The sequence below is a fragment of the Ptychodera flava genome, chromosome 7 (genome assembly GCF_041260155.1).
Source record: "Ptychodera flava strain L36383 chromosome 7, AS_Pfla_20210202, whole genome shotgun sequence".
Taxonomy (NCBI): domain Eukaryota; kingdom Metazoa; phylum Hemichordata; class Enteropneusta; family Ptychoderidae; genus Ptychodera; species Ptychodera flava.
In genome coordinates, this window is record NC_091934.1 from 5,408,589 (window position 1) to 5,480,677 (window position 72,089).

Sequence of the window (72,089 nt, forward strand, 5' to 3'; positions counted from 1 at the left end):
TGGCGACCAGCTTTTGTATGCCGGGTGACTTTGTCGAGTATACTGCCACGGAAGTACTTAGAGGAGTGTGCCACTTGCTTTAAGGGGTGGCCGACCGGTGTGATCGACTGAATAGAGACAAGGTCCTGCCAGGGCACAATTACTGGGGTCTACGCACAGCTGATATGTGAGTGTCAAGGATCATAAATGAAGCTATTTGGGTAATTTTATATGTAGGTGTCTCAATACACGCTCACTTGTTCATCACTAATAAAAAAGAAAGATACATGACATTGCAAGGTGTGGTGATTTGTTTATGTTTCTCTATCTGACATGCATGGAGTGGCCCTGGTGTGTTGTGTAACTGAGAGCATGTACCTGATTAAAAATGTAAACAAGACCACATCAAGCCCAGCTGTAAATGTCATAAAAATCGCTGATACACATCTATTAAAACAACACCTTGTTTAATGAAGTTCTGCAGCTTGATCTAACTTCACTGTAATTGCTGTGTGCCATTGCACGCCCGGTCTGTGACCGCCGAAATGTACCCTTTATTTATCAGCGATTCGGGGACTCTAATATCGATAGTAGACAATAGTAGAATGACTTGCCCTATGCATCGGTACGCCAGATCTGTGAAATCGTCGATATATTTGCTGCATGTTTATCGGGAATTTGGGGACTCTAATATAAATAGCACACAATACTAGAATGACTTGCCCTGTGCCTCGGCACACAAGGTCTGTGAAATTGCCGATATTTACCAGATATTTATCAGCGATTTGGGGACTCCAATATTGATACTAGACGATACTAGATTCTGTCAAATCCCGGGTAAATATCCGATATATATCGAAGAATACACCACCTTGCAGTTCTGGTCAAACCCGACTTCCAAGGACTGACTGTAAATTCGATACTGAACGATACTGGATTCTGTCAAATCGAGGGTAAATATCCGATATCGGAGATTTCACTACCTTACAGTTTTGGTCAAACCCGACTTTCAATGACTGACTCTAGCTTCGACACTAGACTATATACTTTCTGTTAAATCGCAGGTCCTATCCGGTATATATCGGAGATTTCACCACATTACAGGTTTTGCCAAACCCGACTTCAAAGGACTGACTCTAGCTTCTATAATAGACGATACTAGATTTTCTCAAATCGCGGGTAAATGTCCGATATATATCGAAGAATACACCACCTTACATGCAGTTCTGGTCGAACCCGACTTCCAAGGACTGACTCTAGCTTCGTTACTAGACGATACTAGATTTTCTCAAATCGCCAGTAAATGTTCGATATATATCGGAGATTTCACCACCTTACACTTCTTGTCAAACCCGACTTCCAAGGACTGACTCTAGCTTTCATACTTAACGATACCAGATTCTGTCATAACGCAGGTAAATATCCGATATGTATATCGGACATTTCACCACCTTACACTTCTTGTCAAACCCGACTTCCCAGGACTGACTCTAGCTTCGATACTAGACGATACCAGATTCTGTCAAATCGCGGGTAAATATCCGACATATATATCGGAGATTTCACCACCTTACAGGTTTTCACAAATCCGACTTCCAAGGACTGACTCTAACTTCGATACTAAGCGATACTAGATTCTGTCAAATCGCGGGTAAATATCATATATATATATATATATATATATATATATATATATATATATATATATATATATATATATATATATATATATATATATATATATATATATATCGGACATTTCATCACCTTACCTTACAAACCCGACTGCGAAGGACCGACTGTAACTTCGATACCAGGCGATACTAGATTCTGTCAAATCGAGGGTGAATATCCGATATAGATTGGAGATTTCACCATCTTATAGATCTAGTCGAGCCAATTTAACTTCGGTATTGTATAGTCTAATAGCCGTAAATATTGGATATCATATCAAAGTGCAATGTCGCGGTGTCCTCGGGATTCCGGGATATTATATAGCACTCACCCCGCCTATCGCGTTCACCACACTCAGGTGTCTCACATCGCCTTCACCCCACTAAAATATTCACAAATCACAGTCTACGATGCGGCTAGCAGGCGGCCGCAATTACCAACTACAAATAGTTTATTGATTGTTGTCAGTTGGGAAGGAAACTAGGTTTAAAATGGCTGCTGTTACTCACAGCCTGTCGGTAAAATTGCTATTCAAAGCTGGACGCTCTTGCTATAGTTCTAGGTCTAAATAGGTGTGACCATTTCAGTTGATAGTGTAGCTGTTCAGAAGAATTGTTTGCACAACTTATTACAGTGGGAACACTCAGTAAACATGTACTTCCTTAATTTGTGAAGTTTATTAGTGCAAAAGTAGCCCTGCGTTCAGGTGTGTTTGTTCCCGGCAACGGTCTGTGGTTAACTTGAGTCTCTGCGGCGAGATTCACAATGGCGATCTCCATGGGTAAATTTAAACGGCCAAAGCATACGGCTTTTTTAACAAGGTAGAGCGAGTAAGGCACTCCTGAACGGCGAAAATGTTGATGGTGTATAGCTGCCAATAAGCAAATATCCTTACTGATGTTAGAAACTTGTGTGAATTGGCTTCCTTGAAGATGAATTCGCAAGATTTTTCAGCTATTGTGACGTTATATCGGAAACAGATTTTCAGAGAAGGCGCCCGCTCGTCCGCCGAGTACAGTCGACGTACTTCCGCATTCATATTGTGCAAATCCGCAAGTCTTGTCGCGATATTTGAGCATTTAACTTGATCGTCAGTGAAACAAAAAGATGTTTCTCCATATCAAAACATTATGTGTTTATATTTTAGGGTTCTGTTTAAGTAATAGACATGAACATTTGGATTTATGATCCGTGATTTCCGCGATCCGTGGCATGATTCAACCTGGCCGTGGATACGCACTGACTTTTTTGGTGATGACCCCTGACCCAAGTGTCATCGATACGCTGTGCGCTGTCCGAGCATCGCTTGCTAAATTCATGGCGCTACCAAAGCTCCATGCTAAATTCAAGCGTAAAGCAAATGTATCGAAAGTCTAACATGCACAAATTTGTCAAGTCTTTGAGTATTTTACTTTTGAACTGTTATGAAAATGGATATCTACGTATAAGGGACGATTCAGAATTTACTTCCAGGGGGAGGGTGGAGGATTTTCTATTTTCTCGGTGATTTTTTTCCATGGCCCCCCTAGTAAATTATAGAAAAAATCTATGGCCCCCCTCATCTTTCCTGTTTTTTTTCCATGGCCCCCCCCTAATATATACATGCATGCTTATACGGTACATTATAGACATATCTAGTCTAACAAGTTGCAGGAACTGTAGGGCCTAGTGGACATTAATCGATGATGTAACAAATCATTTCAGGGTTATGTGACTATAAAAAGAATGATTTGCAGGGACTGCAAGGCACACTTTTGGAAAGGGTAGCAATAAACATATCTGGTTGTAAATTTCTAAAGAAAAGTTAATTACTAAATATGAATACTTTTTCGTTATGTCTCACTGATACATATGATGCACACAAAGACAAGCAAAGATGTCAGTTAGAAATGGTGAACAGAAAATCAGGGAGCAGATAATTGGCAAAGTGATATATATCTTGAAGTTTAATGGTACATCATTTGCAGATATCCAGATATTTCTGGAAAGTGAGATGTACATGTACATGCACACGTTCAGCATACATTTTCATTTGATGATGCTGAATATTTGCAGACTCACGGTGAAAGTTTTAAACATTAGGAATTAAAATTGGTGAAAGCCGACTTGTTTTAATTTTCTCTTTTTTTTCTAATTTGGTTATCATAAAACCAAGTAGCTGCCACTGAAAGCAAAAATGCTGAGGAATATTACAGGACATTTCTTGGACAAAACACCTTATCCAAAACATGAATTCACATTTTATTCTGCTCATTCCATTCACAATCCAATGTTCATATTAAAATGCAGACAACCCTGTGCAAGTCAAAATTCACATTTTGTCAGCAGTATTTTTCAAAATTGACAGAGCATGCATATTTCAAATTTTTTTAACAAACTTTAATTTTAAAATAGTCATGATGCGCATGTTTTCAGATGACACGAAACAATAAATGTTAATTTGTTTTTTTGCCTTTTCTGCCAGCCGCCACTGTGAAATCTTTGATTATACATATCAGAATGAATGGGACACATAAGTATTAGCATCAATACACAATGTGTAAGCCTATCCACATTTCTCCTAGCCTCATACACACTGAGATCACTTCTTGGACTACAGCAAATTTCTTGTGTACACAATATTTCAACAATCCGAAACCATAGCATTGGCGCAGTGCCACATGATCTTCTGGATGCGCATACAGGATTATTGGAAAATCAACCCTTTTGTAAATTTTTCACCATATATTTTGACAGTAATACATAATATTTTTATTTTCAACATTAAAAACTATTCGCTGAAAAGCACCTTGAAGATGAGACGGCCATAAATTTATTTTCAAAAAGTTTATAGTAGATGTAAGCACTGTAAAAAGTTATGTAGAACATTTAAAAAATTTAGAAAGGGTAAAATTGATGAGAATGAAACATAGAAAAAAGGAGCAAAAAAGAAGAGTAGCAGTAGCAGTAGTTTACTCAAAGGATGAAGTGGGTGTATATTTGGGGTAAAAAACCTCAATTTTTGTATTAATGATAAAAATTTATTTAAGTCAAAATCTAGACAGTATTTTCTGAAATGTAATATTTCACTTGAAAGGAGAGTATATGTAGAAAAAACAACTATTTTATTTGGCATTATCCATCCTCATTTAAAATTGTAGGGGTTTAAAGACTGACACTCTAATAATTGATTAAAATCATGATCAGCAAAATTAAAATGCCTCTTATTCAAAATGCCTCTTATTAAAAATGTAAGAGCTTTATTGCCAAACAAAACCAATTGATAGTTGTTGTGTTATATAGCATTTAAAAAACATAATGTGAAATTTCAGAAAATTTGACCCAGCCGGAGTGGAGTTAAATTCTTTGGAAATTTTGAAATTGGGAGGCAAAAGAAGCCAAGAAATTGGGTGATTTGCATACATTTGCATAAATTAACACTTCTTTATCATGCAACTTTCAACTGCTTTACAAGCTACAAGGTAAACCCAACCTTAAAAAGACATTTGCTGTAATTTTTAGCATTTGTTCAATGTTCATCTCTGTGTATCAGCATTTGTTTGTTATTCTATCACTACATAGAACACCCAATGCTGTATTTAGCAACATACCAGTGTGAACATAAATGACCATTGTTATTGTGATAAATGAATTCTAGTCTGGACTTGATCTGAGATCTCTTTTCAACAAAAACAACCCTGACTGTTCACTGTATGGTTTGTATTGACATGCTAAATACTGGACATTTCATAACGCTTCAGGGAGGAGAACAAGATACTGCTATAGATGCATAAAACAAACCACTGTGAATATTACCGAATTTGGCAGCTAAAGGAGTTTAACTAAACATGTTGAGTTTATCTGTCACCCAGGTAGCGTCTATGGTTCTCTTTTGTAGAGATCAGAAATTCTGGGCAAATATTGAATTGATGTTTTTTTCCTTGGCCCCCCCCTAAAAGATTGTGGTATTTTTGTCTGGCCCCCCCTAAATTTTCTTGGGAAAAATGGGTGGCCCCCCCTGAAAATCCTCCACCCCCCCTGGAAGTAAATTCTGAATCGTCCCTAATTCGTTTGAAAAACTGGTATGCTGAAACAGGTTTCGTGCCGTTATAGTGCGATATGTACAGTACAGCAGTGATAGCGATTGCAGGTTTTTTACAAAGGCTGCGTTCACAAAAAAAGGTGGGGGGGGGGCTGGAGGTATTCATTCAGGAAGGGGAAATCGAAAATTTTGGGGGTAGTAGAGGGGGACTTGAAAATTTTGCTCTACCTGCAGGGGGCACTTGAAAATTTATTGGTTCCCTTTTATGTTTTACATTTTCCGATTCCAAGTTTTTTTGTAGGTAATCTAATGAAGTGAATACCATTTTTATGTCATTCAAATGTTGTTATGTTAGTAATAATTTAACAGAATCTAGAACCATTTTGTCACATTCCATGACTTATATCTCGAAAAAATCTAAACATGTGTGATTGTCGTAAAAAAATCTAACTTGAGCTGGTAACAGGGCAGAAGCTGCAACCGTTGATGATTTTTGCAATCTATCTAATATATCAACTACAGTTTCCTGCTGTCTCCCTACAGCATGCTCAAACACACAATGTTCAGTTTGTCGACAAAACCTGTATATATAAATATGTATTTAGGTGATAGTTTGATTAGAGTCCAGACTGACAGTCAGTTGTCAGCACTGATACGTGGTACACATACACAGGCTGTGCTAGCAAGCTGAATACTGGACAGTTCAACATGCTGTAGAGAGTAGAACAAGAATGTTGTATGATAAACTGAACAAAATAGTGTCAAAATTATCAAAGTTAATACAGCTTCTTCCTATGGGCAACTGTCACTATCAGATACCGCCCTGCTACTGTAGTATATACGTGAGCAGTGACAGAGAGAGCTCTGACTCCGATATACATTGTAGTTGAAGAAGAGTTTGTGTCTCATGACAGTAAAACATTACCTAAACAAGATCAGGCCAGAAAGCAACACAAGGAAGAACACATGAAAATTTTTGCATTCTAGCATATGGGAATAATCAAATATTAAAGAAAAAAGAGGGGTCACCGTGCTTGATTTTCTAAATTTTCACAGTTTTGTCAAAACATTATACAAAAGTAAAACTTTAAACAGTAAAGATGAAATGAAAAAACATATGACTAATTATTTATTTTTTAACCAAATTTGCAATTATTACGCCAAAAATTTCAGAGATTAATACATTTATTTGATGGAATATTTTAACCTTCCCGTATTGTAAATTTTGAGTAGTATCTAAATCATATATGTCTTGTACTTTTGAAAGGTCACCGTGCTCAGTTTAAGACGCCATATTTGATTTCTTGAAAATCGCAATTTATCTCTACAAATCTTCTTCTGCTGAACCAAAACACTGATGGAAGTGAAATTCCACTTTTGTCATTCTTAGTGAGAGCTCTTTCAGGTTTGTGAAAGGCAATTAGATCGCTCACATGTTTTTGCTGCCATATTGTATTTTGCATGGAACAGATAAATGTGAGATGATGTTCAAAATTCTTCTTTACAAGAACTTGACTGTTTTCAAGCTAAAATTTTGCACATAATATAATCAGTGGAAGATTTGGAAACCAGGTTAATCGCTTGGGCCCCGCCAACGCTGCTTGCAGCTTTAATTAGGGGCCCAAGCCGACCGGCTGGGCCCCTATTGGTATTGCTCGAGTTCTACTATTTCTTCTTCCTCCTCCTCCTCCTCCTCTTCTTCTTCTTCTGCCGTTTCTTTGTCAACCTAGATCTCTTAAACGGCTGAACGAAAACTTCTCAAACTTGCAGGGCAAGTGCTTGGTAGTTAGTTCTCGTGCACCTGACCCTTGAAATTTCGATTGGTCACGTGACCTAGCCGCCATATTGGATTTTCAAAAAACCTAAAAATGGCTTCTCCAGAATACCTAGGGGTCTAGTCGATTTGAAATTTTTTGTATAGCAAGCATAGCCTAAGGTCTTAAGGATTTGCAAATAAAATCGCATGCGGTCACGTGACCTTGGCCGCCATCTTGGATTTTCATTAAATAGTAATTTTATCTTCAAAAATCTTCTTCTCCACAACCAACGCACCGATTGAACTGAAATTTTACTCATGTCATCCTTAGAGTGATCTCTTTCAAGTTTGCAAAAGACATCCGGATCGGTCACGTGATTTGGCCGCCATCTTGGATTTTTGCGTAAATCGCAATTTAATCTTCAAAATCTTCTTCTCCAGAACCAACACACTTATTGAGCTGAAATTTTGCTCATGTCATCCTTAGAGTGTTCTCTTTCAAGTTGCGAAAGGCGTTTTGATCGGTCACGTGGTTTGGCCGCCATATTGGATTTGAGACAATCGTGATTTAGTCTTTAAAAATCTTCTTCTCCAGAACCAACGCAGAGATTCGACTGAAATTTGACATGCAACATCTTAAGTGTGTTCTGTTTCAAGTTTGTGAAAGGCGTTTTGATCGGTCACGTGGTTTGGCCGCCATATTGGATTTTCAGAAAATCGTGATTTAATCTTTAAAAATCTTCTTCTCTAGAACCCATGCACCGATTTGATTGAAATTTTACATGTAATATCTTAAGTGTGATCTCTTTCAAGTTTGCGAACGGCGTTTTGATCGGTCACATGGTTTGGCCGCCATATTGGATTTTGCAAAAATCGTGATTTAATCTTTAAAAATCTTCTCCTCCAGAACCAACTCACCGATTTGACTGAAATTTGACATGTAACATCTTAAGTGTGATCTCTTTCAAGTTTGCGAAAGGCGTTTTGATCGGTCACGTGGTTTGGCCGCCATATTGGATTTTGTGAAAATCGTGATTTAATCTTTAAAAATCTTCTTCTCCAGAACCAACACACCGATTCGACTGAAATTTGACATGTAACATCTTAAGTGTGATCTCTTTCAAGTTTGCGAAAGGCGTTTCGATCGGTCACGTGGTTGGCCGCCATATTGGATTTTGCAAAAATCGTGATTTAATCTTCAAAAATCTTCTTCTCCAGAACAAACACACCGATTCAACTGAAATTTGACATGCAACATCTTAAGTGTGATCTCTTTCAAGTTTGCGAAAGGCGTTTTAATCGGTCACGTGGTCTGGCCGCCATATTGGATTTTTGCGAAAATCATGATTTAATCTTTAAAAATCTTCTTCTCCAGAACCAACACACAGATTCGACTGAAATTTGACATATAACATCTTAAGTGTGATCTCTTTCAAGTTTGTGAAATGCGTTTTGATCGGTCATTTGGTCTGGCCGCCATATTGGATTTTGAGAAAAATCTGATTTAATTGTTGAAAATCTTCTTCTCCAGAACCAACACACTGATTCGACTGAAATTTGACATGTAACATCTTAAGTGTAATCTCTTTCGAGTTTGCGAAACGCGTTTTGATCGGTCACATGGTTTGGCCGCCATATTGGATTTTGCGAAAATCGTGATTTAATCTTTAAAAATCTTCTACTCCAGAACCAATACACAGATTCGATTGAAATTTGACATGTAACATCTTTAGTGTGATCTCTTTCAAGTTTGCGAAAGGCCTTTGATCGGTCACGTGGTTTGGCCGCCATATTGGATTTTTCGAAAATCGTGATTTAATCTTTAAAAATCTTCTCCCGAACAAACATCGAATTGACTGAAATTTTGCATATACCATCTTTAAAGTGATGTGTTTCAAGTTTGTGAAATAGGTTTTGATCGGTCACGTGGTTTGGCCGCCATATTGGATTTTCCGTAAAATATTAAATTCCAAGTGAAACGCACAGTAACTATTAGATGATGTTCAAAATCCTACTTTTTCAAGCTCGAATTTTGCACATAATATCATTATTGCAAGATTTTTCAACCATGTTCACCGCTTGGGCCCCGCCAACGCTGCTTGCAGCTTTAATTAGGGGCCCAAGCCGACCGGCTGGACCCCTATTGGTTTTATAGGAGTTCAACTTTCTTCTTCTACTTCTTTTTCTTCTTTTCCGCTCTTTTTTTGTCGACCTAGAACTCAACCACCGCTTACCGCAAACTTCTGAAACTTGCTGGGCTAATAGGTACCTATGAGATCTCGTGCACCTGGGTATACAAATTTCGATTGGTCACATGACCTGGCGGCCATATTGGATTTTCCAAAAACCTAAAAATGGCTTCTCCAGAAGACCCAGGGCTCTAGTCGATTTGAAATTTTTTGTATAGCAAGCATGGCCTAAGGTCTTAAGAATTTGCCAATAAAATCGCATGCGGTCACGTGACCTTGGCCGCCATATTGGATTTTGCGAAAATCGTGATTTAATCTTTAAAAATCTTCTTCTCCAGAACCAAAACACCGATTTGACTGAAATTTCACATGTAACATCTTAAGTGTGATCTCTTTCAAGTTTGCGAAAGGCGTTTTGATCGGTCACGTGGTTTGGCCGCCATATTGGATTTTGCAAAAATCGTGATTTAATCTTCAAAAATCTTCTTCTCCAGAACAAACACACCGATTCAACTGAAATTTGACATGTAGCATCTTACGTGTGATCTCTTTCAAGTTTGCGAAAGGCGTTTTAATCGGTCACGTGGTCTGGCCGCCATATTGGATTTTTGCGAAAATCGTGATTTAATCTTTAAAAATCTTCTTCTCCAGAACCAAACACCGATTCGACTGAAATTTGACATATAACATCTTAAGTGTGATCTCTTTCAAGTTTGCGAAACGCGTTTTGATGGGTCACTTGGTCTGGCCGCATATTGGATTTTGCGAAAAATCTGATTTAATTGTTGAAATCTTCTTCTCCAGAACCAACACACCGATTCGACTAAAATTTGACATGTAACATCTTAAGTGTAATCTCTTTTGAGTTTGCGAAAGGCGTTTTGATCGGTCACTTGGTCTGGCCGCCATATTGGATTTTGCGAAAAATCTGATTTAATTGTTGAAAATCTTCTTCTCCAGAACCAACACACTGATTCGACTGAAATTTGACATGTAACATCTTAAGTGTAATCTCTTTTGAGTTTGCGAAAGACCTTTTGATCGGTCCCTTGGTTTGGCCGCCATATTGGATTTTTCGAAATCGTGATTTAATCTTTAAAAATCTTCTTCTCCCGAACAAACATCGAATTGACTGAAATTTTGCATATACCATCTTTAAAGTGATGTGTTTCAAGTTTGTGAAATAGGTTTTGATCGGTCTTGTGGTTTGGCCGCCATATTGGATTTTCCGTAAAATATTAAATTCCAAGTGAAACGTACAGTAACTATTAGATGATGTTCAAAATCCTACTTTTTCAAGCTCGAATTTTGCACATAATATCATTATTGCAAGATTTTTCAACCATGTTCACCGCTTGGGCCCCGCCAACGCTGCTTGCAGCTTTAATTAGGGGCCCAAGCCTACCGGCTGGGCCCCTATTGGTTTTATAGGAGTTCAATATTCTTCTTCTTCTTCTTCTTCTTCTTCCCTCTCCGCTCTTTTTTTTGTCGACCTAGAACTCAATCACCGCTTACCGCAAACTTCTGAAACTTGCAGGGCTAATAGGTACCTATGAGATCTCGTGCACCTGGGTATAGAAATTTCGAATAGTCGCGCGACCTGGTGGCCATATTGGATTTGCGAAAAATACCGATTTAATTTTAAAAATCTTCTCCTCCAGAACCAACACACAGATTTAGCTGAAATTTTACTCATGTCATCCTTAGAGTGATCTCTTTTAAGTTTGCGAAAGACATTTGGATTGGTCACATGATTTGGCCGCCATCTTGGATTTTATGAAATCGCAATTAATCATTAAAAATCTTCTTCTCCAGAACAAACACACCGATTTAACTGAAATTTTACTCATCTCATCCTCAGAGTGATCTCTTTTAAGTTTGCGAAAGACATTTGGATTGGTCACATGATTTGGCCGCCATCTTGGATTTTATGCGCATATCTAATTCTGAGCCAGCCAATAGAGCTAAAGGTCTGATTTTGATATATAAGGATAACTTAGCAATACAATTTTTTGACAAAATGTCACGTGACCTTCATGACCTTTGACCTTGAATATACGTATATGTCCATAACTCAGTAACCACAAGTGCTACACCCTTCATATTTGGTATGATGGGAGACCTTATGACACCACATCCTGTACCTCATTAATTATGCACATATCTAATTCTGAGCCAGCCAATAGAGCTAGAGGTCTGATTTTTGGTATATAGGCATAACTTAGCATTACAATTTTTTTGACAAAATGTCACGTGACCTCGATAACCTTTGACCTTGAAAATACGTATATGTCCATAACTCAGTAACCACAAGTGCTACACCCTTCATATTTGGTATGATGGGAGACCTTATGACACCACATCCTGTACCTCATTAATTATGTGCATATGTAATTCTGAGCCAGCCAATAGAGCTAAAGGTCTGATTTTTGGTATATAGGGATAACTTAGCAATACAATTTTTTTGACAAAATGTCACATGACCTCGATGACCTTTGACCTTGAAAATACGTATATGTCCATAACTCAGTAACCACAAGTGCTACACCCTTCATATTTGGTATGATGGGAGACCTTATGACACCACATCCTGTACCTCATTAATTATGCGCATATGTAATTCTGAGCCAGCCAATAGAGCTAAAGGTCTGATTTTGGTATATAGGGATAACTTAGCAATACAATTTTTTTGACAAAATGTCTCATGACCTTGATGACCTTTGACCTTGAAAATACATATATGTCCATAACTCAGTAACCACAAGTGCTACATCCTTCATATTTTGCCGCCATATTGGATTTTAAGAGAATATGCAATTCCCACTGACACGTACAGTAACTATGAGATGATGTTCAAAATCATACTTTTCCAAGATCGAATTTTGCACATAATATCATTAGTGCAAAATCTTTCAACCATGTTATCCGCTTGGGCCCCGCCAACGCTGCTTGCAGCTTTAATCTTCTTCTTCTTCTTCTTCCGCTCTTTTTTTGTCGACCTAGAACTCAAACACCGCTTACCGCAAACTTCTGAAACTTGCAGGGCTAATAGGTACCTATGAGATCTTGTGCACCTGGGTATAGAAATTTCGAATAGTCGCGCGACCTGGCGGCCATATTGGATTTGCGAAAAATACCGATTTAATTTTAAAAATCTTCTTCTCCAGAACCAACGTACAGATTTAGCTGAAATTTTACTCATGTCATCCTTAGAGTGATCTCTTTCAAGTTTGCGAAAGACATTTCGATCGGACACGTGATTAGGCCGCAATCTTGGATTTTACGAAAATCGCAATTTAATCATTAAAAATCTTCTTCTCCAGAACAAACACACCGATTTAACTGAAATTCTACTCATGTCATCCTTAGAGTGATCTCTTTTAAGTTTGCGAAAAACATTTGGATTGGTCACATGATTTGGCGCCATCTTGGATTTTATGCGCATATCTAATTCTGAGCCAGCCAATAGAGCTAAAGGTCTGATTTTTGGTATATAGGGATAACTTAGCAATACAATTTTTTTGACAAAATGTCACGTGACCTTCATGACCTTTGACCTTGAATATACGTATATGTCCATAACTCAGTAACCACAAGTGCTACACCCTTCATATTTGGTATGATGTGTGACCTTATGACACCACATCCTGTACCTCATTAATTATGCGCATATCTAATTCTGAGCCAGCCAATAGAGCTAGAAGTCTGATTTTTGGCATATAGGGATAACGTAGCAATACAATTTTTTTGACAAAATGTCACGTGACCTCGATGACCTTTGACCTTGAATATACATATATGTCCATAACTCAGTAACCACAAGTGCTACACCCTTCATATTTTGTATGATGGGAGACCTAATGACACCACATCCTGTACCTCATTAAATATGCACATATCTAATTCTGGGCAAGCCAATAGAGCTAGATTCTGATTTTTGGTATATAGGGATAACTTAGCAATACAATTTTTGGGACAAAATGTCATGTGACCTCGATGACCTTTAACCTTAAATATAGTATATGTTCATAACTAAGTAACCACAAGTGCTACACCCTTCATATTTGGTAGGATCTTATCATCTTAAGTTTAATCTCTTTCAAGTTTGCAAAAGGCATTTCGATCAGTCACATGGTTTGGCCGCCATCTTGGATTTTGCGTACAACATGCAATAGCTAGTGAAACACACAATAAATATGAGATGATGTTTAAAATCCTTCTTTTCCAAGCTTCAATTTTGCACATAATATCATCAGTGCAAAAAGTTTAAACCATGTTATCCGCTTGGGCCCCGCCAATGCTGCTTGCAGCTTTAATTCTTCTTCTTCTTCTTCTTGTTGTTCTTCCGCTCTTTTTTTGTCGACCTAGAACTCAAACACCGCTTACCGCAAACTTCTGAAACTTGCAGGACAAATAGGTACCTATGAGATCTCGCGCACCTGTGTATAGAAATTTCGATTGGCCACATGACCTGGCGGCCATATTGGATTTTCGAAAAATACCAATTTAATTTTAAAAATCTTCTTCTCCAGATCCAAAACACCGATTTAGCTGAAATTTTACTCGTGTCATCCGTAGAGTGAGCACTTTCAAGTTTGCGAAAGGCATTTAGATCGGTCACTTGGTTTGGCCGCCATATTGGATTTTGTAAAAATCGCAATTTAATCCTTAAAAATCTTCTTCACCCGAACCAACACACCGATTTAACTGAAATTTTACTCATGTCATCCTAAGAGTGATCTCTTTTAAGTTTGCGAAAGACATTTGGATCGGTCACGTGAATTGGCCGCCATCTTGGATTTTATAAAATCGCAATTTAATCATTAAAAATCTTCTTCACCCGAACCAACACACCGATTTAACTGAAATTTTACTCATGTCATCCTAAGAGTGATCTCTTTTAAGTTTGCGAAAGACATTTGGATCGGTCACGTGATTTGGCTGCCATATTGGATTTTCGAAAAATTCCAATTTAATCTTCAAAAATCTTCTTCTCCAGAACTAACATCAAAATCTTTTCACAAACTTTATAGGCCATACTACTAGATGCTACATAATATTTTTAAAGGAAATTGACTAGCAGTTTTTGAGAAGGTGGTTTTAAAGTATTATTTTCTGATTTTTCAATGACCTTTGACCTCCCCTATACCTCTGCAGCTAAGCTATACAAATTGATTATTCTGGCCTATGTAAGAGTCATATCTAATTTCTAGGCAATCTAATAGAGCAAGAGCTCAGATTTTTGGTATATAGGGATAACTACGAAAAACAATTTTTTTAACAAAATGTCACATGACTTTGATGACCTTTGACCTCAAATATACATATATGTCCATAACTCAGGAACCACAAGTGCTACATCCTTCATATTTGGTATGATGGGAGACCATATGGTTCCATCATTAAATATGCACATATCTAATTTTGGTCAAGCCAATGGTGCTGGACGCCTGATTTTTGGTATAGAGGGATAAGTATGGGATACAATTATTTGACAAAATATCACATGACGTCAATGACCTTTGACCTCAAATATACATATATGTCCATAACTCAGGAACCACAAGTGCTACATCCTTCATATTTGGTATGATCGGAGACCACATGGTGCCATATCCAGTGCCTCATTAAATATGCACATATCTAATTTGGGCGAGCCAATAGAGCTAGAGGTTTGATTTTTGGTATATGGGGATAAGTAGGGGATACAATTTTTTCAACAAAATGTCACATGACTTTGATGGCCTTTGACCTCAAATATACATATATGTCCATAACTCAGGAACAACAAGTGCTACATCCTTCATGTTTGGTATGATCGGAGACCATATGGTGCCATATCCTGTACCTCATTAAATATGCACATATCTAATTTATGGTTTGGCCGCCATCTTGGATTTTGTGGAAATCGTACTTTAATCTTCAAAATTGTTCTTTTTCAAAAGTGAACCACCAATTGAGCTGAAATTTTACTCATGTCATCCTTAGAGTGATCTCTTTCATGCTTGCAAAAGACATTTGGATCTGTCAAGTCGTTCTGCTGTCATATTGGATTTTGCGTAAAACTTACGTTTACTAGAAAACCAACAGAAACTATGAAATCATGTTCAATTTCCTTCTTAACAAGATGCAAAAGTTTTTACGAAGCTCAAATTTTGTACATTTTATGATCAGTTGAAGAACTTCAAAACAATGTTAACCGCTTGGGCCCCGCCAACGCTGCTTGCAGCTTTAATTTTTCCTCTTTTTCTACTGACCTATTCTTTGTCGACCTAGATCTTGAAAACGGCTACACAAACTTTGCACAGTTGTTGGGGTCAATGAGAACATGTGCACCTGGGGTTTAAATTTTTGATCAGTCACGTAACTTGGCGGCCATATTTGATTTAAAGAAATATTGTTAATGTTTACATCTCAAAAATTACGAACCAAATTACTTTCAAAGTTTGTATGTGGCATGCTTTGCAGCTACCCTTCATTTTCATAATGGAACTTATGACCTTAAACAAACAATTAAGGCGCCATGTTGGATTGTTTGAAAATCTCCTTAAAAGTTCAAAATCTTCTTCTCCAGAACCAGACTTCACAGCATACTGGGATTTGTAATAATATTTAACGATGCGACTCAGGTTCAAAGGTCAAGTTTAGCAATTTTTTTTATTTCAAATTTCGAACCACTGACACGTGGTCTTTCTTTTGAGGAAAGGTGTTGGGTCACATCGTACCGGGAAATTCCTGAAATATTACTAAAATGGCAAACTATCAGCTACACCGCGTGCCATTATTTCCTTTGTTTTAACGGTCGCGGATTACCGACCGCGATATCTTTGATAAACATGCAGAGATTATGTATAGGCTTGGCGGTATAGTGCGCATGCGCTAGCTTCAACGTTATGCTCAGCGTTTTGAACTCCCCATGTATCGGTACGGCAAACACGTCGAGCAGACCTAAGCCGGCGCTCGCGCTCCGTACCGTCGAAAAAGCAAGCGAGGTCCACAAAAGCGGACCTGAAAAAGACGGCAACGTGCGCAAATGTCGATTTAAATGTAAAACAGACCGACTTTGGCTCATACTCCCTGCAATAACGATCAAGAATGCAGTAAAGAGTCAGATTTGGCCGAGGACGTAGACGATAACGGAGACGTGCTCAGTTCAACTTCTATGAAAGTATTTGACACGCTGCTTTTCGAACATATTAGGCTATGCCGATTACATACCCGAGTCCAAAAATTAGCCTGAGTGAGATGAAACTTCTGTTAGTTGCGATAATTTTATCACTCTTGCTGTACATGCTTGGTGTTATTATCGTGTTCTTTTATATTTTTAAACTCGAGTTTTCTATCGTGCAGTCTTTCGTGTCTGCTAAGAAACCTTGAACAACACCCTACCCGAAATCACGCGACATTTATGTCAAGGAGTTTCCCAAGCCAGTGCAGGAGTTCATACAAACATAATGTAGATTCACAAGAGCAAGTTCACCGATCTGCTAATTTTTCGAAACGAAATGCAAATATTCTTTATTTATTTCATGCCTTTTCTTTCTTTAAATATAACCCAAAATTAAATTACATCAAACGTGAATTGCGAGGGTTCAAAAATGATTCTTGTGTACGTGTTGTCTAAACTTATCAATTACCCGCAGACTCCACAGCTGCAAGCTGGACCTCAACACTGAACGTAAAACAAACCCGGCTCAACTTCTAGAAGTGCTGAAACTAGCAATTTTTCCTATATGAGGTCAGTCATCGAAAGTTTGACTAAACTAAAAATCGCCGAAATAATTATGTGTGCGCTGGTATTGCGCAAGTCGAGTGACTCCCCACTGTAGACTAGTCGATACTCTGTCTCTCGGAACACGCTGTCGATGATAGCCTGCACTGTTCTACGCTACGGCGTGATTATTATTAGTTTGATAAAATCGGTACACATATAAAATAAAGTTTGAAAAAATAACACGAGTCAATCTCTTCCGTCGTAACAAAGGGCGACAAGTTTGCAGTGTGGCGCAAAAGCTAAGAAAATACGACAGACATTTTATGTTGTCAAGAGTTACGTGTGTTCGTCTCATCTTGAGGTAGGAAAACTAGCAAGTGACGTCCCGTTCGCACAGTGGCAGCGCTAACATGAACTTGACAATCACTTTTCACAAAGAACATGCATAAATTGCCGATCGCGAGACAGGAAGTAGACAACTTGAGTCAAGAACAAGTGAATGCCCGACGCGATCGCGCGACGACAGCACATAAGTCTCGATCGGATAGACTTTTTACGCAAGTTTCGACGTCTTCGTCTTGACTGTGAACTCTGGTAACCAGATTGTAACCGTTGAGACAACAGTATACAGTAAATCTACTAGTTAAACGTTCCAAAAATGGATTAAATCGCTAAGGACCCCTCTGTGTTTGTTGTGTAAATACCACCCACTGCTGGCACTAAGCATTTGCCAGTTCAGTGTATAATTTCTTTCTATTTTCACACGATCTGCAATCCTAAACATATTCAAAATTCCCAAAACTGACTCTAAATATTTCAACTTAGTCCTGGTGTAAGAATATTCGCAGAAAATAATGCGTGAGTCAGACTTCTTGGTCACAATGTGTGACGCATAGGTTGTTTACACAAATTGTCGATTTTCTCAGTTCCGATTTTGGCAGCGCGTACATTATTCAAATAAGTATAAGTCGGCGGCGCCTGGACAGACTAGCCTGATTTTTCACCTGTGGACAGTGAATGAATATATCTGAAAGACGATGTCTCAGATTCCGATAAAGGGCCTGGAAGTGAAGATATCCTGACAAACGTGAACAAAGGCCGATAATTTATGCAAAAAACGTCAAGTTGACACTTTGAAGGTGCATTGTGCGAAAACAAAAGCGAATTTCAAAATCCGGGACACTGTTTTTTGCCCAGTATACCCAGCTGTCGATTGCCGTAAACTGATCACCAAGGCCGATTGGAGATTTGTACTTACACTTTTTGAGTAAAAAAACTAAAAAACACGTGTTTTTGAGTAAAACAGCCGTATGCGCACTGTTTTTGAAAAACTAACAAATTTCTGACCTCTTCGGTGACCGAGCAGATAAAATATGTACCACACGTCGGGTGTGTGACCACGTCTTCTTTGTGAAAATGAGGATTGAAAATAAGTGACAATGAACCTGAGTCGCTACCTTAACTAACGTATGTCTACAAAAGTTGCTAAAAGGATTGTGATTGGTCGATCCATACGGCGGCCATATTGGTTTATTCCATATATGGCAAACAAATTAAAAAATCTTCTTCTCCAGAACCAGACTTCAGAGCATACTGAGATTTGGTGTATATGTTCAACTATTGTATGTCTACAAAACTTGCTAAAGAGATTATGATTGGTGAACCCATACGACGGCCATATTGGTATATACCATATATGGCAAAAAAATTTGACAATGTTTTTCTCATGAATGAAACATCCGTTTTTACTGAAATTTGATATATAGTGCCAACACATCATCCAGATGTATTGTAAATTTTTTGGAAATTTTCCGATGACCTTTGACCTCATTTTCAGGCAGTTTTTGAGAAGATTTTTAAAGTATTATTTTCTGACTTTTTAATGACCTTTGACCTCCATTATACCTCTGCAGCTAAGCTATACAAATGGCTTATTCTGGCCTATGTAAGAGTCATATCTAATTCTGGGCAATCTAATAGAGCAAGGTCAGATTTTAGGTATGTAGGGATAACTACGAAAAACAATTTTTTGACAAAATGTCACATGACTTTGATGACCTTTGACCTCAAATATACATATATGTCCATAACTCAGGAACCACAAGTGCTACATCCTTCATATTTGGTATGATTGGAAACCACATGGTGCCATATCCGGTACCTCAATAAATATGCACATATCTAATTCTGGGCAGGCCAATAGAGCTAGAGCTCTAATTTTTGATATATAGGCATAACTTAACAAAACAATTTTTCTGAGAAGATGTCATGTGACCTCGATGACCTTTGACCTTAAATATACGTATATATGTCCATAACTAAGTAACCACAAGTGCTACACCCTTCATATTTGGTATGATGGGAGACCATATGGTGTCATATCTTGTAGCTCATTAAATATGCACATATCTAATTTTAGGCAAGCCAATAGAGCTAGAGGTCTGATTTTTGGTATATGGGGATAAGCATGGGATACAATTTTTCACAAAATGCCACATGACCTCAATGACCTTTGACCTCAAATATACATATATGTCCATAATTCAGTAACCACAAGTGCTACACCCTTCATATTTGGTAGGATTGGAGACCTTATGACGCCACATCATGCACCTCAATAAATATGCACATATCTAATTCTGGGCAGGCCAATAGAGCTAGAGCTCTAATTTTTGGTATATAGGCATAACTTAACAAAACAATTTTTCTGAGAAGATGTCATGTGACCTCGATGACCTTTGACCTTAAATATACGTATATATGTCCATAACTAAGTAACCACAAGTGTTACACCCTTCATATTTGGTATGATGGGAGACCTTATGATGTCATATCTTGTAGCTCATTAAATATGCACATATCTAATTTAGGCAAGCCAATAGAGCTAGAGGTCTGATTTTTGGTATATGGGGATAAGTATGGGATACAATTTTTTCACAAAATGCCACATGACCTCAATGACCTTTGACCTCAAATATAATATATGTCCATAATTCAGTAACCACAAGTGCTACACCCTTCATATTTGGTAGGATTGGAGACCTTATGACGCCACATCATGCACCTCATTAAATATGCACATATCTAATTCTTGGCAAGCAAATAGAGCTAAAGACCTGATTTTTGGTATATGGGGATGGGTTAGGATAGAAACTGTTTAACAAAATGTCACGTGACCTCGATGACCTTTGACCTCAAATATACATATATGTCAATAACTAAGTAACTACACGTGCTACATCCTTCATATTTGGTATGATTGGAGACCATATGGTGCAATATCCGGTACCTCATTAAATATGCACATATCTAAATCATGGTATGGCCGCCATCTTTGATTTTGCAAAAATCAAAATTTAATCTTCAAAAATCTTCTTCTCCAGAACCAAAACACCGATTGAGCTGCAATTTTACTCATGTCATCCTTAGAGTGATCTCTTTCAAGTTAATAAAGACATTTTTATCAGTCACGTGATTTGGCCACCATATTAGATTTTTGAAAAATACCCATTTAATATATTATAAATCTTCTCCTCCAGAACCAAAACACCGATTGAGCTGAAATTTTGCTTATGTCAGCCTTAGAATGATCTCTTTCAAGTTTGCGAAACACATTTTGATCTGTCACGTGGTTGGCCGCCATCTTGGATTTTTTGCGAAAAATCGCAATTTAATCTTCAAAATCTTCTTCTCCAGAACCAAAACACCGATTGAGCTGAAATTTTGCTCATGTCATCCTTAGAGTGATCTCTTTCAAGTTTAAAAAAACATTTGGATCGGTCTCGTGATCGCCATATTGGATTTTCGAAAAATACCAGTGATCTCTTTCAGGTTTGCGAAAGACATTTTGATCTATTTTCGAAAAATACCCATTTAATCTTTAAAAATCTTTGAGCGATTGAGCTGAAATTTCAATCATAAGTTTACATAGCCATGTTCATCCTACGATCTAGCTGTGTTTTTATTAAATATTTTCATTTCGCCTTATTTTTTTGCATACCCAAGTAAATTGAAAGCGAGCGAGAAATTCATCTGAAAAAGCTTATTGAGCCGATATTGCAATGTCAGTTTAATAGGCACAACTCGTAGTCTGATTGACTTCTAGTACGGGTGAGGCTCACATCTGCACGATCATCAGCAGTGCACACTGAAGTCAATGCACCATCATTTGTCTATAGTCTGAAGTCACACAGACATAGCAATGTATCGATACGTGAACTACGTGTTAATCTTTCCTTGAGGTAAAAGGTATTCAGAATCAAAACGTCTACCTCGTGAGCTTTATAAGAGTTTTTTTCATGGTAACATTACAAAATTTAAGGAGTTTACCGTCATTCGCAGTTTTTGAACTGACGTTTCGATGATAAATGTTAGACGAGGGAAAAAATATGCAAATCGGCAGCTGTGAATTACGAAAACGCTAATGGCAGTGTTTTTGCACTGAGTGAGACCACGGACGTAACTATTTTTGTTCCATAAGTGAGACTGTCAGTTCAAGACGAAGAACAAACTAAGCTTAAGCGTTGTTCAAGCCCAGTTTTTGTTTTAAGTTAATGGCAACACTGTACTCTTCCCTCCGTCCTGTCCAGGTATACTATCAGATACTTGATTTCCATCCCATCAAGCTCAGGTTAACAATGTCGGGCCATATAGAAGAGGGAAAAATATGCAAATCGGCAGCTGTGAATTAAGAAAACGCTAATGGCAGTGTTTTTGCACTGAGTGAGACCACGGACGTTACTATTTTGTTCCATGAGTGAGACTGTCAGTTCAAGACGAAGAACAAACTAAGCTTAAGCGTTGTTCAAGCCCAGTTTTTGTTTTGAGTTAATGGCAACACTGTACTCTTCCCTCCGTCCTGTCCAGGTATACTAACAGATACTTGATTTCCATCCCATCAAGCTCAGGTTAAAAATGTCGGGCCATATACAAAACCAAGCATCCCAGGAAAACCTCAATGTGCAGAGAAAAGCCTTTCTATAAGACATACTGATTTGTAATTGCCTTTTATAAAAATGCATTTCAAATACTTACCGGATGAATGAAAAATTATTGTCCTGGCGACTTGCTTTCTCGGTCACTGTCATCCAACACTGTCTCGGGTTAAATACATTTTGCCCACTGAAACATTATCACTTAGACCTAACTCACTTGCTGTTTTGATTAAAAATGTGTCATCAATAGGGAATGGGTAAGAACTGACTGTAAAAATCCCTGGTCTCTTTTTTGAATGGAGAGGAATTAAACCAATTGTAACTATATTTGAGGGATAGTTTTGACAGAAATTTTGTCCTTTGTACATTGACTACAGGTTTTTCTCTCTTTTCAAAATCATGTTAGCCAGTATTGCTAATGTTATTAAACTTTCTAAAGCATGTTCAATGTCCAGTGTTCACAACCTGTATTATGTACAGTCAGCATTATTGTGCTTGGACTTGTTGCAGGCATGTTTCGTGTAAGCTCAGCTCTAAGTGCAGAACAGGCTGTTTTTAAATTATTGACAGTTTTTGACATATTGAAATACTGCTTGTGAAGAATGTCCCTAGTATTTGCACCGTATCGTAAAATGAGAGTGCCGTAACTGCATTGTACAATGCCTCCTGATTTATCAGTAGAAAATGAGATGTGGTGACTAAAAATCTTTGCTATTTCCAATTTCAAAAATGTAGCTGACCTCTCAGTGTAAAGTTCCAAAGGCCTGTCATTATAACCTTTTTCTGTATAAAATTCTGAGATCTGTTCAATGTAGTGAGACTTTACTTCCGTTAAGAGAAGTGGCTCTCTATTGACAAGCTTTTTACAGACTAATAGACTAGACTTGCCCTAGAAATAGCAACTTCTTCAATATCTCCTGAAATTACATCATTGATTTTTTGTTTCAAAGATTCATTTATCTTTATGAGACTATTATCATCAGAAACATGACCATGCTCTTTTTGTTTGAGAGCATTGGTGAAACAATAGAGTTTCATATAACAACTCATACATATAGGACTGTCTGATTTCAATGCCAAATTTGGATAATCCCCTTGCTCTCTAAAATTATCGATCAAGAAGAAAACATCAGGTGGATGTCTAACCTGACCATATAGACACCGATTATACTCAGGTTTTACACAATGTACCCTGTGCCGTTTTGCTCATAAGGGATAATGCTCTCCACACAAAGGTGCATGTACTGGTATTTCTATATCAGAATCATTGACAGCAAAAGTTAAACGAAGCCCTAAGCAACTGTTTGTCATCTATATTACTTGTTTTAACACTCTCATTGTCACAAACTGTACACTTACTTTATGGTCTTCGCCTTAGATCCACATTTTGTGTGGGGTCTTTACCCTCTAAATAATGACTAAATGCTTTGACAAGGACATGATTACATGCATTACAGATACACATGTTAGCAGCTAGGAAAAGTTTTTTTCTAACCAATCAAGTATCTTTCTTCTTTTCTAAGAGCAATTGCAAGACAATACGTCATCTGTCAAGGGTTGTATTCACAGACGCGTGCAGCTTATTCAAAAACAGTACACAGTTCTGTCCCATGAAATAAAATGCAAGGTCGCTAAATCCATTGCCCAAGTATTATGTCATCAAGAAGAAGGCTAACGCCTACCACCGGTGATGGGGGAACTTTGGCCTACTTTGATTTGCAGCCTGTCAACTTGTATTAAAGTAGTTGACCTTGACTCCAAACACTTCTTCATTTTTAAATGTTTAATCATCATCATCATCGGAGCCTGAGGCCCCTGTGATTTTACACGCTTCTTAACTGCTCTTCCACTCTGGGTTCTAAGTACATCTGTTTGTTTTCCCTGAGCTTCTGGCGTAGGCAGTGAGATATTTTCAACCGGTGGTTGTTGTCGTTCAAAAGTGGGCGTTGACTTCTCCACTGAGGTTGGTGGACTGTGGACTGTGTGGACTGTTTGGACTGTTTTTTACTAACAGTCTTCCATAAATGGCCTCGGCTGTGGAAGTCATTATTAATAAAATAAAAGTAATAAAATAAAATAAAATAAAGTAACTTGATCTGCTGACTCATCGTTGTCAAACATTGATAGATCCAGGGTCTTACCTCTGTTTTGTCTTGCCTTGACACAAATAATAGGTGTCTTCGGTTTCGTCTCAGAGTATCGCTTGGTGTTTGCACTCTCAGGTAGGAAATATGCTTCGCGGAATACTGCCCAAATAGGCATCCTTTTGGCCCGTAGTGTCGTGTTTGCACAATGTATGAGCATGGTGCTGTATCAGCTTGCAGTACCCTGGCTGAAGTTTTTCATCCCTTTTCTCATCCAATTTCACTTGGACGTTCTCTCCAGGTAACAGCTCTGGCAAACTTTTGGCTCCGTGTCTTTTGTTGAATGCTCAATCGTATGTACCTTTTACCTTTTTATCTGCAGCTCTGACTAACTCCAAGTCAGGTTGTCTTGGCTCTAGTTTTGCTGCTATTGTAGACAGTGTGGTACGAATTTGGCGTCTCATCATCAGTTGACATGGGCTCATGCCAGTTGCTGCTATTTTAGTTGCCCGGTAGGTCATTAATGCAAGGAATACGTCATCCTGCTGTAGGATTTTCTTAGCGATGCGCACTCCACTCTAGGCCTCCCCGTTGGATTGTGGTAATGCGGACAAGATGTGGTGCAACGAAATCCATACTTGCTGCCAAGCTCTTCGAAATCTGCTGATGAAAACTGCGGACCATCATCGAAAAATATTTCTTCTGGAATTCCCAATCTGGCAAACAGATTTTGCAGTTTTCCAATTACTTGTTCGCTGGTTCTACATGTCACATGTACGATTTCTAAGTATCTGTAAGTATCTGCTGTAATAGTCATGACAACCATATATTTCTTGTTGTGAGATCGCACACATCAACATCTATTTCTGCCATGGTCTCTCTGGCAATGGCGTTGCCATCATCGGTTCCTTTCTCTGTATAGTGTTGGTTTATTTTCCATGCAGAATTTGCAGTTAGCTATCTTTCTTTTGATATCGGTGGTGATGTCTGGCCACCATACTGCATGGATTGCTCGTTCACGGCATTTTTTCACACCTTGATGTCCTCATGTATTTTCGCCAGGACTTCATCTCTCGTTGTGGTTGGTATGTCAATTCTGTCTTGATATATGATTTTGCCATCACTCAATGGAAGCTGGTTTCTCACTGATTAGTATTGTTAAATTTCGTCTGGCACTATTCTTGCTCGTTTTGGCCATCCTAGACTAGTATATTCTAGTATTAACCTGAGTTGTTCATCATCCATCGTTGCTTGCCTGATTTCTTCCATCTTGTCTGGTGTTCCTGGTTCCGTTGCTTCCAGGTTATCGACATGCGCTTGTATTTCTCCTTCTGTATCAGGGTTTTATATGCACTGAATCAGATTCCTTGACAGTATGTCAGCTAATACTAATTCTTTTCCAGGTACGTATACTGACTTTGCGTTGAATCGCATCAACCTGAGTAGTAAGATTGACATCTTAGTGGTGCTTTGTCGATGTCTTGACGTTGATCAGTGGTAGTAGTGGTTTGTGGTCGGTCTGTAGTATGAATGACTCTAGACCAGTGATGTATCGGGAGAATTTCTCACAAACCCAAACGCTTGCTAAACACTCCTTTCGATTTGTGAGTACCGCTGTTTAGCAAGTTTATTAAGCACGCAAGTGAGTTAAGGCAGGGGTCCAGACTGAATTTTGAGCTGAAATTCATTTCTCAAAAAGTACTGGTCATATTTTGATGAAATTTGGTACACATACGTAGTTTGATAGCTCTTTTAGTTATGTAATTTAAATTTGCATAAAAGGTGTCACGTGATACTTATACCGACATTTACCCGCCAAAATCGATAGTATTATCTGTCGGCATATTTCATCTTGTAGACAACGTTTAAACTTCAATTTTTCGGCAAATGATAACAGAGTAGGTTCAGGTCAATCGATTAACACACTTCACTTAGAAAATTTCGGAGTTAATCGCCTGATATTTCTGCCAAATACGTACGATTTGTACGAAAAATCAATTCTTGTTTGAATTTCTGTTATTTTTTGAAGGAAACGTTACCAAATCATACATGTGAAAGGTATGGTTGTAAAGATAATTTAAGCCTGAGTTCGTGGATAGCAAAATTACTGAAAAATAGGGCGATCTACAAGTTGAAATTTTCGAAAGAAATCTGGTCGTTGTGTACGCGATCGGACCGTCTCGCAAGCGATCCAAAAGGTCATGACCCCATCGCCTGTTACGAAAACGATTATCTGCGCCTGCTCTATCGTAATGCTTTATGGGACATTTGACGCATCAGATCAGCTGTTTGTGGTGTGTTTACCAATCGCAATGTCTTCAAAAACTTCGATTTTTCTCGGGTTTTCGTTAAAATTTGTGGATTTTTCCTAATCATGACGTCGGATCGGACATGCGCAAGTAAGTTTCCGTCAGTGTTGGTATTTTTTCTGCGAAATAAATGTGAACAATGAATCTGAAACCCAATTGTGTGTGTCGACTCGTCTCTCCTCCTGGGACAAACAGTACAGCTTTATATACAAAGATGTTCATATTTTTGCAAATTTTTGTCATTTTATATCAAATTACGGCCGCTATGCGCAAGGCATTATGGGCTAGAATAGGCGCCAAATTTAAGAAGCTAGCAAGGAGTGATTTTGCCGGCAGAAATTTGGTAGAAGTCTTGGAGATTTTCCGTCGATCAACGTCAATGCTCCTATGGCAGTATGAGTTTCTGTAGCTATTTTATGACGATTGCTGCCAGGGGCACGAAAGTCATCGACGAAGAGGCTGGAAAATTGCCTTTGGGAGAGTCTGAATATAGTGTGAGCAGTAACAAGCGCACCAAATTGATGCCTTCAGCGCAGCTGTCAACAAAGTGCAGGTATGACAGATACTGTAATATGATGAAGACAAACCACAATATGTTGGTTGATTTTGAGCTATTCCAAGGCAAGGTACGTTTGTTTGAGAAAAAACTGAGTGCTCATTACGACTGGGAGAATTACAATCGGGCTGGCGAAAAAGAACTGTTCCTGAATCATTTCTCATACACCAGCTGGAAGAAGTTGGCATTGTATAGGCAAAAGCAAACTCGCCTGTTGATTGTTCTGCATGTCAAACAACAGATGTTGACAAGCATATACTTAATAAGTACAACAACAAGCATGCAAGATCATCACCCTTTCTTGAGGCAGTAAATGAAATCAACAATATCAAGGAAGGCATGAATAAGGCAACTATTGGAAAAAGCTCAAATACTGATGGGATCAAAGTAAAATACACACAGAGAGATAAGTCTAAGCAAGCTGATGATCTTTATTCAAGGTGCAATGATTTCTTTCTGAAGACACACAACACAGAATTTGCAGATGAACTTACAAATCTCCGAAAATTACACCTACATAAAATAACACCAACTCAGGCAAAACAACAAAGGAGATCAAATTTAAGGAATGTAAAAAGAAGATTCAAGAAATATATGCTGAGGGCTTTCGTGATTTGTATGCGGTATTGGGTACTGGTACATCGTTTGCCTGCTATGAAAGGGCACGATTAGTTCAGGAATTCGAATCTCGTAATTCAGCAGAAGAGCGGGTAAACCGTAGACTTGAACTTGAACAGATGGGTAAAAGATCCTGTCACAATCACGTGGGACATCATTCATCAAGAACCTGGAATAAAGAAGAATTCATAAATGAAATATCCCAGTACAAGGAAGGTCAAAGTGTAAATTGGAGTGAGCTAGGAAGAAAATATCAAATCCCCTCAGTTCTGATCATGGTGTTATCGCAGCAAATGCTGGTTAGATAATTAAAGACTATGCAAGAAATCAAGGTATAGATGTTGACAAATTTAATGTGAACAAGAAAGTGCAGGGAAGAGATTATGATAGAAAGGTGAGACGTAAATGTAAACGAGGTCCAGGAGGCGAAATTACTTTACCCCAGCACCAGTCCGCCAAGAAACTGCAAAGCATTCTCAAACAAAAAATATTGAGTGGTGAAATCGACATTGGAGATCTTATTGCACCAAGGGTATTCTCTGTACAGAAGCTTGAAAACAATGAATTGAAGAAAGAAAGCTATTCTGTGTATGGAAGAAAAATATCTCTGTTGAAGATCAGACAGGAGGAACTGAGGCGACATGAAGAAGCAGGTGTGTTGAGAAGTAATAAAGCCAATTGCTTTGAAAACCTACAAGAAGAGGACCTTGCTGCTGTCCTGAAGAAAATCAATGAATATGATGGTGATATGTCAGTGGAAGCTATGAGAGAAAAGGTGAAAACATTTGCAACAACCAGACACTTCAAAGTGTGGCATGACCACAGCAGTGTAGCAAATCACTCACATGTAGTTTTCATGGTGAGTTGGATGTATGATCCCGCAGTGTTTTTCACCAGACAAGAATATGCAGAATTGTATGGCACCCAATTGGACATTCAGAGTCTAGTTGAAAAGCCTCGTTTGTACATAATGGGTAGATCTAATTGTTCTGAAGTTGACCAGTTGTCCTATATTGATACAAGGGTTGCTGATTTGATAGAGGCAAAAAACCCTGTCACATCACTGGAAAATGTTCAGTATGAAGACATCCACAGGTTCTTCCATGGTGATGGACCATCTCAAGAATTTGAAGAGGGTCAACAGGTCGGTGGGCATTTCCAATGCTTGTGTGGTGCAGATGCAAGACGACATGACGACTTGAGCTACTGCTACAAGATAAAGCCACTGTCGTATGATGACAAACGTGCTTTAGTAACTAAAAATAGTGTGATGTGGAGAAGAAACAGATCAAAACTACATCCATTTGCAAATCTGTCTGTGAAGGAGCTCAGAGAAGAACTGGAAGAGAGAGACGAAGATACTGATGGGTTATTGAAACCAGCTCTACAAGAAAAGTTAAATGAAATTCTACATGGAGTCAGAAGAGTGCCTTCATTATTACAAGAAGATCCTGAGGCCAAACTAAATGAAATCAATTGTGAGAAGTATGAAGTACTGCGTTGTGAGCCACTCCATGACCTCAAGGGCCACATTACAAATCTAGTTGAGGAGCTACCTTCACATGTTGAAAATAAACAGGACATGAAAGAGTTTATCAAACATGCCTGCAACAACAAAGATGAATTCCGTGGATCTGACGCAAGGAAAGCTATCATACTTCTGTCCAAATATATTGAAGGGCAGATTGCCCGGGGTAAAATGAGCAAAGATCAAGGCCAAGTCATTGATACACTGGTGGAAATATGTGAAATTGCTTACCAACGTGACGAATACAGAAATCCACGCCAGGTATTGAGATGCTACAATCTTGCATTTCCTCATGGCTACCTGTGTAAAAAGGTGATTGGCAGTCCCAAAACTATGACAACCAGGCGGTTCTATGGCAGATATTTTCATAATCTTACTGTGCATCTACCCGAACAACTGAGAATTGTCTGCCTGCGATCAACAAATACTGAAAATCAGGAACGTGTTTTCAATCGCATCAAAAGAATCACAAAAAACACTTCATCCAAACGTCCGGGTGGTATTATTGGTAATGCAATAGTACGACTTCATGCAGAAGATGAAGTAAATGCCGAGGGTGATTCACTTGAAGAACAAGAAGGTGAAATCAAGAAGCTTGCCATACAACTTCCCCAAAATGCTAACACAGTTCTGGGAAAGGAACTGCTACAAAGAAGGCCAAGACTTGTTCAAAGTCACATAGAGAGGATAGCAGACTACCTGGCCAAGGTGTATAGTGGAAGGTGACTGAAAGTCGAATGGAGTTTCATAATAGTGATGCTGAACCACAATTCCGTGCGGTAGGTAAAAATGATTGATTTTGTAGGAAAATTGTAGTCGTGCATGTTACGATATTGTAAATAATTGACTGACATTTCTTGTTTCACAGTGGTAATAAAACACTCTGTGTTCAAAATCCTTACACAACCAGTATGAGTAATTTGTTACTATTTACAGATCAGAATTTACCAGTCAATAATAATATTGCATGTTGCTTTTGTTTTGGAGGCTAATATTCAGTGTAGAGTGATAAATGAAAGTATTGTGTTAAGAAGAGACAAAATAATTAAATATTACAACATATTACATGTATAGCTCTTATCCCTCTTAAGTTTCACACTTACTGTTTAAATATTTTCAGGAAGGACCAGCACTGCATCACTTCCGTTCCACAACACAGTACAAGGTGAGCCAGTATGTTGCTGATTGCTGGACAAGTGTATTGAGAAGATGCAAGATACTTCTTCACAGTTCACATTACCATTGAAGCAAGTCCGGCTGTACAATGAGAATGGAGACAGCAGTGGTGTAATTAATATGATGGACAATTCTGCCAACAGCAATGGTAAGACAAATCAATTTACTGCAATATCAGCTTGAATGCAGTCCCTCTTAGGGATTGTGAAGTTATTAAACATGAAGACATGTCATAAGAATTGTATGTGTGTGTTCTGCTGTAATTATACTATTATCTCTTGCAGCTGAAAAATTATATCGTGGTTTATATTAACATGCAGATATTACACAGTAATTTGTTGGTTTTTGTCATTTACAGGCAATTATGATGACAGTACCGAAGACGTACCAGACCCTGTACAACCTGAAATTAACACTGGTTTTCACAATGAGGAAAGTTGCAGTGGTCCAGATGAAGATGTATTTCTCGAAGTTGAACAAGAGGATTACATAGCACAAGATACACCTACCTGTAGTGGCAATGGTGATGGCATGCAATGCCAAGATGACTTTTGCTTCGTCAAGTGATATTTCAGGAGCTGTGAATGAAGTTGAAGATTCTGAAAATATCAACAACGTAAACATCAGAACAAGGACACAAACAGAAATGACTGCCAGAAACAATAATGACACTTGTGATGACAGAAGTACAAATAACACTGTAACAGCAGTTGCAAATTCCACAAATAAATCAAAGGAATCAGACACTATGAAATATGTTGAGTTCATTCTTGGTAAAACACTTGAAGTCAGAGAATTCGGTAAATACAGGCGACAGCTCAAAAATAATCCACAAAGCAGGGAAATAAAAAATTCATATGAGGATTCAAAAGCCACAGTAGCATCAAAAATATTGAAAGCACACAATACAGCAAAGCATACAATCAAAGAGTGGGAGAAACAGTTCTGTGTGTCTCATTGTGGTGATCTTCCTTCCCTAGATGACTATAAAAATAATTCAAAGATACACAGAGTCTACAAACAGAAACTAATAGCAGCAAAATTTCTGCAACACTGGGGTGTTGACTTTGAATAACATAATGTAATTAGATCAAGGCATTGGAAGAGACTTACCATGAGTTCATCTGAATTAATCATGTGACAGTGCTCTTCACATTCTCACGCCTTTCCTTCCAGTCACTGACTTCCATAAGTATATTCTGTAGAAAGTTATTAACTTTACGCTCTTTTATTGTATTCAGGAAACTTGTGTCTCTATCATTAAATATTTGAATATTATGTACATACTTGATTACTGATAGAATTTAACAATGAAATATGATACCAATCAAATAGTAAAGTTTGCCTTATGCAAGGGTGATAAAATATGGTCAAACATCATAACGTTATCTTGTTTGAACTTACACAGCATTGTATATATAATTTCTGTGAAATTTTGGAATATAATGACGATGTTGATCTACATGCAGATCACTTTAAATTTTGTGGATGAAATAGTCCTTGATAAAGCTTATAGTGAACTGATCACTTTACGCTGAGACAATCACGTGATTTTGTAAGGTCACACAATCAATGAACTAAGTGACCCGTACCTTGATGTACTTGTCATGTAAATAAAACGTTTATTCAGTCACAGCCAATGGAGTTTTGTTCACCTCCCTCCTTCCTGCCGCCATTATTTCACAAGCCTAAGCTATACATTTTAGAAAATATGCTTCGATTTTCTCTCCGTTCAACATCGTAGTTCATAGTTATGAACACGGCAGAGTTTGGCCTCAAAGTTGAAAGGCAGCTAGCCCAAACCACTGGCCACGTACTGTTTACGCAGACTGACCTCACAATTAGTCTGTCTGGGCCGCGTTGTTCAGCTACACATGGCTCATCGAAGCATTTCACGTTTGTTACTCGCCTTGTCGGCCCATATGATATAACTTTTCAGACAAACAATCGTCGTTGCATTAATTCCGCTTTATTTGCAAGCGATGTCAATGTGTTCCTGAAGTTTTTGGTCCATGTTCTGCGAGGCGTTCGCCCTGTATATATACAACGAAGCCAGCTCGACGAGTACGCGTCCACACGAAGGCCCACGCATGCGCAGTGTTATTTTGTTGATATTCATAAGCCCTAATGCATATTCATGAGAACGTTTCTCGCCCATGCCTTAACCTACTTGCGCACAGTTCTTATTACCCCATTTACCTGATTCATAGAAACATGCATTGTTAACAAATCCATGATGACTTCACGAATTTCATTTGTGTATCTACCCTCCTCAAATGTTACAATCTCATCATTATTACTCAAAGCTAGCTCCACTTCTAGATGATTCTTTTCTTTCTGTAGATCTTTAATTTCTAATTCTCATCATGTGCAATGTTTTCTTCTTTTTCTGCTACTAGTTCATTTGCTTGCTTTCTCATGCAGTCTCTGTACCACACTTTCTTTCTTAGGGCCTCCTTTTCTGTCTGTAATATTTCAATTTTATCCTGAGCTTCATTTAAAGCAGCAATTTTATCATCTTGTTCTTTCTTGCATTTAAACGCATCTGCTTCTTTATTCCTATTATTGGCTGTAAGTTCTTGCTTGAATTTCATCTACTTCCTTTGACTTATATTTGTATTTTAATATAACTGATTCTTGCTCCAGTTTTAACAGCTCTATGTCTCTTATTTCAGGATCTAAGTTGGCCAGAACTTGATTATATTCACCCATTGTTTGCACAAAATCATTAAAAAGAAACCGAAATGGAGCTAATTTTCAATTTTCAGATTGTTTTATCATCTTGATTATTAACTTTTAGGCCTATTTCTAAATTTAAAATCTTTGGGCCGAGATTGAAATATAGGAAACAGGTGTATACTGCTGTGAGGATGGCACTTTACGGCCATTCAAATTTCCCTCTGACAGACTCTCTTTCCCATAATGCGCACTGTACCAAAAAGTAGATTTGACCGGATAGGCAAAGCACCCGATAAAGGTTGTCAAATTCCAATCTTTGACTGTATAATGCTTCCTACTGCTTTCTTCACAGTTGCACCTTATTAGCACCTTTGACATGCACGGCGCAGAAGACAAATTCCAACTTTTGACGGTATTGGTAAAGTTTTGGTAAATGTGAATATACATGTTCCAGTTTTGCAGCTGTTACTACTGTTAGTATGGGAATATACTTAGTATGCTATACCAACATGGAAAAAGGGGTGAAATCCTGGCTTAAAACTAGCGGTATAAAGATGGACAAAGGTAGTCATACAACGATATAGTGTCACCTCATAAAATATTAGTCAAACTTGCACATATTACCCCACCTGTAAAGTAGTGAATTTCAACAACTAAACCTTGGGATACAAATTGTAGCAGTATGGTCGTGGAACCCTAAAATTTACACCTGGACAAACTATAACAAGAGTCATGAATGCAACACCGTCCATAAAACAAATGATATCATCCAATACACATGGGGATACAAAGTGCGGTAAAGGTGATCATACAAGATTAGATGACACCCAGGCAAAGCTTGGTGAGAGTTTCTAATATGTTCCCCTCTAAATTACTAATTTTGATCACATAAACTAAGCTAAGGTAGTTGAGCAAAGGTGGCGATAGTACACTGATTTTACAGCCTAGACATATGTTGTAGAAACTTGTACAATTATTACCACCACAAAAGTACCAACTTTCATCAAATTAACACATTGGTTCAAAGGTGAATAAAGGTGGCCCTACTACGGATGAGATTAAGCCTTGGCAAATGATGTTGTAAGTTGTAGATATATCAGGACTGAAAGAGCACCAACTTTCATCAAATTAACACAGGGGTTCAAAGGTGAGTAAAGGTGGCCCTACTACCGATGAGATTAAGCCTTGGCAAATGATGTTGTAAGTTGTAGATATATCAGGACTGAAAGAGCACCAACTTTCATCAAATTAACACAGGGGTTCAAAGGTGAGTAAAGGTGGCCCTACTACCGATGAGATTAAGCCTTGGCAAATGATGTTGTGAGTTGTAGATATATCAGGACTGAAAGAGCACCAACTTTCATCAAATTATCACAGGGGTTCAAAGGTGAATAAAGGAGGCCATACTATGGATGAGATTAAGCCTTGCAAATGATGTTGTGAGTTGTAGATATATCGGGACCGAAAGAGCACCAACTTTCATCAAATTAACACATTTGTTTAAAGTTGAGTAAAGGAGGCCATACTACGGATGAGATTAAGCCTTGGCAAATGATGTTGTGAGTTGTAGATATATCAGGACTGAAAGAGCACCAACTTTCATCAAATTAACACATTGGTTCAAAGGTGAATAAAGGTGGCCCTACTACGGATGAGATTTAGCCTTGGCAAATGATGTTGTGAGTTGTAGATATATCAGGACTGAAAGAGCACCAACTTTCATCAAATTAACACAGGGGTTCAAAGGTGAGTAAAGGTGGCCCTACTACCGATGAGATTTAGCCTTGGCAAATGATGTTGTGAGTTGTAGATATATCAGGACTGAAAGAGCACCAACTTTCATCAAATTAACACATTGGTTTAAAGTTGAGTAAAGGTGGCCCTACTACCGATGAGATTAAGCCTTGGCAAATGATGTTGTAAGTTGTAGATATATTAGGACTGAAAGAGCACCAACTTTCATCAAATTAACACAGGGGTTCAAAGGTGAATAAAGGAGGCCATACTACGGATGAGATTTAGCCTGGGCAAATGATGTTGAAAGTGACATATATATGCAATTATGTGAACACTAATAACTGATCAACGTTCATTAAATGAACTGAGGGGCACAAATGAGTATAAACCTCGAAATTAGCCAGGACAAAGCAATTATCAGTCACTGCATCATCATCGTCCAAAACGCACCAACTCTCATCTCACAGCCACGAATCAACCAGGATCATACAATACTCTTATATACAGCTGGGTACATACAAAAATCTGGTCAACGAGATGAAAATTTGGCACATCAACAAATTTATTAGAAGGCTGGCAATAAATAAATGTTCCATAATTGAATAATTTTAAAAGTAAGGAAATACTGAAAAGGAAATACTAAACCAGAAATACACAATTAAAAAAAGTCCATTCTTTAAATTGACAGATATTCATAAAAGTTTGAAACGGCAAAATTACGTTGATGTAGCCTCCTGTCTCACAGCCCACACAGGAGCATCTTCAGGGGCACTGCGGAGAGATGGTGCCCCATCTTGTCTCGTGTGAACAAATGCTCCACCCATTTTTTTCAATTTTTTGCAATGTTTTTTGTCCAAAATATCAAATACATCGTCGACTCTTTTCGCTCTCCAAGATAGAGGCCTTCTCCTTAACGCTTTGGCTCTTTTATTAGTTGCTATTTCAAAGTCATCATCAGACATATCAACCTCACCACTGGAATCGGTGTCTTCGCTTGATATATATTCTGTTGTCAGTATCCCTTTTATGAACTCTTTTTCTTTCTCCCCATCGACGTCATGATCGCCAGCATTTCCTTTCTTCTGGTTAATTTCTAGAAAAACAATAGAAGAAATTATTATTAGGTACAATGAAACAAAACACTACATAGGTTTTATTGCTCCACAGTTTGTTTTACTATTGCTCAGAGATGATTACCTGAATGAAACACGTGTATGTATATATCTCTGTTATTGCATCAAGGGAGTGACCCTTCCTTGTTTGTTAGTTATCGGTCTCAATAATATGAAAATTCTTAAATAGATTTTGTCTGAAACTCACCATCACTACCTTACACCTGTAGAAATATTAACTTACTACAGCAGAATTCATTTACTTGGACATCAAGACTTAGTTAAATTTCCAGATATAAAATTGTAAAGCTACCAGCCATCTTCAATTAACAATAAACATTCAATGCTGGTGATATTTTTTCTTTAAAAAAACTAGCCATCTCTTTTTAGTTAAAAGCCAATCATGGATAAGAAACCAAATCTTTTAATTGATTAAATTCTTTGGTTCTAACAGAAACAAAGTAAATTGTCTAATATCAATAAAAGCAAATGTAAGAGTCCTGCAAAAGTTTAGAACTTGTAGTGATAACAATGAAAAATATTTCAAAAAAAATTTAGAGACTGCTTTCATTCTATTCAAGGCCTCTATTTATGTAATGCCATTTCAAAAGACATGCCAAATTGTTGATTATCTGAGAAATAAGCATGAGTACTTCCAAACAGGAAAGTTTTGCTCAAGGAAATCATGACACGTAGGTTCTCTTATTTCTGCTTTGTGCCTTTCTGTAAGACATGTGCTTGAAAATTACCTAACCCAGATCTAAAAATGTAAAATTTTGCAGTTACCAAATATTAAACGTGAATCACTAAGAGATTACCTGCTGCTTTCTTTGCCTCCGGGCTTGCTTCTTTCTGAAATCTGCAGTCTTTCCATTTGTCTGTCTCTTGTTCTCTTTTCGTTTAGTCATAAAGTAAGTCTTCATAGCCACTGCAAAAAAAAGGAGAATATTAGGCCAAAAAAACCCTGATTGTTTCTGATTAGTGTGTGTCACTGGGATGTCCCCTTGTCAATCTTTTTTATCCAAATCTGTGTATAAACAGTATGTCAGTATGATGCCAGCAAGATGATGATGTCACACCCCTGCTCAATTTCCTAGCGTGTTTCTGATCAAGTGCCGTTGAAGAGGAAATTTGTCAAAACGCATGATCAATAACTTTTTAACAAATGCAAAACTGAATGGAAAGTTGGCAAATGAAATTAAAAGAAAACAAAATTGCATCATCCGCATTTTTTGTTATCGAAAAGCCATTGCGAGATCTAAGCAACAGACCAGATATTTTTTTTATTTTTCTTTGGCCATAGACATCCCTGCATTTTCTAATGAAAGACTGAGAAATACTCACCATGTATAACTGCATCATCTTCTTTCAACTGATTTTTCACTGCATCTTTTATCTCTTTATTTATGATAACATTAAGTTGATGTCCAAATCTGGAAGAAGATAAATTAGAGAGATATCAGACTGGGACAATTTACAATTAGGTTAGTACAGCGTACCGTACACTGGCCAGAGTGTCTGTATAGACTCAACATTGATACCATTCTGAATAAAAAGTTGCCACATGTGTTGCAACAATTATCAGTTACATCATACAGCCCCTTTGTTCTAAGCTATTACATGTTAACTTCACTGAGAAGGCTGAAATTTTTTACATGCTTACTCTTGTCAAAGGCTATATGCCAGTACCAAATGTACCTATGTAAACACTATACAATGCATATGGTGATTGATGAAAGTTAAAATTGTTTTAAGCATAATGTACTGTGTAAAAGAGTAAAATGTTGCAGTTACGTTGATGCAACTATATTTGATTTTGTGCATGAAAATCATGTTTGTAAAAAAAGGCACACAGGTGAATTTCAGCTAAGTCCCTTCTTAAACATGAACATATTTTCTTAACACTTACGGTTTAGTCGTATCCCAGTTCTTCCCATCTTCTAAAAGACCATTGTAGATGGTATGAATGGTGCTCTGAAATGAAAATATTGTAAAATGATGTATGTGAAAGAGGTATACATATACACAGGCCCAGTCTTTGTATTATGACAGAAAATGTCATTGCTCAAAGCTATTTGCCCTATGACTTGTAGGAAGTATTCACCCTTGGGAGGCTGGCTGACTTACATGTAGAAAATCTCTGCTACAATAAGGCAGGTTTTCATATGTGCATGCAATGTGTTTATGAGGCTCTCATTGGCTGACTATGTTGATAAATAGATTAACACCTCTGAACCTTTCAATTGTAAATGAAACTAACCTCTCAGAGATGACAGATAAACTATTATTGTAATGCAAATATAATCTGTATGAATTTGGCAACCTTTAAAATGGTAATTAACCTTCATCCTGTGAGCCCCAGACAGTTGCAGCCCCTTACTTCCTCCATGGTTACAGCAAGATTTGAAACTAGTCAAATAACAGCATAGTCAAAAAGATTGTCTTTACATTGGTTGTGGCATTAAGACTGAAACTTCACCATTAGCATTTAGAGAACTACAGACCACAAAAACCCAGTAGCATCACGGGCAACCCTGACGTATTGAGTTTTTCTAAGTGTTTTCTCTATCAGCTCCTTTCCTTTTATTCATGTTCTGACTGATTGGAGTAAATAAAATGAATGATTATATAACCTGACCTAGCCTGTTGACTCTTTTTTGATACTACACCCTGTCACAAGGACGTTCATCTCTCATATACAAATATTGTACTTCATTAGCAAAATACAACTAATTATGCTAATCCATGGACTTAGCAGGGATTTTATGGGTTGGTCAACATTGCGAAAGACATAATAGAGATAAATGAAAAAGGTTACTTTTTATCATTTCATCAATTTTATTTACTCCGATCAGTCAGAGCATGAAGAAAAGGAGAGGAACTGATTGAGAAAGTGAGAACAACTCAATACGTCTGGGCCGCCAGTGGTAGCATGGCCCATTACATTAAAAGTTGACGAAAGATGATAATAGTTTTGACCTCTTGCATTTAAAATATAAATTATTGCTTTACAAAACTTAATCTTCAGCTACTTGTACTTGGCCCCTGAAATAGGCAAAGCTTTCCCTACATATCAGCTCATGTAAAACGAAACTGAGTCACACAGCCTTGGAAGGTCCACCCCTGCACACCTACCTTTACTTTTCGAGATGGTCTAATCTTCTTCCTGGCGCGACTCTCTTGTGCCAATCTCTCTTCCAAGATTTGCTGCTTCTTCAGCATCTCTTCTTGGTTTTTCAGCAAACGCTGAAATTCATCTCGTCTTACAGTAATTTCGTCGTCTCGTGCAGTGTCAGCGTCCTGATCGCTCATCAGGAGCTCTCGACGTGGATGAAGGAGAGCCGACGAAGCGGTGACTGGCTGTGACAGGCTAGTTGTAGGAGTTTCGGAGATTTCAGCAGACGCCATGACTTGTCGAGTGTAGAACAACGCACTAGCAGTGTTTGAGATAAATGTGTTTCAACTCAGCTGAGTTTAAAAGTCCCCGCGGATTGTGTCGCTTTATATAGCATTGAGCGTGTTGACTCATGGGTAATAGCCTCGTTCAATATAGTATACACAATTTTCAATATCCTGAGGTTATTGTACAATATAGATAATAAATATACAAAAATGCAGTTGAAATATACCTATATAAATATCAAAATTCATATTTAGATACCAAAATATTCAAATAAGGCATATTTCATAAGAGACAAATTTATATAATGTGATCGAGGACAATGTGAAAGCGAGGCTGCTCAGTCTGCACAACATAATCAACATCCGGTTTTGAGGTCTCTCCGCTGTTCGCTGTCAACTTCGAACGATTCAAATCACTATCTTCAAGCTTCGATGGTCTCGGTAAGGCATTTGATAGTACGGCACAACAAAATTGCAGTCGACGTCCATAAACTTCTAGGTAAGTTATACACTTGCTTATTCAGCAATATTATTCTGTACTATGTCGATTATTCTGTACTATGTCGATCAGCCTACGTACATCGGCGAGCCTGTCTGTATAGTGTTTGCATTTTCTAGTCGAAATTCTGAAAAATGATACATCATGTCTACAAGACTTCGACCTACAATCACGTCTCTTGTGGTTAGGTGCACGGCGGACGGCCCCTCTTTCAAAGTCGGCATGTAATATACAGTGACTGTGCTTGCCTTGTCCTCGCTACATACACTCCAATATACTATAGTTTGCCGATTCAGTTCGGTTGGAAGTATGCAGTGCAGCGAACGCTGCTATGTGTCCTGGTTTTATACTAATGTATAACACCGGGAACACGCGGCATTGTACCAGGGATTGTATGCAAGGCTAGGGTGTTATACTTTTCCTGCTTTGCCCAATTATCCCTTGTCAAGTCACAGCACTGGGAGCTAATCAGCTCGACCCCTACCCGTTTAGACCACAGTATTTTACACCTACACCTAGTCCTCTTGTCGCTACTAAATTGTGGTCACCTCAACTCTGGTACCGTAGTAAGTTCGACTTGGTCACATTTTTTCTGGATCAATGTCAACATTTTAACTGAACATAGCATGCAACTTGCCTTTTGGGGTCCGCCTTTTGTTGACGGTGTTTCTGTGAGAAAATTTGCTTGCTTCAAACAATAATATTATATGCAGGGACCATGGCATGGCGCCATTGCGTCGTTTAAGGTGACGATTGGTAGTGTACATTATGCACATGGAGATTTTCGGACATGGTGCATTACCAGCTTCTATTTATTAAAAGCCCTTCAAAGTGTAATGAGCATCGAAAAAAATGATGACATACTTTCGAGATAATGATAGATTTTTTCTCCTGAACATCAAAAGAAAAGTTTGATTGGAGTCGAGGTGACCATGACTGATGGGGTTGAAACGTTCAGGGTGGAGGTGAAGACGCCGGCGCTCGTTTTGTTGATTGTTTGTTCGATCAGTCGATCATGTACTCAATGCTATGCACTCTCACATACTATGCAGAGCTTCGAATGCCAAATTTATTGATTGGGCTGACTACCCAAACAGCGAACGCCTATTGTCAGATCCTTTTTTCAGAGAACTCCTTGGTCATACTGCAAAGCACACATTTTTTTACAATCTGACGCTTTATGACTATTACACTGATATGCAGATCAAAATGGACAGTGAAATTGATCTGAATGTTGCCACACTTGTGTAATTGGTTTGTAAAGTTGTTCAAAAACTTATGTACCGCTGCTCTGAGTTACATTGTATCACAGCCGAGTCAGAGTCTAGTTGTCATTAGACTCTTGTTGCCTTTGCAGTGTATGAAGTTCTTTGTCAAAAAAATCATGATCTACAGGAAAAGAAGGGTACATATGCTAGAAGCAGTACGCGAGAAAGTTGTCGAAATGTATGGGGATAGAAAGTCAGGAAATCTTTACCCTACACACAGACACTAATCAGTTCCTACTTTATTGCTTTATCATAACAATACAGCGGGAAGCCCACTATGAAACAAACACGATCATCTGTCTGTTGTTTTCTGCAACTCAATGAAAATTACCAACCCTGTAGTAAATTTTAAAACTTTACAAACCAATTACACAAGTGTGATAACATTTAGACCAATGTCACTGTGCTCTTATCTGCATACGACAGTAATCCCTTTGTTTGTCATTTCATTTTCCTGGTTCTAATTTAATGATCTGTTTCCCACCAAGCTCTGAATCATTGGCCATATTGTGAACAAGAGTATCTACAGTTCCTTGTATTTATATTGCCTATATTCTCTCTCGTTTCCCAACAGGCTACATCACCTACCTGAAAAGTTGACTCCCTCAACATTGTACAGTTGACGGTCCCTCCACAAAACCGTGTACAGTTTAACATGTGCACAACTGCAACTCTTGTTCACCTGGTAAGTTGCTTATTTTGAGTATGTAGCATTTACTCAGGACTTTGTCGCAAGGTAATTGTCCAGGGTTGTGTTGAATGTTAATGTTGTTGGTTGTTGTTGCATGGACGTTGGCAACAAAAGCTATTTTTGGATTGTTTATGTCACATTATCTAACTCTGACAACTTGTCCTTGTCCAGGCTCCAAGCACAGGACTTGGACAAGGTACTTGTCTGGTATTGTGTCATATTGTTGGGGTTCTTTGTTTTGCATGGATGTTGGCAACAAAGGCTATTTTTGGATTGTTTATGTAAATCCGACAACTTGTCCTTGTCCTTGTCCAGGCTCCAAGCACAGAACTTTACTCCAAGGTACTTGTCTGGCATTGTTTTGATGGTTGATGTTCTTTGTTTTGCATGGATGTTGGCAACAAAGGCTATTTTTGGATTGTTTATGTCACATTATCAAACTCTGACAACTTGTCCTTGTCCAGGCTCCAAGCACAGGACTTTGCTCCAAGGTAATTGTCTGGGGAAGTGTTAGATATTGATGTTGACAATTTTGCATGGCTGTTTGCAAAGGCTGTTTTCGGATTGTTTACATCACATTAAATAAGCTTTACCATGGATGTAACCATGGTTTTACTGAAGCTGTTTACAACCAGTAGGAGTTTTTATCTGTTTGCATATAGCTTCAGAGAGCAAATTGTGAATTATTTTACAAATTAGTGTGTGGCACTGGCTGACAATACATTTGCTTTACACCCAACATTCATAACTTACAATAAATATTGCCCAACAGTTCTATCTGTTTGTGAGATGTGAAATATAAACGTTATAGTTGCAAGCTCGAAGTCAAGGAAATATGACTGTTATCAGACAGATATGTAAAGATAGATAAACCAACCAATATGTATTCAAGAAATTTCATGTGTGGTTGGTATATGCAAAGGTCAGAAATTCTGCAAATCTTTCGCTGAATTCAGGTAAAAACTGGTTATGTAGTCATGTCATGGGATAATACCTCAATAGTCAAAAATAAAACCTATAGAAGCATATTCCCTGTTTCAATTATACCAAATCTTCCACTTTAAATTGTACTTAAACTCAACATCTTAAGCACTAGAGCCAGGACGTTTGCAATAAAAAATATATCTGAGACTTGCAGTCCCGATACAAAACATGCAACTGATCCCAGGAAACAAAATTATGTGATCTGAGACTGATCCAATAATGGAAAAATATTGATTGTCCCAGATTACAATAAAAAGAAACATTCCAGGACCAGCCCTACAGTAGAATGCTAAACCACATATTCAGGGATAGTTACTTGATTGGGACTGTAAGCTGGGGTACTGAAGTTGACAAATAATGCAAGGTGTGTTTTTTGTTAGATGTGCATACCTCCCAGGGTTGATTGTCTTAGAAACTAAGCTGCATTATTTTGCCACACTGTCATTTTGACACCTTTTAGACCCTTCTTGACAACATGACAGCAAAATGACCCTAGTTGCGTCAGTGGTGACATGAAGTTTTCCACAAACCCAAATATTAGTCAGATACATGTTTTGAATGTGAATGGTTATTGTTTCATTAGGTTATGGAATTACATGGTTTGAAGTGATTGTCAACAAGGAATTAATTCATCACTATCCATGTCTTTATTTAACACCCCACTACTAGCTGTAACTCTTGAAATTTGTTGACCTCAAAATATCTCCCTATTCTCTCCTGATTTTCTCCAAATTCAACCCTCTGCAGGGATATAGACTTTTACTGCAATAGGAAATCATTCCTTTGTGTAACATTTGGCAAGTAAATTCAAACCTTAATGGTCACTTGGATTTACCACCATTTTAAAAGATTGGCAATATTACAAAGGAAACATAACATACAATGTCACAGTTGAAAACATTCACCCCTATTCATTACACTGGACTACTCTGTGCAGTGAATGTGAAGATTTCAGTGCAGATGTGCATAGTATCCATAGTTTTAGCTTTTCCTCATGGGGCTGTGATTTAATGTTTTGGAAAACATTTACAGTAATCGCAGTGTAATCTTTATCTTGTTCAAAATTACATTTCAGTCCCGGCAGGTAGTTAATGATAAGTGTATACACACACCTAAATTAGTACATTCTCACAAACTTATTTGAGCTTGAAAGTGGAAACCATAAAAATAATAGATACAGTTAGTGGGGCTTTAATGTATCTACAACCAAGGCAGAGTAAAAATTTTATGTCATCATGTTACTGCTGCAGAACATAATGCATTTTCCTGAATATAAAGAATATTAAGGCAAAATAATGTCAACAGAGAGTGAAAGTGCAACAGGGTTCATCTTAATTAAAATTACAACAATCAATGACTATCTGTCACAACATTGAAAATTGTTGAAAAGCAAGTAAGTTTTTTTAATTCAAGAACAGTGGTGTGTTCCTTTCCTGCACTCAGAAAGACAAAAGCCTGCATGCATAGATTGATTGAGGCAGTGTGGTCTCATTTCAACTCAAGACTCATAGTTACATAGAGCTATGACAGACATACAGACTGAATATAGAGAACACTTAGACAGCAATTATATGTGCTACATATCTACTAGTTATCAATGACAGTTTTAAGAGCAGTCCTTGTTGTTGACTTCCTAATTACATATTCAAACCCTTTGTTTTAAAATGTTATTACCTCATTGATGTTTCCTCCAATAAATGATTTTGCTGTACATGCATTTCTATTGTTGTAGACATAATCACTGATAGTTTCCTTTTCCTGTTTATGTGTTTTCAGAAATAACACTAGGTCCAAATTAGGATTTCATTCATACTTCAAATGAATTGCAATTCTATTAAACATGGCAAGTTTTTTTGAATGTTATGATTGTTGCTTTTTAATGTAAATTTGTATGCCTCAAGTGATGAGTTGCTAGTCTTGTACAATTGGTATTATCTCCTTTTTTCATCAGTACACGGTCTCTTTATCACCATGATGAGTACAATAAGATATCCACACACACCATAGCATAGGTACTACTGCTAAGATAGTGAACATAACAGTTGGGCCACAGTAATCAATTTTTTTGTTTTGACACCCACTCAAATGTCTGAAAATATAAGCGGAAGGAGGTACAAAAACACACCCAAGGAAATTACAACACACAAGTTTTATGTTCTTGATTATTTCCATGTAACAACATAAGTGCCTATTCAAGAATCATATAAGAAACTTCATATGTTATACTGTAAGATGAGAAATTTCTTAAACAAAGAGTTGCAGGCAGAAAAGCTATGCGGTAAAATCCTATTCAAACACACAATTTTTTTCACAGGAACTTCAAAAAATCTATGCGCACACTGCATAACAAAGAATTAAATTACTTAAGACTAACTTGGGATCTATTAAACGTGGTGTATACCGTTAATTATTGCAGGTTAAAAAGGTAAAAACATTACAAAGTACTTGTAAGTAGGTTCTTTCTTATTGGTCCCATCCAAATGCACACATTGGACGTGTCTTTGAAACAAACTTGAGGGCAGCTGGGACCAGTCCTAGAGTGCTTTTGGGGCCAACTGGGAGTTGCAAATGCAAGATCAGAGTTTCAGCTACCCTAACAGACCTGTTACCTCATAAACTAATTAATAGCCAGAATGTTCTAATTGCTAAGATTTCTAAGTTCATGGCCAGTAAAAAGTGAAAATGTATGAATTTCCCCTCACTATTTGTGGTAATTTCTCTCATTGTTCAACTTAAAGCCCACTGCCATAAATGGCAGTATTTTTATGTATTGTGTGTTTAGTATGTTATGCACTGTGTAACTATCTGCTTCCTTTTTACAGTGACCAAATGGCTCCAAAAAGAAAAGTGTGCCCACACTGTGATGAGGAGGTGATCGTAAAAGTCTACAAGCAGCATCGCCGGCTGTATTTCAATGAATCTGCTGGTGTGTGGACCACGGTTGATGACATGGAACGAGAGGAAGATAAACGGCTGGCAGGTGATGACAGTTTAAACGTGTGGAGGAACATTGACAATGGAGTTGACAGCAGCTTTTTCGTTGAGTGTACTCAACTACACAGGGAAGAGAACTACATGGATAAAACAGTAGAGACTCAGGACATTGATCATTTCGTTGAAAATTTAGAGGAAGAGGACCGTGTATACTTCACTGATCCTCATGCAGAAGAGGAGAGAGATGTCACAAATGATCACTTTAATTTTGAAATTTGGGACACTGTAAATGAGAGAGAATTGAACGAAGATTTCAGTGAAGCATTTGACTCTTCAAATCTATTTGTTTCAGTTCAGGAGGAGGAATCAACGGACCCTCGGTTATTGACTCTAGCCAATTGGTTCTGTCTTTTTTTGTCCTATCTGTGGTATTTTCACAATTTGACAGATGCATGCATGCTGTTGGTAATTGGCTTTTTTAGAACATTGTTCCTCATTTTGGGAAAAGTATTCCCATGCATTGCTGCGTTTTCTGTTCTTTTACCTAGCAGTTTATATAAGCTGAAAAAATTAATGGTTTACATGAAGATAGATTTGTCAAGTATGTAGTTTGCCCAAAATGCAGTGCAGTATACAAATTTCATGACTGTTACAAGAAAGTGGGTGGCCAGAATATACCTGTAAAGTGCAAGTTTGTTGAGTTTCCAGCACACAGACAGAAAAGACACAGGCAACCATGTGGGGCGCCTTTACTTAAAGAAGTAGAGCTGCAGGGAGGCAAGAAGCGTTTGTACCCATTTAAAGTTTATTGTTACAGATCTGTTTTACAGTCCCTCTCTAGTCTTGTCAAACGTGATGGTTTTGTGCAAAAATGTGAGCTCTGGCGTGATAGGAAACAGTCCCCTGGTGTTCTGTCAGATATTTATGATGGAAGAATTTGGAAAGAATTTCAAAATATAAATGGAAAGTCATTCTTGAGTTCTCCAAAAAATTATGCCATGCAATTGAATTTGGATTGGTTTTGCCCATTTAAACACCTTCCATATAGTGTAGGAGCACTTTACTTAATTATTCTTAATTTGCCACGCACAGAGCGTTACAAGAAGGAAAATGTCATTCTTGTTGGCTTGTTACCAGGTCCAAGGGAGCCGTCATTAAATGTTAATTCATTGTTAACCCTCTGGTGGAAGAGATGCAATTATTGTGGGATGAAGGCTTATTATGTTCTGTTATAGAATCCGGCAAAAGCTTAGTCAGTAAATTTCATGCCGCCATAATAAGTGTTGTATCTGATGTACCAGCAACAAGAAAACTTTGTGGTTTTGTGGGGCATATGGCTAAAAAAGGGTGCTCCAAATGTGAGAAAGAATTCATCTCAGGCAAATTTGGTGAAAAAATTAACTATGGCGGTTTTGAGCCTGCACATGGGAGGCACAATGCTCAACATCGTAAACAAGCAGAAGAGACTGACCAACAAATGTCAAAAGCAGATAGGGATTCCTTAGTGTCAAAATATGGTGTACGGTACACATCATTAATGAGGCTCACATATTTTGACTGTGTGAGATTCCATGTAATTGACCCACTCCATAATTTATTCCTTGGAACAGGTAAACACATTATGAAGAATGTCTGGCTGGACAAAGATAAACCGAAAATTACTAAAAGTCAACTTGAAACAATCCAGCAAAAGATTGACGGTACCAAAGTGCATCTAACATGGGAAGAATGCCATTGAAAATAGCCACAAGTTTTAGCGGGTTCACCGCAGACCAATGGAAACATTGGATTACTCTTTTCTCAGTGTTTTCATTGAAAGGGATTTTGCCAAGGAAAGATATGGAAATGTGGCGTTTTTTTGTATTGGCTTGCCATTTTCTTTGCTCTCCTGTGATAACTTTAAGTAATATTGCTAGAGGTCATTCTTACATAATGCAATTTTGTCGTCAGTTTGAGCAAATTTATGGATCAGAAAAAGTAACACCAAATATGCACTACCACACCCATCTTGTAGACTGCATTTTAGACTATGGCCCAGTGTATGCCTTCTGGACCTTTCCATATGAAAGGTATAATGGAATACTGTCAGATTATTGTGCTAATCATCGATCAATAGAAATACAAATTATGCGGAGGTTTCTTAATGAACAGTTACTCTATAGTATGCCAAAACCAGTTGACTACCAGGATTTCTGTGAATTTTTCCCCCTAAACTGTCAAGAAAATGCCTCTGTACCATTACAGCAGCAAAGATGCAATGATGAGTCGATTGAGCTAGTAGGAACATTGTCATTTGGACCCGTTATGAATTTGTCACTTGTGTTGAAAACAGTACATTTATTTCACATGGTTGGGCCAATTTGTATGGACTTCCTAGAATCATCCTGGGTTAGTAATCTTACAGAGATGTACAGAATTTTTCTTGAAGAATCCATCCTCCATACTGTAACTGGTTATATTAAGAAATCTGTAGCAGTTAAAGTTGGTCAAGAAATATTAGGGTCTGAAGATTCTCGACATAAGAGGTCTTCTCTCATTTTGGCACGTTGGTGTACACTTGGTGGCAAAATTGATCCTAATAATGGCTTGCTCAGGCCAGGCATTGTTGAGTACTATTTTTCTCAGTATTTACTTATTAATGGTAAACAAGAGTTGTTTGTGTCTGCCAAGGTGCGTTGGTTTCAACAACATCAAAGTGTAAACTATTATGGTGAACCAGTAGAGGTTTGGTGTAAAGATGCATATGAAATGTCTGGTCCTGCATCCTTTATACCAGTCCAAAAAATTCAAGGTAAATTTATTGCAGCCTTTAATACAATTAATAGAGAGAAAATAATGTGTGTCATTCCTCATACAGGGAAATTATATTTGTGAAATGAAAACATGAGATGTGCTGCTTTTACTTTTTATTGAGATGATTTACCTTTACGTAAAAGGAGAAGCTGTTGAATTCAAGTATGTGACATATCATGAATGATTTATATTGTAAATAAATGTTACAAAGTTGTTATATTGCAATTATTTAGGTGTATGTGTTTTAATGATAGTCAACAAACACAATGTTTTGTACAATGTAGCTGTTACAGGTATCTGTAACGAGGGTTTTACTCCTGTTCATTTTCTCTCAGTGAGACTCGCATCCAACTTTTTGTTCTACTCCCTGATACATTCAGGTTGACTGTAGCATGTTATATTGTAATTTGGATCAGTTGACAGCTAGGCATTGAAGGAAGCAAAGATTGACAATTTATAAATTATGAAAAGGAAAACAATCCTCCCCTACTTCTAAACTGCTTTGCTAACCTAACTGAACCACTGTGTTTGAACAATCATGCTTCTGCAAATATAGAATGCAGAATTGCAGTTACACAGAAAAGAAACAAAGATGGGGGAGGGCAACTGACAATCAAATTGTACTTTGTTGCAGACTTTAATGAACTTGTCAAAAAATTTCAATATTTATGGTAACAAAGCAAACTCTCAACAAGCAGAATATATGGCATTTTACAGATTATTTTAAAGAGGAGAACATGAAACTGCCAGATATGCTGAACAAACATGAATAACAATGTTGAATGTGCCGTGTAAATAAGAACTGTCACAGTGGTGATCTTTGGCACTTCGGCCAAAGTGGACTGAATTCAGAAATAAAGAGTCTTTGTGAAACATACACTTCCATTTCACCATCACACATAAAAACTTGCTCAACATTTGAAATATCTGAATTTATCTGAACCAAAATCACCCAGAAGTGAATTGTGGGATATCCATTCTTGACTGGGTGTAGGTATATCTACTGATTATCTGGACTTACAATATTCATTTTTCTATTAAGAAAATTCTCCTTATCTTCAACCGTTTCACCACCATGGTTTGGCCCAAACCCATTGTTATCATGGTGAGTGTGGATCTCTTTACAGGGAATTTGGGTTGAAGAGGCTAAATTTGTCATTTGTCTCCTGATGCCTGGTGTATGCACCCGCCAAGCTTCAAGGTAGTACGCACATGGAAATTGAAAGACTTCCTCGTTTGCTTAAACGTTCCCCAACGAAATGTCTAACCATTTCCTTGACAAATCAAGAATAAAAATCAAGGGTCACCATGAAAATTTTGATGCCGAAAAAAAACAAAATTACCTAATATTTTCCGGCATTTTAAAATGAAACTGAGCTTGAGAATGAGTCACAGCCAGTGGTAGACAAGAACAGCAATACAAAATTGAGGGTAAGAGTATCTGTCCTTTAGATGCGTTCTACCTTAAAAGTACATGGTTAAGGTCGTGCCAGAATCTTAAACTGCAACATACTCGGACTGGTTAAACTGATAATGATTTGTCTCTTGTGGTTACATTGTTTATATTGTGAATATATAAAGATTATAAAAAACTGATTTGACTACTCCTTTAGCGTCATAAAAATAAAGAATGAATCCGATATAAATAAAAATATCCAGAACTCAGTACCGTCAAGTTAGAAGACTCACATAAAATGTCACCTGAGTTTTGTTTCGACCTGATGGTCGATAGAGAATGACGATTTCATCACTCTTACATCATCTACCTGTACTATTGATAATCAACAGGGCCACAAATTTAATTGCAGATGGATAGAGGTTTAAGAAAGCTCACTTATTTCCAGATAATAGTCTTTTCATGACAGCATTCCTAGTGTCAATGGTAGATGATTGCGAAATCACCGATAATCATATTGGATCAGTATTTTGGTGATTATTTAGAATGCAACTCTCGGACAGACATTAGGACTCTCGAACTTTTCCAAATCTTTTCTGTTCTACCAGTTGCGGGGGCTCATTTTGAAGCCCTGGGAGAAAAAATGACTTTTACCATCTTAGTTTTTTGAAAGTCGAAAAATGAATTTACTCCATAGAGTTCACACAGGGACGGCGGCCAGTTTGAATTTCAAATATCGGTAAATCTTGGATAATTTGTATCAAGAGTACCAGAATTTGCACAGTGACCCCTGATTTTTATTCCTGACTTTAAAAAAGAATTGCTGAAAGATTTCTTGGGGAAAATTTGAACAAAACTTTAAGCTTTTAACTTTCGAGGCGCAGAAGTGAAGTAACTCTCCAGGAAGAAGATACCAATGAAAATAATAGTGTTGGCCGGAGTTTTTCCGATCACTGGCTTAAACTACATGTTACCGTGGCTTGAATAAACTGAACAATGTGAAAGTGAATCACAGCCATGGATTTCGCAGTAATATGTTTGCAGATTCACAAACTAGATTTCGACTTTAAAAAGTGGGAATTTATCAGTTCTGTAAGGGTTTGGAAATCTCCTGTCAAATATGTATCGAACTTAGACTACGACTTGGGAACTTGGGCTTAGCCCAGTCTGTAAGAGGGGTTAAATTTCTAATGCATCGGCAATTTACAAGTATAATTCGTCTTGCATGGAAGTTTGAGAACAGCTTAGAAGGTTGGGTTGGGCCAGATCTGTAATAAGGTCATGAAATCTCAGACCTCTATCGGATATTTTATGAATCTAGTGTCTTCTAGTATCGGAATAGGCGACGACTTATGAACTCGGAAACTATCTGTTAGATTTGTAAGGTAGAGAGATCGGATTTATAGTGGCTATTTATACAAACTTAGTCTTGTATCATAAAGTATTGACATTATTAAAACGACTCAAGACGTCTGCAGTTCGGTATGGCCGGATTGTATGCTAGTGATAATTCCGATATGTAAGGAAATATGTCGGCGATTTTACAAGGCCTAGGCTCCTGATTCGGGCACAGCCATTTTTACTATGAAATCGATCGCGAGTTCAATGGTGAGTTTAGTTTGTTAAAATAGAACACCATAGGATTAGAGCTAATTGAGGAGCTTTCCTCATTTATGAACAATCCTTCACTCCGACCGCTCTCTACCAATGGCGGGAGCCAATGTACTGGGGGTGCGCTACCATGCCGCCCTACCAGTACAGCGTTGGGAAGTATTGTGATATGTAAGAATCAATCTACTTTCTGTTCTGCTATATAGTATTAAACTACAACTATCAACGTTTTTCACGCCTATTGAATCAAACGGAGGCGTGTGATGTACGGTACATGTACGTTACGCGATACGATAGATGCACTGTATGCGGAATACTACTACCATTTTAACCTTTTGGGTTACTCACCCTATGACCGCACCATGTGTAGTTGTAATCAAGTGAAGTTGAAAAGCTAATATTATTCCTGGCTTTCATTGCCCTATCAGAAAACGAATACCGTGGCCATGATTAGGCTCATCTATCGCAACTATGGGGACAATTTCATGTTATGCAGCGAGCACATATCATAATTTCCTGTCGATTCTAACTCGTCGTCCGTAGGGTTTTACAGTAAGGTTTTGTGCATTGAATGATTAGGTGTGTAATTAGATGGATGATATCAACGTTCAGCTGAATTATACAGTCACAGCGAGTATCATACTTGTTGATTAAAAAAATACTGGCAAAGTCAGTCTCCTAGGCCGAGTTGATAATTTGTACAGCTAGTGAAAGAGATTTACTGGAAAACGTGTACGAACTAACTTTGTATGTGCTGTTTGACGCATTTATTTAACAATTTCATAAGCACTGTACAACTGCATCAGCTAAGGATGAGCGATACATAAATCAAACTGTTAACAATGACAGTAAAAATGGTCATTTATGTCTGTATGTACTTGTTGCTAATTACAGCATGGGGATTTTAATAATTTTCTTCAGAAATTTACAACCCGATTTGTTCATTACCAGCCTTCCCGAATTGTGCCACTTGCAGTCCCTGCAAAACATGTTTTTATGCCACTTAATTGTAACTGTTGTTCCTCCAAAGCGTGACAATCTTGTCAGACTGCATGTGGTTTAGTGTGTAAGTATACATGTAAATATCGGGGGACCATGAAAAACAGGGAATATGAGGAGGACATAAATCTTATCCATAATTTACTAAGGGGGGGGGGGGGGGGGGGAGAAGAGAAAAAAAGTCACCAGGAAAATATAAAATCCTCCGGCCTCCACTTGTAAGTATATTCTGAACAATCTCAAATGTGAAGCTTAGGATTCCCGGTACAATTTGGAGGACACCGCGACATTGCACTTTTATATGATATCCGATATTTACGGCTACTAGACTATAAATATCGAAGTTAGATTGGCTTAGCCAGATCTATAAAGGGCTGAAATCTCCGATATATATCGGATATTTACTCGCGATTTGACTGAATCTAAATAGTATCGTCTAGTATCGAAGCTAGAGTCAGTCCTTGGCAGTCAAGTTTGGCCAGAACTGTGAGGCGGTGAAATCTCCGATATATATCGGATATTTACTTGCGATTTGACTGAATCTAGTATCGTCTAGTATCGAAGCTAGAGTCAGTCCTTGGAAATCGGGTTTGGCCAGAACTGTGAGGCGGTGAAATCTCCGATATATATCGGATATTTACTTGCAATTTGACAGAATCTATATAGTATCGTCTAGTATCGAAGCTAGAGTCAGTCATTGGAAGTCGAGTTTCGCCAGAACTGTGAGGTGGTGAAATCTCCGATATATATAGGATATTTACTCGCGATTTGACTGAATCTAGCATCGTCTAGTATCGAAGCTAGAGTCAGTCCTTGGAAGTCGGGTTTGGCCGAACTGTGAGGTGGTGAAATCTCCGATATATATAGGATATTTACTTGCGATTTGACTGAATCTAGTATCGTCTAGTATCGAAGCTAGAGTCAGTCCTTGGAAATCGGGTTTGACCAGAACTGTGAGGCGGTGAAATCTCCGGTATATATCGGATATTTACTTGCAATTTGACAGAATCTATCGTCTATTATCATTATAGAGTCCTGAAATCGCCGATAAATATATCGGGTAAATATCGGAGATTTCACAGATCCGGCGTGCCAAGGCACGAGGCAAGTCATTCTAGTATCGTCTGGTATCGATATTAGAGTCCCCAAATTTCACAGATCCGGCGTGCCGAGGCACAGAGCAAGTTATTCGAGTATCGTCTAGTATCGATATTAGAGCTCCTGAAATCGCCGAAAAATATCGGGTAAATATCGGAGATTTCACAGACGCGGCCATGTCCCATTGCATGGGACAACCGCAGTTCATTCTTGTATCGATACTAGTCCCGAAATCGTCGATATGTCAAACTTCGATACTAGATTGTAAATATCCGATATTTAAAAATTGTGCAAAGTTGCACCTTCATGACAATTTGGGCTGTTATCTTATGTCATTCAAGAATCTGTGTCCGTCATCAGTGCCTCAAATTTGCCCAACAACCAATGCAGTTGTGTTCATAAAATACTGCAACCAAGGGCTAACCATTTCTCTGTATCAGGATATTCCTTATTCAAACTTGTCAATGTTCAAAATACAGTGAATTTCGATGCTTGTTTGCAGTCGATAGTGATTAATAGTAGGCAAAAGGTAAATTTCTCTATAGCTTCGCGACACAGATTTACAAGCGGAGTGAAATTAGGTAAGAAAATGTGCATTCGGAAGTTTTCGCTTACAAATCTTTCGGCGCTTTCTTGACATTCTTGTTACTTGATGTTAGCATGACGATACGCGCAACAAATGTCATTTCATCATCGATTTATTTTTTCATAAAGAGAATGGATTCGGTATTGGCTTCAAACTCCTTAAAAATAGTTTGCTAAACGCCTACGGTGCCATTCGTAAACGTATAAAATATTGGCAGACTCACTCAACCCTCTCGTTTTGGTGAGATGGTATAACTATTCGGCTATTCCGATGTTTTCTCTGATTATGACCAACAGTCAAGCATAAAATGGGCATGAAAAATCAATAAGCCTATACATTGTAATGCGGATTTGTTCATGTAAAACAGTAAATGACGAATTGTTAACAAGTTTTAGGTTTACAGAACGAATTGTATTTAAAAACAAGCTCTCGCTTCCAGGTTGTTCTCTTACCATGTCTGCGTAGAGGGACGTAAGGTTTACATTCAAAATAGTGACAAACTGGTCGGACAATTATGCTCAAAAATGAATAACTTTAAAAAATACGGAATGAATTTGTCGCTTTATTGAAACATGCGATCGCATCTCGCATATAAAAATGTGAAAGATGCCACCTCCTGCACCTCACTATCTGAACGTTTGTGTCACAATAGTTTTTTTTTCATTTCACATATGTGTAGAATCTTTAAGGTGCTTTGTTTATGTAGGAAGGCAAATGATGGCGAGATGTAGCCAGACCTATAGTGAAACGTTAATGATGTGGTCCTTTTAGTATTTGTCGCTTACGTTTAGAAACCTAAGTGTGGTTTCTCATCACTTGCAGAGTGTTCTCTTTCCTAAATTTATGTTTGTGATATATTTTCTCTGCAGTGTTCATGTTCTTCAAAGATAGAAACAAGTACATCAATGAATGTTTTCTTGTTTGTTTGTTTTTTGTTCATTTATTCCGTAAATTTTGTATTGACAGGGGGTCCATTTCACCGTAAATAAATTGTTGTTTTATTGGCAATGATTCGTGATTCGTGATTCTGTGAATAAATTCCTTAGTCTTATGTCTTTTTTCAAGCTCTGTCCAGTGTTTGAGATCTTCCCTTTCAATGCATGGTTTTGTATCATGGAGCTCCGTTTCTAGTTCCGTGCCTGTGTGTTGTGCTGGAAATAAGTTTGTTTGTTGTTATATATCTACTGTCTGTTCTGTGAGATCTGTTTTTTTCTGTGCACGTTGTTTAGTTTTATCATTGAGCTAGAGAACGGATTTTGTGTAATAGTCAGTGTTACGTAATTGCTGTTCACATCAATGTACGTAATCTTTTGTGATGACAATGATTATGCTACGATCTTTGAAAAGGCTTTTTTTGCAATTTGCCTTTTGTAAGCAAATTTATTTATGGAGACTGCGGACCCGACAAGTTTTGTTTCCTATTGTAAAAGAGTATATCTGTATCCAGAAGTGCGATATTAGTCGATCCAAGCAAGTGGATGAAGGGACTGTGCTCCAAGATAACTTTCAAGTTTATTTTTGCGTTTTCTGTTGTTCGAGGAGTACATCAGAGTACATTTTCATTTTGATTTGATAATTGAATTGGTGTTGTTGTGATATTGTCTCATCTGTTGACTGTATTTGTTGAAATTACAAAGAAGTTATTTTCTGTTTTGCGTTTATTTTGGTGTTGGAATAAATTCTGAGACTGACTTTTCTACGTGTATTGTATTTGTTTTTGGTGTTTCGATTTTATTATTTGTGTTTTAATCCGTTGTTGAGTTTTAGTTTCACATTTCTGTGTCTTTCCCAAAGAGTTTGTCTTTTCTGTCATTTTTATTGCTTTTCAGTGTTCTCGTTTTGAAGTGTGTCGTGGCCCTGAGAAGGACAGTTTGGTATGGGTTTTTACGCTTATTTAGCATGTTTGTGGTGGCGTTTTGCCTTGTTCATGTTTGTGTTTCTTTTTCAAGATTCAACGAACGCGGTAAGGAGGAGGTTAAGTCTTTTCCCCTCATTTGTGTCGCTGGTACCGTCTTTGCTTGGTTGGACTGGATTATATCGGTCTATTGGCATAATTTATTTGTGCTGATTAATGCAAATTAATGCTAATAGCCTTATCAGAGATTTAACAGATCCAGCGTACCGAGACACAGGGCAAGTCATTCTATTATCGTTCGATAGTATCGATGTAAGAGTGCCAAAATCGCCGAAAAATATCGGGTAAATGTCGGAAATTTCACAGATCCGGCGTGCCGAGGCACAGGGCAAGTCATTCCAGTATCGTCTTTTATCGATATTAGAGTCCCCAAATCGCCGAAAAATATCGGGTAAATATCGGAAATTTCACAGATCCGGCGTGCCGAGGCACAAAGCAATTTATTCTGGTATCGTCTTGTATCGATATTAGAGTCTCCAAATCGCCGGTAAATATCGGCGATCTCATAGACGCGGCTTCCCATGGGACAACCACAGTTCATTCTAATATCATCTTGTATCGATATTAGTCCCGAAATCGTCGATATGTAAAACTTCGATACTAGATTGTAAATATCCGATATTTAAAAATCGTGCAAAGTCGCGCCTTCATGTACAGCTGCATGCTCACAGAAAAAGATGAACTCAATTAGAAAGTCAGGCCTGAATTGAAACAATTGTTCCAGGATATATCTGATAAAAATGTTCTAGCTTGTAGCAACAGTCTTGCAGAATCAAGAAATACTATAAGTTTCCCCAGAAGAAAGTTTAAAATCCAAAGCTCACATGTGACCCCGAGATAGTATACCTCCTATGTAATTGACCATTGCAATGGGCAAGAAGTTGAATGTCACGAAGTAGAGAAATGTGGCAGTAAGTAGGCATAGGAAAAATCTTTGCCGACGAAAAATTGTGAATTTTTGAGTGCCGAAAACAAACTTAAAGACTGTCACTGCTACTGTTTACGACAAAATAAACCAGATGTTTGACGTGGAGACGAATGTAAATAAAAGTATGCATACTGCCACAGTTCAAATGACCAAGGTGTGTTGAGATTATCTTCGTTCCACGAAGATCGCGTTCAATGGTGCAAAATAATGCTAATGGCCTTATCAAACGTGTTGGCCCTTTGGTTGCCAAGGTGTGTTGAGATTATCTTTGTCCACAGCGATGACGTCCATTTGTGCTGATTAATGCAAAATTATGCTAATGCCTTGTCAAATGTGTTGCCGGCAAGGCTGGGCCGCCATCTCCCAGCTGAGTGCTCACACTAAAATATTGAATCATTTAGAAAATCGTCCTGAAGTGAATCGATTTTTCCATGACATATCGGATAACAACGATAATTATCGCTTTCTAAGTAGAGTTCAAAATTTAGTAATTAGCTGAAGTTTAGAAAGTTTGGCCTGTTTGTTTTCGCAAGTACTTTGTTGGTTTGTAGAAATATTGTGGTAGAACCAGGAAATTAATATCGGTTTGCGAGGGAGAACATTTTCATAAATAAAATCACTAGGACGTACATGTGACCGTGCCGTCCGTAACTGAGGTTAGAAAGACGTCATCTTATGTATCAAATGCCATCAAAATGAAATTTTGTCTGTTCAACTGCTGTGGTAGAACCATGAAAATCATATCGGTCTCAAAGGGGAAAAATTACACAACCCACACTGATCATAGAACCTAGCATGTGACCGTATTTATAGCTATCAAAGACCCATTGTACACCATTTCTGTTGTTATCTGTGTTTTCCCGAACGTATCAAGTTTAAGTGTGAGCTTGCAGGAGTAGTCTTGTAGAAACATGAAAATTATAGCATTTTCTCCTAGAGGAAAGCTTTAAAATCCAAAGCTAAAATATGACTTGAGAAGAGTACCTCGTACAATTTTGATCGTTGCCACAGTAAGAAATTGAATGTCATGAAGTAGAGAAATGTGGCAATGAAGAACAGTCAAAAAGTCTGTGATGAAGAAAATTGTGAATGGTTTTAGAAGGCGATTCAGGCCTGACTTTCTGAACTTCAGTTAATTTCTTAAACTATTTAGAAAGCGATAATTATCGTTTTTAACTGATATGTCACTGCAAAATTGTTTTCACTGCAAGTCCGGATTTTCTAAACTTCGGCTAACTTCTAAATTTAGAACGGTTTTTAGAAGCGATAATTATCTTTTCTTTTTCTTTTTTCGTATCATTTCACCCCCAATGTGACAATGTTGATAAAGTTTATTGCTTCATAAGCCAGCGCACTTGTGGCTAATCTAATAAGAGTATTCCGTACGATGAAACAAATTTGAATTTACTGCACCGGCATCATTACATGTGATCATCCTTACATACTGCCATAGTTTTCAGGTAAGTTTGTGAATAGTAGGATAATATGAAATCAGTCCAGCTGTAGCAGTTCAGATAAATTACTACAAACATGGTGGTAAAGAAAATGCTATAAGGACCAGTTACGATTTTGGTTAATTTAAAAAAAAAGAGCAGAAAAAGTACAAAAAATCCGCAGACAATAGAATTTAGTGTTGGTGCGTAGTGGCACCATACCATGAATTTTCACTGCAGGTATAAGGGGCAAGGAACCTGTGCAGAAGATGTGTTAATGAGTCTCCACTCCCCCAGACTTACTCCACGTCTAGCTGTGGCCATATAGATATCAAACACAAGAAACTACAGAAAGTAACTTCAGCAGACTCTCGTGTTAGTGCTATGCTGTTGCTTAGATCGTGCTCCTACTACCTCCATGGATCGTGGCATGAACGCGTTCAGCCTCAGACTTGTCTTTGTCTGTGTGTAGGCCAGCAAGTAACCGCTGCAGAGTATTGCAAAGTGACAGGTGTCAGTTTACCACTGGCAATCCCCGAGAAGAAGTCAACAAAGCATCGAACAGGAGAGTGATGGTAGAAAACGTTTTAATCATCCACAGTCCTTTTGTGGAGGGACTGTGAATCATCGAAATAGAATGTCAAAAGGAAGGTCTCGTATCTGTATAGCAATTTAAAGGATACTTGGAGTGACTGGGTCAAACAACTTAAAAGTCGACCTAACGTGAAAAGGTGATAAAATCGACAACATAGCCTTCAATCTCTGTTCAATTGTCATCAAATTTTCAGGTACAATATCGTCGAATATCGCAGTTCGACCAGATCTTTACAGATCTACATCTGGCATTGTCTAGTTTCGCCGGAGAGGTCAAGATCGACCGCCGATGTTCATTTCACAATAGAGGTAAAAAATACATCCTTGATTTCACTGACTCCAAGACTGAGGCATAAACTTACGTTGATGGTAGCATAATTTCTAGTATTTTGAAATTGATGTAATCTGATATCACCGCATGAGGGATAGCATGTATGTGGATGAGCCTACCGATGTATGCACACACGTCTACCCTGAAAACACTTAGTAAAATAAAATGATTATGATAACAGAAACATGACTGTATGTGACTTTCAAAAACTCCATGGTGAACATGTACGCAAATAAAAGTGTTTTATTACTACAGGAAAGGTTCATCTATTCAATACTTTACCATGGTGATAAACAATGTATAAATCATGTGCTTCAACACAATGGGAAAACCATGTCTTTTGTCTTTGTACTATGCATGGGTGTAATTGTAATCAAAGCTGGTGCTTAGACCATACTATGTCTACTCGGAAAACGGAGTTAAAGATGAATGTTGTCCTCCATTATTATGAGCAAGTAATTAGATCATAATAACCAATTTACGCGTCATTTTTACTGCAGTCGAAGGCTCAAAGTATTCACTACTGTTCTACACCCAGTCAAAGTTGGCACAACATTTCACCGTGCTTTATCCGCCACAACAGAGAACGTCAAAGCTGTCATTGGTTCCTTGTGTAACAGACGCACCTCTACCATTGTCTTCTAGCATACATTTATGATGGGGTAACGTGTATGTTTATCACCAGGATAAGCTTACCGATGTATGCGCACATATGACTACCCTGAAAACACTATTAACATAAGATCATTTTGACAACAGAAACATGACTGTATGTGACTTTCAAAAACTCCATGGTGAACATGTACACAAATAAAAGTGTTTTATTACTACAGGAAAGGTTCATCTACTCAATACTTTACCATGGTGATAAACAATGTATAAATCATGTGCTTCAACACAATAAGAAACCATGTCTTTTGTCTTTGTACTATGCATGGGTGTAATTGTAATCAAAGCTGGTGCTTAGACCATACTATGTCTACTCGGAAAACGGAGTTAAAGATGAATGTTTTCCTCCATTATTATGAGCAAGTAATTAGATCAAAATAACCAATTTAAGCGTCATTTTTACTGCAATCGAAGGCTCAAAGTATTCACTACTGTTCTACACCCAGTCAAAGTTGGCACAACATTTCACCGTGCTTTACCAGCCGCAACAGAGAACGTCAAAGCTGTCATTGGTTCCTTGTGTAACAGACGCACCTCTACCATTGTCTTCTAGCATACATTTATGATGGGGTAACGTGTATGTTTATCACCAGGGTAAGCTTACCGATGTATGCGCACATATGACTACCCTGAAAACACTATTAACATAAGATCATTTGACAACAAAAACATGACTGTATGTGACTTTCAAAAACTCCATGGTGAACATGTACACAAATAAAAGTGTTTTATTACTACAGGAAAGGTTCATCTACTCAATACTTTACCATGGTGATAAACAATGTATAAATCATGTGCTTCAACACAATGGAAAACCATGTCTTTTGTCTTTGTACTATGCATGGGTGTAATTGTAATCAAAGCTGGTGCTTAGACCATACTATGTCTACTCGGAAAACGGAGTTAAAGATGAATGTTTTCCTCCATTATTATGAGCAAGTAATTAGATCAAAATAACCAATTTACGCGTGATTTTACTGCAGTCGAAGGCTCAAAGTATTCACTACTGTTCTACACCCAGTCAAAGTTGGCACAACATTTCACCGTGCTTTATCCGCCACAACAGAGAACGTCAAAGCTGTCATTGGTTCCTTGTGTAACAGACGCACCTCTACCATTGTCTTCTAGCATACATTTATGATGGGGTAACGTGTATGTTTATCACCAGGGTAAGCTTACCGATGTATGCGCACATATGACTACCCTGAAAACACTATTAACATAAGATCATTTTGACAACAGAAACATGACTGTATGCGACTTTCAAAAACTCCATGGTGAACATGTACACAAATAAAAGTGTTTTATTACTACAGGAAAGGTTCATCTATTCAACATTTTACCAGGGTGATAAACAATGTATAAATCACAAGCTTGTTCCCAAAGGTCAAACTGAATCTTTTGTCTATGAATGCACACCAGTGATATCATAAACAAAGGTGGGAATTTGCCTACTGTGTCCACATGGAAAAGGGGGTTGCAGTTGCATCTGCTGCTGCGTATTAATGAACACAAATTGCTTTAAAGTTGTTGCTTTCAGCATGAATTACACCAATGAGGAAGAATAGAGTAATTCACTGATATTCTAACCTAGTCAAAGTTTGCCCCCAAAATTTCACGGTGCTTTGCCCACCCCGGGATAGGAGATCAAATCGGTCATTTGGTACAGTGGCGTATTGCCGATTTTTTCAATTTCCAATAGACCAAATGTCCGATTTTCCCATTTCATTTGGGGCGTGGCCCAGTATCTTTTCATACTATGGTGGGAATAACTGTATCGAATTGGAAATAAGGCGTAACATTTATCTCAGTGTGACCAAATGTACTTGGGGCTTGGCTTGGTTACGATAATGGCACAAGACACTTTTAAAAATTAACGGGAATAAGGGACTGGTCAGTTTCTTATGCAATGGAGGCCCTGGATTCATGGGGGGTCACCCTGTTTTTCACTTTGGTGATGGGGTCACCTACTTTGAAATGCCCAATAAGGGGGTCAGTGTGTTTTTAAATTTCGACACGGGCTCATACTTGCTAAAATGCATCAAATGCATCGTGCTAGCCATGAATTTGATCATTTACTTTCATTTTTCGGCGCGCCATATGAGGTTGTTACAAAATACCGCAAACGATGCACGAGGATATTGGCGGAGCGTATCGCTCGATGCGAAGCAGAGGCTGATGCATAGCGCCAATGTCCTGGTACATCCTTTGCGGTATTTTCATGATAACCTTATTATTATACATCTTACATTCTCCACTGGGACATCATATTGTCTACCTGTGGAAACGCAGCTATCTGTTGACGGGGTAGGGTGCATGGTTATGCAGGTCATCAAAAGGTCAACCCCGCCTTTTAATGACCGCATAGCGGCGCACGCTACCCCACCAACAATAGCTGCGTTTCCACAGCTACAAATTATCTGAGTAGTGACCGTTTAAGTGCAATGTCAACATTTCTTCTTCCGATTTATAGTGCAAATGGAGAACGCTATCTCAGACGGCTTCTGCAAGCTCTAATGTGTGCGTACTACACACGTACGAGCGCGCTAGGCTGAACAAACTGTGACCAGTCCCTAACATCGTCTTACATACTGGACGACAAGCAAAAAAAACCCTGTTTTATGCGCTATCCATCAATGTCGAAACTTGTATGGTGTAAAAATTGTGACAACCACCAGGCAAAGCAGAGTGCGACATCCACATTTAATTTTATCTGATTAATTTATTCATGATCAGCAGTCAATCTTTGTACGCAATGATGTTCTCCGTACAATGATCTAGGTACCCCGTCATAGTTTTTAACCGTATGCCGGCCAACTTTATGTATTGCATACACAACCCTATCCAAATCTTGACCTTGAAGGCGATGATATAATGTTTGAAACAGTATCGTCTTACACTTCATTCCCCAATTAAAAATAGACAGTAGAGGGGAACTCCCCCCTCCACTCTCTATGATTAATCGGCGCAATTTGTAGCGCAATAAGCCCATCGCGCCAATTGAAACAATAATTTTGCTACGTGCAATTGTGCAAATGGAGTTAGGTGATGCTGTGAATGATAGGGCTGGCAGCTTGGCAGTCCGTCGCGATTTTTCAATTAAGCACAGAATAGCAACCAAATTACTTGTCAGCTTGAAAGAAAAAAGTGTGATGTTGGCTTATTGTGAAATACGTTCAAATTATGAACAGAAATTAAGTTTATGAAATCGAATTTAGGACGATCGGCGCTTGGTGGTCTCACTTCAATCTCAGACCAAGTATTTTAAATTTAGAAATGGGCCTAAAACTTAATAACCAAGATGATGAAACCATTTAAAAATTAAAAATTGCCTCCATTTCGATTTTCTTTTCTGAAGGTGCAAATTGGTTTATTCGTTGGCCGAAATGTGCCACGGATACTCCACCTTCCTTGACTCCTGTCTATTGCTATTCAGTTTCACCACAGTTTCATACACATGTTTTGCTTTTTGGTACAGGGTGACATCATGAGCACCGCCATCTCGAATTTGATCAAACTTTTCCCTCAGAGTGGTAGCTAAATTCTTGGAAAACTGAATAAATTTCTCCATTTTTAATTTCTGCTTCACTCTCCATTTTTGTGTCTAGAAAAAGTTGAAAAAGAATACATTTGTTCCTAATCATTAAAAAAATGGCAAGGCTACAATAATATCATATCATTTTATATGTAATATTTTAATCTCATGGCAGATAGTTATTTAAAAAAAAACTGAATCTCTGAATAATGACAATATTACTAGTACAAACCAGCTGGTATACAGAGATACACTACACAGATAGTGACACACAGGTCAGATCAGCTTGCAACTTTGATGATCGATTTATGACACAAAACTTTTATTTTTGATAATGAAAATGCTCAAAATGGAGCCGCATATTAAACTTTAGGATCATTTTTCGCCTAAAACCTGAAAAAATAACAAGCGGTAACGGCGGTCAATGCCAGCGACGGTCATTGATCAATGAAAGTACCCGGATGTTAATTTTGACGAGTACCATCACAAACTTTGAGGGTGTTTCGGATGATGTAACCAAAAAAATAATGATAATAACTTACAACAAAATGCAGTTAAAGCATAGACCCTCGAGAAAAACGGGACAGGCTACTCGATCAACTGCACAACGTCCGGTTCATAAACACTGCTTGCGGGTATACGGTAATAATGTTTTCGGATTACAAGTTTGTTCGGATTACCAGCAAGTCTATTTTTAGAAAGAAAAGTGTTATGGATTGGTATGATTGCGATTATTTTACAAACATTTTGAGAGGAATTCGTCAAAATGGGTTTAAAGTATTTTTTACATATTAATAGCGAGCTTCGATGCAAATAGAAGTCTACAGGGAGTCGGTATGTTGCTGGGAAGTGACAAATTTCGAATACAAATCCGAAACACATATCACTGCAGTTCAAGACTTAACAGCAGTTGACATCACAGAGTTGTTTACATTCTGCAATCGTCCGTGTATCTCCAAATATTCCCTCGTTTTTTGCAGTTTTTAACCGTCAGAATATTTTCTGTGCGAGGAGTGCTCTATGACTAGGTAAAGTATATATGTTAACTAGGATCGTGGATATCGGAATCGGACATTTTCGAGTAAGCAAACTCGGTCCATATGTTTTTGTGTTATTCTCAAACCCTCAATTTATGTTAAAGAGATATAAACATTTATGATGCATGACATATATCGTTACATATAACTAGCTTTAAGTTCATATTGAAGCTAATGCAGCATTCCAAACTCCACACATAACAATTGTCCTTTGACATAGGACAAAATCTGTTAGATGTTGGGTAGTTACTGATTAAACTTTAACAGAGTATCGATAAAACCTATAAAACAAATAGGGTGACAAAGTACAATTGTTAAGAAACATTTCTTAATGTAGTATTTGGGCGATTATCTGTGCTGGAGACCTCAACGGTGGAAACTGTCCAGGATGTCATCTATGGATTGGTTGGTGTTTGTCACCCGATCTTGCTAGGAGTATAAAAGACATACCAGCAGTCGGCGGGTGTGCACACCTTTAATACCGGAACCAGATATAGAGACGTCTTCGACCTCCGTTTGATACTGCTGGAGACTTCTCTTTGTGTTTATCCGAAGGGTCCAACACAGACTTAGACAACCGCTCTGCATAGCATAGCTGTGGAGGCAAGACACGTCAAGCTGGCCAGTGATTGAGCCAACGGGTAAAATCATCGGTAAGCACAAGCTTGATATATTGTGTGTGTGCATGAGTGCGTCAGAGTCGAGTCTACATTGTACCAGGAAATACAATATTAATTCAAGATATTTGTTGGTGAGAACATTTTTAAGGCAAAAACTTAGCTTTGATGACGAAATAAAGGACTGGATACAAAAATTAAGTTATCAATAGCTAAATTAAATTGTCGCCTGTAATACTTCCAGTAAATTTAACTGCTCTGCAAATGTCGAATGACAATCTGCCGACAAAAAGTTCAGCTTCATCCTTTTAAAAGATTTCGTTAATCTATTTGTTTTCGAACAAGTGGATGATGAACTTAAAATACATGATACACTCATGAGACTTTGCCTAAAAGTGTCATGTACAGGCAAAGTATCTACACCACTTCCCTACCAGCAGTCATGATAACGGCACTCGTACGAAAGAGGAATGGCCTGATTATTTTTACATATTAACTACTTGATGCTATCTTTCCCATGATAGAATAGGGGGCTTGGTAGTATGCATCGCCGTCGCTAACATTTCCTTTTAAGGAAATGCATGATATCATTGCGTTTCACGTTTAAATCGGTAAGGTCTCTATAGTGGCTCATATTTTCAATAAATTATACTACATGACCAACTTTCTTACATCCATTTTGCCGATCGCATATGACTACGTTTTGACGTATGATGGAGGATATAGGTATTGCAAGTTCATGGCATGAGTTGATTATGGTGGCAAGGAGGCACTGGCATTGTAGGAAGTTGGGGGGCAGCACCAAGGTAGTCGTCCAAGTATTACAATGAATGCTGAGAGTTTGCTCTGAGTTTGATAATCCAGAGGAATGCTTCGGCCAAGCGGTTGAATAGGAATGGTGTGGAGCGAGGGGAAGCACACGATCGAAGAAGAACAGCTCTTGCCATTTGAAGCTGAGGAGGTGCCAGTCCGCACAGGTGGAACGCATGTTTAATGTCCACTTTTGTTAGGAGTCCACCTCTGCCAAGTCTTTGTACTATTGCAACGGCATCATCCACGCGGGCGTAGGTGAGGGTGTAGTCTTCCTTGTTGATGTAGTGGTTGACGCTATCATCCCTTGGTTGCGACAGGTTCATGATTATACAGTGGCCGCCTGATTTTACGACAAAGTTTGGCATTGGTGGAATGTAAAACGGGCCCATTGTGTGGGCAAGGTCCAGATCTTATGTTATGGCATTGGTGACTGCATCAGGATCGATCATTGCTGACTGGGCCTTTCGAGTCTAACATGGTGCGTCGTTCCCGCTGAAGCCGATGTCAGCACCGCGGGTGAGATTGTTGGTGAGACTGGCTGTAAATTGTTCATGCAGGTGGTGGTGCAGGGCAGCTGAGAGCTTAGTGAGATGATTGGTGTTGTCGGCTGCCTGTCAGTACCATATAAAATTGAGTATGCACATGGCTATCGGCATGGCTAAATGCCTATGCATAGGGAATAGGCAGTTAGGGAGCGTTCAGTTTTTACGGCTGGGGGGGGGCGGCAAAATCTTGTCGCCGGTGTTCAAAAAAATATAGACCCCCCCTGCATTTTTCGTGAAAAAAAAGATGACCCCCCTTGTCAGACGAAAAAAAATTAATGACCCCCCCTCCTGCTTAAAAATAACTAAAACCCATATGTCAAATTTACCACGCGTCTGTAAATACTGAATCGGCTGCTGAAGGCGCACGGCCATTAAGATTGCCGTGGGGTATTACATAAAGTCAATTTATTGGAGTGGGCCGCCGGTAAAGAGGGTCGATCATGGCCATTGCATGAAGTAAACCTAATTGGAGTGGGCCGCCAAGGCGTCTGCTTGTTAAGAGGGTCATGGGTAATACATAATGTATAATAATCGCAATCATACCAATCCATAATCCAATAACACTAGGTCAAAATTTGTAAGACAATAGTTGCAAACATAGACACAAAACAGCACAGAACAGACAGTAAATAGACGGTACAAACAAAGTCAAATTCATGAAAGAAAGATATATGGACCTCTGGCCAAAAGACCAAGAAGTGATGTCAGGTGTTTCGAAAATAGTAAGCGCATCCTGCCCCACATGTGGCACCCGCCATATATCAATCTGTAAGTCAGATAGGTAGTGGTCACTAACTAAGGCCCAATGTCACCGATGCCATCAGTGATCATTGTCGAAGAGAGATATTGTATTTATCTACCAGCTTGCGATACCTGCCAAAAAAGCGTTTGAATGTAGAGACAAGTCTTGCTCTGGTGTAACCTTGATTTAACAGTTTGAAAGAGAGATGGCCATGTCTCTCTACAAAATCACCATAAGAACTGCATGCTCTTGCATATCGTATAAGCTGGGAAATGTATACCCCATAAGCAGGTGAGAGTGGAATATTACTGATGAGGTGTGGAAAATTGTAATATTTATTGTAGTGGGCCGCCGAAGGCGGCCCGCCGGTAAAGAGGGTCGATCATGGCAATGGCATAAAGTGAACTTTATTGTTGGTATTATGTTTTTGAAAATGTGGTGACCCCCCCTTTCTTACCAGTGAAAAAGCGATGACCCCCCCCTTTGCGGATTCCAAAATTTTGATGACCCCCCTGGATTTTGCCGCCCCCCCCCCGGCCGTAAAAACTGAACGGTACCTTAGGCAGTCCACATTCATTTCAGAAATACGTGGGTAACATGTGTATAGGCCGAAATATTTAAATGAGCTACCCATTCACATATAGTGAACGAATAGTTATTTTAGATCCATTCACATGTGTGGTGAACGAATGGTTATTTTGAATCCACTCACATGTATGTGAACGAATGGTTATTTTGAATGACAGGGTCATCCTAACAGAAAAAGAGCATCATGAAAAGTACTAATTTGACACTGGATTTACTCTTACTGATGTCGCTGTGATTGGTAAACATTGTTTCATTTGCACGTTTGCAAGGTGTAAGCAAACATCAAATAAGTGAAATCAAGTCCAGTGAAATCAAGTACTTTTACATAGGCTCTTTCAGTGAATTATATGATATAATTGGTTGGACATGTATTTAACCATATTTGGCCTAAAACTAAGCCGGGCCAAACAGAGTTAAAAGCAACTCAGACTCACCTGAACACGGCAAACACAAGCAGACTCACCTTTCTAAACGCTAAAAATAAAAGCACAAAACATATATGTACGTCTGATGACCAATTTAACAAATGTTTGGCTTAAACAAATTTCATAGACAAAGGCAAAAGTGATTTAGTCCATGATTAGTTAACGTTTTTAAATGAGTTCATTAAGCCCTGGCCAAGTCTCGTCTTTCATGTCCTATTTTGTTTTGAAATTTGACATCGAAGACTTCTTTAGATAAGTCATGATTATTCTTGCCGAATTTCATGCACACTGAAATGAAAGAGAAAGAAGAGAATGAACTTAGCAACATTTCTTAAGACAACAAATTTACAATATAGTTTCAGAACAAGTGTGTGATTTATTACATACACATAGAGGAATTTATCACATGCATCGTTGCGGGTGCAAAATTAACACATTGAAAGTGTAACATATCTAGAAATGTATTGGACTAGTCTTGTGTACATTGTATTGACTTGACTAGTTGCCACAGCTACCAGTCTGATTAATTTACGTACTCATTACAGACTCGTCATATCATTACAAAGTGAGGACCTCATAATTCATAATTTGAATCAATACAAGAATTATGTTAATACATGTAACTTACAAGTTATAGAATCAATTAAAAATTACTCGATGCAATGCTTCTTACCTGGCAATATAATATTAAAAATGGAATTTAAAGTAACCATGTATAAAAGAAGGGAAAAAATGCAACTAAAACAGGAGGTACAAACAATCATAAGTTTACATAGCCATGTTCATCCTACGATCTAGCTATGTTTTATTAAACATTTTTATTTCGCTTATTTTTTGCATACCCCAGTAAATTGAAAGCGAGCGAGAAATTCATCTGAAAAACTTATTGAGCCAATTTTGCAATGTGAATAATAACAGGCACAACTCGTTATCTGATTGACTTCTAGTACGGATGAGGCTCACATCTGCACGATCATCAGCAGTGCACACTGAAGTCAACGCACCATCATTTGTCCATAGTCTGAAGTCACACAGACATAGCAATGTATCGATACGTGAATTACGTGTTAATCTTTCCTTGAGGTAAAAGGTATTCGGAATCAAAATGTCTACCTCGTGAGCTTTATAAGAGTATTTTTCATGGTAACATTACAGAATTTAAGGAGTTTACCGTCATTTTGCAGTTTTTGAACTGACGTTTCGATGATAAATGTTAGACAAGGGAAAAATATGCAAATCGGCAGCTGTGAATTACGAAAACGCTAATGGCAGTGTTTTTGCACTGAGTGAGACCACGGACGTTACTATTTTTGTTCCATGAGTGAGACTGTCAGTTCAAGACGAAGATTAAACTAAACTTAAGCGTTGTTCAAGCCCAGTTTTTGTTTTGAGTTAATGGCCACACTGTACTCCTCCCTCCGTCCTGTCCAGGTATACTTACAGATACTTGATTTCGATCCCATAAAGCTCAGGTTAAAAATGTCGAGCCATATACAAAATCAAGCTTCCCAGGAAAACATCAATGTGCAGAGAAAGCCTTTTTATAAGACATACTGATTTTGTAATTGCCTTTTATAAAAATTCATTTCAAATACTTACCGGATGAATGGAAAATTATTGTCCTGGCGACTTGCTTTCTCGGTCACTATCATCTAACACTGTCTCGGGGGAAATACATTTTACCTTCATGCCCACTGAAACATTATCACTTAGACCTAACTCACTTGCTGTTTTGACTAAAAATGTGTCATCAATGGGGAATTGGGAAAAATGACTGTAAAAATCCCTCGTTTCTTTTTTTGAATGGAGAGGAATTAAACCAATAACACGATTGGAAATATTTTGGGATAATAGGATATTGTAGTAATATTGGTTTATTCAGTAAATTTAAGCTCATCTACTCTTCTGTTTTTGCAATTCACATGTTTTTAAGGGTAATCTGTAATATTGTAACTTTCAGCTAAAGGGTACCCGACACTTTTGATAAATTTGCACAATAAATAGATTTCTACCATTTCAAAATGACAGATCCTATTGTTTTCTTTGAAATTGTCATTATTGTTTTGTCCATTCCCCAAGTTTTGGTAATTTGAGAAAATAGAGAGTCATGTCCAAGGTGGCCCTGAAAAATAGAGGGTCATGTCCAAGGTGGCCCTGAAAAATAGAGGGTCATGTCCAAGGTGGCCTTGAAAAATAGAGGGTCATATTCAAGGGCCTTGAAAAATAGAGGGTCATGTCCAAGGTGGCCCTGAAAATAGAGGGTCATGTCCAAGGTGGCCTTGAAAAATAGAGGGTCATGCTCAAGGTGGCCTGAAATATAAGGTAGTGTTGTCATGAACAATTTTTAGACATTTTCAACTTTCAATTTCAAAATATCTTTTTAATACAAATATTTCACCAGCTACTTGAACTCCTTGTATTTTTTAAGTAGATAGAATAAAAAAATACAATTTTATCTATTTTACTTTGCCTTATTGAGGTACTAACATCAAAAGTATGAAATACCTTAGTTTTCTGAACATCTACCACACAATGAAAATGACAGTTTAGCAAAATAGGAGAGTTTACAATGTACTATCAGCAGTCAAACAAAGTAGTGGTTATAACTGTTCGAAAAATCGCAATTTGACAACCGTGATATATCAAAAACAGGTAAAGGATCAAAATTTGTAAGATTCAAAACATTCTGCAGAATTATATGATAAGTACAGTTTGCAATTTTTTGTTTATTTCACTGTATTTACATTTGCAAAAAAAGCAAATTTGACTAGATTTAGTAAAAAGCAGTTAACTTAACTTTGTTGCCAAGTAGATTGAACAAAATTAAGAAATTTACCTTAGTCTGTAGCAACAAATTATGGTCTGGTGCCTTATTTTTCAATAATTTTTGACAAACTCTTCAAAATCCTATAAACCCAAAATATTTCCAATCGTGTTCAATTCTAACTATATTTAAGGGATAGTTTGTAATTTCATAATTTAGGCAGACATTTTGTCCTTTGTACATTGACTACAGGTTTTCTCTCTTTTCAGAATCATGTTAGCCAGTATTGCTAATGTTATTCTATTTTCTAAAGCATGTTCAATGTCCAGTGTTCACAACCTGTATTATGTACAGTCAGCATTTTTGTGCTTGGACTTGTTGCAGGCATGTTTCGTGTAAGCTCAGCTGTAATTGCATAATAGGCTGTTTTTAAATTATTGACAGTTTTTGACATATTAAAATACTGCTTGTGAAGAATGTCCCTAGTATTTGCACCGTATCGTAAAATGAGAGTGCCGTTACTGCATTGTACAATGCCTCCTGATTTCACAGTAGAAAATGAGGTGTGGTGACCAAAAATCTTTGCTATTTCCAATTTCAAAAATGTAGCTGACCTCTCAGTGTAAAATTCTAAAGGCCTGTCATTATTACCTTTTTCTTTATAAAGTTCTGAGATCTGTTCCATGTAGTGAGACTTTACTTCCGTTAAGAGAAGTGGCTCTCTATTGACAAGCTTTTACAGACTAATAGACTAGACTTGCCCTAGAAATAGCAACTTCTTCAATATCTCCTCAAATTACATCATTGATTTTTGGTTTCAAAGATT

General features: G+C 37.9%; 1 protein-coding gene and 2 long non-coding RNA genes across 5 annotated transcripts; 1 reads left to right on the top strand and 2 right to left on the bottom strand.

The window, feature by feature from the left end:
- Positions 1 to 27,627: 27,627 nt before the first annotated feature.
- Positions 27,628 to 32,619, bottom strand: LOC139136632 (uncharacterized). 3 transcript variants are annotated; one of them, XR_011553207.1, is made up of 6 exons: positions 32,373 to 32,619; positions 31,652 to 31,737; positions 31,048 to 31,137; positions 30,466 to 30,619; positions 29,594 to 29,662; positions 27,628 to 28,003 (listed from the first exon to the last, which is right to left on the bottom strand). It is a non-coding gene; the product is annotated as an uncharacterized lncRNA (long non-coding RNA). The 3 variants fall into 3 exon arrangements; XR_011553206.1 differs by lacking the exon at positions 29,594 to 29,662; XR_011553208.1 differs by lacking the exon at positions 29,594 to 29,662 and having other exon boundaries at positions 32,131 to 32,619.
- A 2,879-nt stretch (positions 32,620 to 35,498) lies between these two features.
- LOC139136633 (uncharacterized) lies at positions 35,499 to 39,556 on the bottom strand. The gene is made up of 5 exons (XM_070704407.1): positions 39,202 to 39,556; positions 37,976 to 38,040; positions 37,411 to 37,499; positions 36,885 to 36,994; positions 35,499 to 36,047 (listed from the first exon to the last, which is right to left on the bottom strand). Exons 1-5 carry the CDS (start codon positions 39,472 to 39,474, stop codon positions 35,979 to 35,981), a joined length of 606 nt encoding a protein of 201 aa, XP_070560508.1. The 5' UTR covers positions 39,475 to 39,556; the 3' UTR covers positions 35,499 to 35,978.
- Positions 39,557 to 39,613: 57 nt separating this feature from the next.
- LOC139136634 (uncharacterized) lies at positions 39,614 to 48,862 on the top strand. The gene is made up of 3 exons (XR_011553209.1): positions 39,614 to 39,967; positions 41,810 to 41,920; positions 45,733 to 48,862. It is a non-coding gene; the product is annotated as an uncharacterized lncRNA (long non-coding RNA).
- Positions 48,863 to 72,089: the final 23,227 nt, after the last annotated feature.

What these genes read in the sequence shown, in the direction of transcription:
- LOC139136633 (XM_070704407.1), bottom strand. Translation starts at nt 39,474, where the DNA reads ATGGCGTCTGCTGAAATCTCCGAAACTCCTACAACTAGCCTGTCACAG. An exon ending in AACTGGGATACGACTAAACC is followed by an intron (nt 37,500 to 37,975) that starts GTAAGTGTTAAG and finishes ATCTTCTTCCAG; the next exon opens with ATTTGGACATCAACTTAATG. An exon ending in AGATGATGCAGTTATACATG is followed by an intron (nt 36,995 to 37,410) that starts GTGAGTATTTCT and finishes TTTTTTTTGCAG; the next exon opens with TGGCTATGAAGACTTACTTT.